Raw genomic sequence first — 72,089 nt, forward strand, 5'->3', positions numbered from 1 at the left:
CCAAGATATGTCATTTTGATTGGCCAACTCAATTGTTCTAAGTTTGTCTTACCTGAGAGAATACTGTTTTTTCTACCTAATATCAAAATTAGATGGCATAAAACCAAACCAAAATCAAGAAATTAACAGTTTTACTGGAACTTTTTTTTCTGCCAGGAAATTGATACTTCTTCACAACATTCCAGAGTGACCCTAAGCTTTAAATCATCATTTCTTCCTTTTTTGTTAAACTGCTCCTCCTAACTCTCTCGTATTTCAATCATTTTTTTTTTTGAGTGGGCTTGATTGGTCAAATTTTAACAAGTTATATTTATTCTAAAGCAAAGAGCCTTCTCTTTGAAACTATGTAGAAAAGCGGACATTCATTTTGGCCTATTGTGGTTTTTTTTTTTAGCTCACCTGAGCCAAAGGCTCAAGTGAGCTATTGCGATCGCCCTTCGTCCGGCGTCCGTCGTGCGTCGTGCGTCGTCCGTCGTCCGTCGTCCGTCGTCCGTCGTCCGTCGTCCGTCGTCCGTCGTCCGTCGTGCGTCGTGCGTAAACTTTTTACATTTTCATCTTCTTCTTGAAAACCCCAAGACCGATTTTCATCAAACTTGGCAGGTAGCATCCCTAGGGGGTTAGGAACTCAATTTGTTAAAATGGGCACCATGACCCACCCAGGGGGCCCCCAGGGGGGCCCAAACCCCCCAAATTTAAGGAATCTTTAAAAATCTTCTTCTCTAGAACCAGAAGTGATAGAGCTAAGTTAATACTATGAGTTAGTTCATTGATGACTGTAGTTTCAAGTTTGTTCATGGCAGAATCAGGGATGCCCCCCTTGGGACCCAGGGGAGGGGGGTGGGGAGGGGTTCTAATGGGGCCTAAATTGTACATTTTCATCTTCTTCTTGAGAACCCCATGACCCATTTTCACCAAACTTGGCAGGTAGCATCCCTAGGGGGTTAGGAACTCAATTTGTTAAAATGGGCACCATGCCCCACCCAGGGGGCCCCCAGGGGACCCCCAGGGGGCCCAAATCCCCAAAATTAAGGAATCTTTAAAAATCTTCTTCTCTAGAACCAGAAGTGATGGAGCTAAGTTAATACTATGAGTTAGTACATTGATGACTGCAGTTTCAAGTTTGTTCATGGCAGAATCAGGGGTGCCCCCCTTGGGACCCAGGGGAGGGAGGTGAGGAGGGGTCCTAATGGGGCCTAAATTGTACATTTTTATCTTCTTTTTTAGAACCCCATGACCCATTTTCACCAAACTTGGCAGGTAGCATCCCTAAGGGGTTAGGATCTCAATTTGTTAAAATGGGCACCATGTCCCACCCAGGGGGCCCCCAGGGGGGCCCGAACCCCCAAATGAAGGAATCGTTAAAAATTTTCTCTAGAATCAGAAGTTATACAGCTAAGATAATACTATGAGTGAGTACATTAATGACTGTAGTTTCGAGTTTGTTCATAGGAGATCCAGGGGTGCCCCTCTTGGGGGCAGGGGTGGGGGGGGGGGGGGTGGGGGTGGGGGGTTGGTTAGGAAGGTCCAAATGGGGGCCTGAATCGTACATTGTCATCTTCCTGAAAACCTCATGATAGATTTTCGTCAAACTTGGCAGGTAGCATCCTTAGGGGGTCAGGATCTCAATTTATCAAAATGGGCACCATGCCCCACCCAGAGGGCCCCAGGGGGCCCCCAATCCCCCAAATTAAGGAATCTTTAAAAATTTGGGCCCTTATTGTACATTTTCATCTTCTACTTCAGAATGCCTGGTCAAATTTTGGTAGAGCTGTGAATAATTTAGATTAGTGACTGCGTGAAAGGTGAACTTGCGATACTCAGGTGAGCGCTAGACCCGCGGGTCTCTTGTTTATTGGTGGGTTTTGAGCTGAGTAGTCTGCTTTAATATGCACATGTCTTTGGAGGAAACACAGAAATATATCTTCCCTTCTATTTCCCTGATGTTTATTTGACTGCACACAATCATGGCATTTTGCACTTGTGTAAAGTTATCATTATGTTATGTTACAATATATTTAGTGTCTTAACCCATTGAGGATGGTTTGATTTGCTACAAAATGCATTTCCCACAGACACCTGCTCGAGTATACTTGGGACTCGTCCTCAACGGGTTAAAGTGAAAATGTCGAATAAATGGAAGCATAAAAAAAAAAAGTACAATGAGAGGGATATGGTGGCTATTCATTTGAACATTCCGCTGTAACTTCAAGCATTTTTTAGGTTGCCTCTCTGAGCAGTAAGAGCTACTGTAAGTTATTGTCACATTTTTTTTTTCTAATACTAGTTTTCTCTGTGATTATGGATGCTCCTTTTATATTCTGGATTCATAGAGGAATGAAAAAACAGAATGAGTCACCAATAAATTTGGAATGCATTTTCCAGTAGCAAGAAAGAAGCATTTACATACAGTTATGTTCAGAATTCTTATAGATAAAGGGCAGGACAGTTGTCAAATATTTGTACAAACCTTTGAAATCTGTGCAATATCTATGCCTTGATGTCTTTGTACACTTGGCCCCATAGATGATTGTATTTGGATTTACTTTGTAATGTATCATGAAATTTCAAGCTCAGTAGTTTGCAGTGATAATTGCTGATGAATTATTCTGATCAGGGGAACAATGGTACAGGTAAATGCATTTTCGATGCACATGAGGAATGACAGACATGAAGTGATATTGTCGCAAAAAGAGGAAGCCAACATCAAATTTCCGCTTGGTGAAATAAGAGTTATTCTGTTATGACACCATTCATTTTACATATTATTGTTCTAAATTTTCTGTTCCCTAGAGAGGTAAACTAAGTGTGGTTGAAGCCCTTTGTTTTCTTGTTTGTATTAAAGTTCTCTTTGAGTCTTACTGGAGCAATACTAATTTTGTCCCCATCGTGCCAATTATACATTGCATTTGTGCAATTGTATTATGTGACTGCCTACCCACTGAAATGTACTCATGTGGAAATATGTATATTGGTGAAATATAAAAGCTGAAGATATGAATTGGGAAATATACAGTGAAATCCATGAATGATTCTTTTGCATTCCTACTTTGGAATTGGAATTTCCTGTGATTTTTTATGTGCATGCATGTTTACATTGGCATTCTTTTTGTGTGTGTAAGCATGGGACATGGAGTGTGTGAAGGGTTCTATATTCAAATGTACTATTTTATGTATGAGTGTGTGTTCCTGTGAGTATGGATGTGTATATTACTGTAATAAATAAACAGCAGATAGGAGACAGATTTAGATAAGAGAGAGTTATATCCATAATACTTTCATCTATCTATCTACTGTACGAGCTGAAATTTTTGCGTACAGATATTTTGGCAAATTGCTACTTGGAGGACATTTTCGCGTGTTGTTAATTTCGCGATTGCGAGGGTCTAACTGAACTTGGTTATCACGCGTCACGCGTTCAAAGGCGATACGCGAAATTCGTGAAAATAAAACCACCACAAAAATTTCAGCTCGTACAGTATCTATTTATCTCATCTACGATATATCATATCTATCTGTTTGTCTACCTATCTGTCTATATATCTCTCTAGCTGTATATCTACATGATTATATATATATATTGACAGCAAAGCTTGCACAGAGACGTAGCCGATGTTGGGTAGCACCCTTTTAATTAAGCTTTCGGGCGAATTGCCCTTCTTCAGAATCTACAATGACAATAACAACATATAAACAAAATCAACCTCGGTGTAAATTCATACTGAACTTAACTAACCTTCAATATTATACATTCAAAAATATACTAAACATAATAAATACAAAACATACAAACAAACATAGTATTAATAAATACAATCACAGAACAAAAAAAAACTTACTGTATTACTGCTGAGTGCGGTCTTGTGATGTTGTTTGTGTAAAGATTGTGGCCGGGTGTATCTTATATGTGTATGTGTGTGTATAATTCTACTATATATATATATATATATATATATATATATATGTATATATACATATATATATAATTTATGTAATCATATTCACATATTGTGTGTATATGTTTACATGTGTATGATGTAATACATATATATTATATATATATATATCATATAGGCTATTTGCTGAAAGGCAATTATTTCTAAAATGATTATCAAAATATGCTGCATATAGTGTAGTGTGCATCTGGTTATGATATTAACTCAGTTTTTATCATCCATCACCTTGTCATCCCAAATATATTATTGTCGTTGGCAGCCCCAAGAAAAGGTAGATTATAATGCAAACAAGGAGATTATGACAGTCATCAAAAGGTCAATCGAATAATCAACTTTGCTTTGGAATTTGTAGTGAAACAAAGTATAGAAATTTAGAATAGAGATCTAGTGAAGAATTTATCTGCGCCATTTCTTAAAATCTCAGGACTTTTTTTCTTACGAATTGTACATATTTATATTAACCCACAGGTATAAACGATGACAAAATGCATTGTTCCTCTTTTCATCTGTACAGTTTGATTTTGCCTGTAATCCATGCAATTCTTTTATACCGGTATTTAATGCTTATAGATTGACATGAATACATGCACATATCTCTGGCATCTGGCAATTAATTCTTATGTGTTATCAATTTTAAAGCAATGGAATGTAATAAAAAACAATGAAATCATGGGCATGATAGTGACAGATATGATGAAGAAACAGTTCTGTTAGAAAGATAAATCGTGGACACAATGACACTGATAGTAATAATCATGAAACAGGACTCAAGATAATAATGATTATGATACAATACTGTAATGACAATGACAATGAAGTTGTGTAAACGATACATTTCGATTCCCTTGGTTAGGAAGTGGTAAGAAGGTGACGAAGCAGAAGAAGAATGAGAAGAAAAGAGGGATGGTGATGATGATGATGACGATTATAATGTTTATGATGATCAAATTCAAAATTGGGATGGAATACTAAATATGAAAACATTTCATTAGCCCCGATCGAAAGAGAACCAAATGCCTGTCACGGTAGGGGAAACAGACTACAATTTAAGTAGTTAGGTTTTCTTGTAGAAGTGATACTGATGCAGTCCCTGCAGAAATATGCCCTTCACTTGAAAATCTCGAAAAGAGCATTATCGCAATGATTCAAATATTTTTCATATCCATTCACCCTCACAATTCAAGTAATTCCTACCCATCTAACAATGAACTCGTCCAAGTACCCGTGTTTTATTAGTCCAGACTCATGATTGATCGAATGGTCGAATGGTCGGGATTACGACCCACTAATGAGATTACGTAAACTCAAAGTGCAGCGGATGTCGTCACTGTGCCAAGATTAAACTGTCAACAAAGTCTTGTGGTATTGCACAACAGCTAGAAAGGACACAATGTGAGCTCATATAAAGCATAAAATTGGCGAAGATGAAGCACAGTGTCGAGGTGAGCCTGTCCAGTGCCGAAAGGAGGAAGGTGGTGTCGGGGAAAGCGACCAGCAAGAGCAAGAATAAGCAATCGGCGAAAGAAGTAAAAGAAGCAGGTAATTTAACTCATTACTCCCAGATGTGGGTCTACTCCCTGCCTCAGCTCCAGCCAGCCCGACCAGACGCCGTGCGAAGAGTCGCGACACTTGTGTACAGCGCGCGACAGGGCTGTGTGCGGTTATTTATATCGTGGTCTGACGTGGAGACTTTACCTCCATGGTTTGTAAACGGCTAGTGTACTAGTAAACTCAGATCCATGGTTTGCCACTGAAATCTTGAGAACTATATGTTTTCTCAATGAATGTGCAGTGCAACTACAACGAACAACTAGCTAGCTCAGAATTAAAGCTTCTTGCATAAATTGCTGACCACTGCCCGAGGGCGAGGAATAAATTTACTTGCATGCCTTCTAAACAAGTTAATGTTAGATATATTTATAGGCCTAGGCCTAGACCTATAGCCTAGTTATATGTGTAGTGATTGCTATAATAGCCACAGTACACTGTCAGGTGATAATCTCAGGAGCTGGGAAGTTGGATAGATCTAGTCACAGAATAGACAATATGTCAATAGTCAAGATAGCTGTAACGTTACTCGTTAGCCTTGGGCTACTCAGTGTTTATTGCCAAAGTGTGGTAGTTTGCTGACCTGAAAACATTTCAATTTTCGTAGATTTAAATACAACTACAACTTACAATTCCTCTTTGATATTGTGCAATTGTACATATATAGACAACATCAACTGCACGATGACTGGAACACACAGTGTTCTGGTCACTGGTACAGCTGGTTGCAGCGTCCTGGGGTTAATCTAACAACGTAGTAAACACCGCACGTCTTTGAATATTATAGGGTAGTAGATTATAAATGATTAAATTGCTTACTGCACTGTAGCTATCCTCTGAGAGTGAATTAAAGTATCATGACCAATACCTGTAGTAGTATGGCCTATTAAAAAGTGTATTTCTAAGGTAGAACCCCCAAGTCCCTAACTTGAATCATCTACCTATGCAATGGTAGCCTACATGTTATATGCTTCCTTCTTTGCAGGTAACCCAGGTAACAAACGCACCAGTTGTCCAAGTCTTTTTAATCAACAAGTAAAGCGACCAAGAGAACCTAAAGAATCATGGTGCGAAGAGAAGGAACCCGCTTTGGTCTTGCTACCAGCCACAACGTCAGGCGTCTGCCCTTCCCTTACAAACAACTCTGCAGCAGGCAGAGTATCGTGGTCAAGACCAAGATTGATGGTGAGGACCATCACGTCAAGAAATCTGCCAAGGCTGCTGTGAAGAGGCAAATGGAAAGTGGTGCTTTCAATGTCCAAGGTAACGTGTATGTATGGTCAATTTGGGGTGGCTCACATGATGTCAGATGCCAAGTGTGCATACTATTTGAAAATATTTTTCTCATTTACGATGTTTACTAGTACCTGTTTATGTAACTCCTTTCTATTGTCAAGGTATTTCATCTAGTTGAAAATAGGACAGACACGATACATTCATACTTTATTCTTAGCAACTATAGAAATCTATGTCTTTTTTTTTTTCTCGTCTGAAATAGCAAAGCTCATGGGTGGTATTCTGAAAATCTTCCTAACGGTAGTTTCTTCCTAAGTTTCTTCCTACAAATGTAAGTCAGAAACTTAGGAAGTGCCTAGGAAAGACAAAATTGGTATTCTGAAATTTCTTCCTAGGCACTTCTTAATGCAAATTAGGCCATCCTTATTCCCGCCCACGTCCTTTCCTAAGCCAATACGAAATGCCGTATCATAAGGAACTAACCGATGTCTGCCAATGACAATCGCATATTACTATGACGTAGGGTCAAATACACGAGGGCGCGGCATGTCCCCTTTCTCACGCTCATTTCGCGCATCAAAGTACATGTGCGCGCAATGACTGACAAGCGCGCCTATCACGATGCTTGCAGTTTGCTATTCTTAACAACGTACTTAGGACAGGGGTGGAGCTTTCCTAAATATATTCCTAAAATTCTTTCCTAAGTGCATTCTAGAATACCAACTTCTTCCTAAGTCAGAAATTTGCATATTCCCGCCCCCTTCCTAAGTTTCTTCCTAAGTCTACTTAGGAAGAAACTTAAGAAGATTTTCAGAATACCACTTAGGAAAAAATCCTGACTTAGGAAGAAATTTCTTCCTAGGAAGGATTTCAGAATACCACCCCATATTTGTGGTGTTCACATTTGCCAAAATGAAAACCAGCTTCCTCACTTTAGAATTTGTGTTCATTTTCTGTCAACATCTGGTTCAGACATTAGTTTGTTTGTTTAAGTGCAGGAAGAATTGTTTTTGACTGGCCAGATTTGAAACCATGTGTATGGGAATCTTATTTTTGGAGAAATGAAAATTGTAAAATGTTCCATTTTCATTTTCTTTTCTTTTTTGTAGATGATACTGAGCAGAAAGGGATTCACTTCTCCCTCAACAAAGCCAAGCGATGGGAGGTGATAGAAGGAATTAGGGATGAAGAAGAGTACTACGGCAACCGCAGCATCATCACGGAGCACCACATGCTGAAGCAGGGCCGAGATGGAAGGAAATGCACAGGAGTCTATGACTCATCAGTCAGTGAGGTTCCAAAGTCCCCAAAGAAAAAGTACACTGCTGCCACCGATGTCTTTGTGGGACAGCAGACTGGGGATGTGATAGGAAATGATGATGACTTTGGGAAGAAGAATAGATGGAGATCTAGGAGGAGGAGAAAACATCATGATGAGGAGGATGCTCTTCCAAGCACTGTCTGGTATGATGTTACATTGGCTCCTCCCAGGCAAACCTTCCAGACGTACTGCAATCCAGCAGGTAAGGATATTTGTGTGTTTGTATGTGACCTGTGTGGAGGAGAATGTGTCCAACATCGGCAATAACATCCGTATGTAAGTCCATGAGAAATGAATTGGAAAGAATGAATGTGGTTGGTATTGAATTTAACTCCGACACATTGAATAGAATTGTGTGGAGTCAAAAACTGCTATGCTGTTTGTCCTTTTGCAGAAAGATAAAGATTTCTCTTTTAGTATGTAGCTGACCAGCAGACACAAGTGTTTTTAGATTACTCTGGAGGATAAGGCTCAGGAGAACTATTTCATAATCAGTACTGTGATTCTTTCTTTTTGACTACAGATAGTGCAAAACGAAAGAGAAACAGCAGAAATAGGACACACAAGTTACATCAGTGCAGTATGCAAGAGTTCTACTCAGACAGTCAGTGGGAGTTTGATGAGGACTTTACCCAGGAGTGGGGGGAAGAAGAGGAGCAGTACTGGCAAGAAGAGACCAAAGATGCAGAACCCTACCAGGTGTGTACTGATGCCCTGGAGGTTCTTGTTGCCAAGGCTATGATGGAACCTCATCGCCATGGAGACCTCAGGAGGACTTCATGGAGACATCAGGAGGAAAGCCAGCAGGCCTTGGGTACCAAGGATCGAGTCTTTCTTGTTGACAAGGAAGATGTCATGGTGATTGTCGAACCCCAGGTCACTGATGACGTGCCGGAGTCAACGAAGAAGAAAACCAGGAATGAGAGGAGACAAGAGAGTCTGGAGGCTGAAGAGAAGGAGACAAAAAGGCAACTGAACGAGATAGAAGAGAAAAAGAAAATGGAGGAACTTGCTGCCCTTCGCATCAAAGCAAGTGTTGATGTGGCAGTGGAAACCACCAGCATTGCCTTGGATGCACTGAGCGGGAATTTTGGTGAGAACTACACTGAGGGTCTGTGCACTCCTCGCCGATTTGCCATCAACATCACTGACTCGATCATTGACCGTCTTCAGACCAGTGCCAAAGGTGAAGTCTTGGCCAGTAGCCTCCTGCAGACTGGTCATCATGTCTCTCTGATAGTGGACTGTATGCTTGATCCGTGGCTGAGTGTAAAAGACGATGACAGTCTGGTAGAAGACATCAGAGTAAAGCTGTGTGGGATGACTGAAGATCGAGAGATGCTGTCAGAGTGCGTGACTGGTCCTGGTGTCTGCAACATCATAGATGTGGTCCATGCTGTGAGCTCAGGAGTAGCGACATTGCCTTCAGAGAGGTGAGTTCTGTCAACCATTAAACTGTTGCCCAAGGCATATAGCAGTTACCATAGAATTTGTTTGTGGCACCTCTGAATCCGTTAGATGATTGGTAAAAAAAATAAAAAAAACAAATGTGAATAAAAATAATTGTCAAGGCCTCTATGGATTTAAATCTGTAGAAGTCACTGCCAGCCAAAATTCAGTCCAAATTGTTAACAAAGATGTAATATTAGACATCAGAACAGCACAAACATTTAACTCAGAATTTATGGAGATTTTGCTATTAACTGATTTCAATATTTCTTCTGTTACAATATATTTTCTCTCTGCAGATATTTGTTTGAAAATTCAAACCACTCTTTGCCTTGTAAGCCAGCTTTCGCCATGGAAACCACCCAGTCTACGCTAGGCTGGAGATATGATGTCACCAATCCACACAAGGCAGTCCAGAAGGTAAATACAGAACTTTTCAAAAAGAAAAAAAAATGTCCCCTTTAAAAAGGTAATTTTGATATCATACAAGACAAAGTATGTCAATAATACAAGAGGAGCAGCTGCTTTGTGGCAGCTCCATAATTCTACTTAATATTTGATTATGATTACTATTACTATTATTATTATTTATTTAATTTTCATTTTTTATTTCTATTTTTATTATTTCTTTTTAGGTAGAAGGCATTATCTCCTCCCAGAACACAAAATGTTCCAGTTTCAGGCTGTTTTCTAATACACTTATATTTGTTTTTGCACTTTTTGGTCATGCCACATTTGTGATGGTTGTCATATTGAATCTTTGATAATTACTATGTAAATTTTTCTTTTCTTTTTTGCTCTGTTTAAATTTATAGGCCCTACAGCAGAAAGATGCAGAAGACTCTGAGACTGTTGACAGTACCCCATCTGTATCATCCAGTGAGTGTGGATATTGTAACATCTGCTATGAGGAGCTGAGTGAGAATTGTCCTGGCACCGCTCTGACTGCCTGTAGCCATTGGTTTTGTGACCAATGCTGGAGCAGTCACATGATGTCAAGGGTGGAGCAGGGAGACCTCAGAATTGCCTGTCCAGTAAGTATTCCCAGTCTTCTCCTATACCAATATCTATCCTTACTCAGAGAACCCAGTACTACATTATGATACCTTCATTTGCCAAGCATTTCCACCATGGCACAAACAAATGTTTGATCTGTATAGATGTCGATTTTAATTATTTTTCCTTCTCATTCTTGACAGGGTTACCAGTGCACCAGTCTTGTGGATGAGGTTACCATGATGTCATTCCTCCCAGCCACATTCTTTGCTCGTCACCTAGCAAACAAGGTGAATACTGCCCTCATGCTGCAGCCAGAGCTGCAGTGGTGCCCCAGTCCATCATGCGGTCGTCTGCTCACAGTGGCCAGTCAGAAAACAGATGTTGGCAGTGTCGGCAAGAGAGGCGTGGTTCCAATCAGCTGTGAGTGCGGCTCATTCTGGTGCTCCGAGTGCAAGAAGGAAGCTCATTGGCCAGCCTCTTGTAAGCAGGCAGAGGTGTACCGCAAGAAGGCCGCCAAACTTCTGCGTGAGTTGACTAAGTTTGTCTGATTCTCATTCACTTAAGTATCAAATGTTATTGGCATTGCAAATTAATCTTTCACTACTGTGTGATGATGTCCCTTGGCTCACTGAGAACAAGGCAATTAAGCTATTGCATGAGATCAGTTGAAATTAACCTGAAATGTGTGCATACAGTGGATGCAGAAATAGTAGAAAAACACATTTGATAGTGAAGTTGAAGTTACATGGGATAACTTATGCAAAAGATGTGAATTTTCAAGGTTTTGATAAAATTTTGAGCTGTCATAGCTGGATGTGAAGTCTACAACAATATGTGATGCTTAGAGTAATATTTCCCTTGCCCTCTGAAGGAGCTTTAAAGCCAAATGCACTTTGACCCCTGTTACACATGAAAGGTTGCTCAAGGCCTGCTTTTTGTAGCCAACCTGAGGCCGCTTTGTGAGCTATTCTACACATGAACTTTGGGCCAACTCAAGCAAAAGCACAACAGCGTTTTACATGTATATGGTTTGGACATAATACTATGGTTCACATGGCCCCTCTGCATAAGGTCATGTGACTAGTCAATAGCGCAGCTGTGAAAAATGGCCTCGGGCTGGATGCCATTTTCACAAAGCTGGCCAGCCTCAGACCACCTGAAGAGGTGGCCTGAAATAAAGTCAACCCGATACTGGCCCAAGATTTGTGTGACTGTTGACACATACAAAAGGAAGCTGACGTTAGGCTTGTCCAAGGGCGGCCTTGCGTTAGCTTCTTCGTATGTGTAACAGGGGTATATCTTTGTTTTTGGTGGGAAAATGAAACTTGCATGACTTGTTTCCCAAACTCAAAAGAGTTCCAGAGGGGGTGAAAAATACTAATAGATGTTAAATCAGAATACAAATATACTTTTTATGCTCTCTTTTCAATCATATTTTCTTCATTTCAAGTTTCTGCAAAGCTTAAATCACCATTGCTTCTAACAAAAGGAGAATTAACCTTATGTTGTGCCTTTTTTTTTTGTCTCTCTCTATTGTCTCTTTAGGTTCGAGGCCTCTCAATGGCGACCTCACTGTGCGTGTGCCAACCAAGAGATGCCCTAATTGCTATTATCCCATTGAGAAGGAATATGGCTGTTACTTCATGCAATGCAAATGTGGACATCAATTCTGTTGGGACTGTGGAGAAAAAGCAGATCACTACCATCACCGCTGTGTGAGGAAGATTTGGAGCACTCAGGTACATTACAAAACTCTTTCTAAATACTCATTTTGACATTTGCATTTTGCGACTGATACGCTTAATATTGGCCAGGGCATTTTGACTTAAAGAAAATGTTCCAAAAAATCTCAGATAACACGCCCATGATTCCTTTAGCCAATTTGCCAGAAGCCATTTTTATGTATTTATGAATGTTTTTGTTGCTGAATTCTTGCAAGCTTGATGTTTTCACTCTGTGGCATGCAGACCAGAGATGAAATATTTTGCGATTTTTATCATCTTGCTGTAGGCAACTAGCTTTCTTGTGTTTGCATGATTGATTGTGCAAATGACTTGAATAAGCCAGTTCACAACTATGTCATGTGCACATTATTACTACAAATGACCTCTCTTTTGTCTCACTTGGTTATGCACTTAATAATCCTTTTCAAAGTGACACAATGCATAAGCTTTCCCGACAATTTATGGAATTTGTTTTATAAACACAAGATGAACTTGCCCAGACTGGTCCACTGATCAACCAACACTTGGGGAAGCATCCAATCTTATGTTTTGCTTTGAATGCATCAACAAACTTTTGTTGTTGTTGCTTTGTTAACATTACCAAATACAGTGGAAACTCGATATAACGAGATGGTCGGGACCGAGTCATTTTCCTCGTTATAGCCGATATCTCGTTATATCAGTAGGCATAAAAGAAGGCATAAAATAAAGACATTAATTTGCACATGTGGGACTACCCATCATATTTCAATCAACACTGATAACTTGATATTGTGTGTGAGGGAATTACTCACCTTTATGGGTAAGAAGATGTTTTTCGCCAAGGAAATCCAATATCAATATGTGTAATTCTAATTAATTGTAGATGTTTGAATTTGTAAATTTATATAGCTTGCGATTGTATCAAGATCGTCTGTGGATTGGTATGTGGTTATCGTATGGGTGTGTGTTGTGTGGAAAGCTTGAATATGGTCTGCACAATGCTGTGTGTGTATGTGACACATTCTGTATGTACATTATGACTGCGTGTGTGTGAAGACGGGGAATTCCCTAAGTAGAAGGCCAATCACAGCATCAGATTGCCTCACACCTGCTAAACGTCATGATGATGTCATGTATACATATGGCCGTCCCACCACATTTTCTGCATGTATCAGTGTGCGTGCACACACACACTTCACACGTACAGCATGCAGTGCTAGCTGGAGTGCACTGAAGAAAATGATTATGTGTGTACAAGACAGTTTTTGGCGCATCAAGCTTTACAATCTCGGAAGATGATAGCACAGGCGAAGTAAAGCTTTACCGAAGGCATTTTGTTTTACCTCGCTATAGCAGGTTTGATTTACTATGTTTTTCTTTCTTTGGAAGTCACAAAATTTATCTCGTTATAGCAGTTATTTCGTTATAGCCGATCTCGCTATAAGAGTAGCATTTTACATAGACTTGTGTGGAAGGAAATTTGGGACCGAGAAAATTTCCTCGTTATAACCGATATCTCGTTATAGCAGTGTTCGTTATACCGAGTTTCCCCTGTACCAGGCTTGTTGTCAGGTGGATGTGTGTTGGCAATGACATTATAAGTGACCACCTGGTGTTTTGTTGTACCTCATCAACTGCAGGTATACACGATCAGACCGGTTGACTTAGTGGTCAAGAGCACAGTGGAACTGGCTGCTGGACATTACAAGCAGAGAACACACTTTGCCTGTCATCGCAGAATCAGGAAAGCAAGGAAGCTTGCATCCAGAGTGGTATGTCAGAATCTCTTGATTTGTAATGGTTTCTTGATCTCAACGGTTGTAAATCTCATGTGGCACATCTCATCCTGCTCTTCATCTCGTAATTGCTTCACTTTTTTTCCCCTTACAAATTACCTTCCTGATTTAATTTTGAAACAAATGTCTCTAGGCAGTATAAAGAATGACATGAAGAATACAGGTTGAAACAACATTGATTGAGGTGAAATTCAACCAAATTTGCAGCAGAACAAACAAACAAACAAATAACTGACCACAGCTCCGTATTGTGGCACCAAAAAGAGACAAAAAAATAATGTGCGTCTATATGTCTGTTGGTTCTGCAGGTTCCCCCCCCCAAAAAAAAAACAAAAACCCAACAACAACAAAACAAAACACACACACACATGAGAGAGATTACTGTGTGAGTATGTCAGTCTCGAGTTCTAATCATCGTGCTATGTCATACCTCATGTCTTACTTCTCATCTTCCTGCACCACAGAAATGTGAGAGCAAGGAGGAGTCAGATTCTGATGACACAGTCAGTCTCTCATCCTCATCGTCATCGTCATCCTCATCTGTTTCCATAACAACCAGAGATAGACGACCCTCGCCTTTCCTCCAGAAGATCAGGGGGATTTTGAAAGAAAGTGCCGACTTTCTGTCAGAGGTGAGACAATTGATGTCCTTTACCTTTGCTGACTACTGCGTACTTTGAAAGAAGAAATTTGAAATGAAACATTTTGTGCATTGAAAAGCACTCTGTGAGTGCAGACCTCTGCCAAGCAGCTCATTTCCACACATAAACACTTGTGCTAAAATGGCCCTCTTTCCCAATGATAAAAAACCTTTCTAGTTAGTACAGTGTTTCTACCTTTAGATAGCTTCTTGCTGTGCCTTGAGCACGTATTCAGTGTGCGTATGTGCACCTCAAGGATGTGCAGCCTGAATTTCCACAATGTTTGCCCAAAGAATCCTTTAAAAGATTGTAAATTTATTCTCGGATCCAGATGGTGATCCGGATTAGTACCAAAATTCAAATCATCTGTTCCTTGTGTCATCAACTTTACTCGAAAATGTAATTAATATCTATTCATAACTTTTTGGAGTAGACAAAACCAATGCCAATGGAAGCATAACTTTGGCAGATGTAATCAGTTGAGTAATGTCAGATGATCTGACACATGTGATTCACATCTCATTTTTTTCCAAACAGGCTGAGTTTGTACTCGAAAACCTGGAGATCTTCCTGTCTAATGCCCCACCCAGCAGCAGGAAGACAAACCTCTCAGAGCACAGGACCAGACTCATCTATATCACAGATATCCTACACAGGGTAAGATTGAAAAGAAATGAATTTAATGAATGGAAAGGAATACAGAAAATGGATAGTCCCTTCATACCCTCACAATAAAACAACATAATGTATGCCAGTATGATTTGTAGCTGTAAAAGATGTCTCCAACTAACAAGGTATATTTTGGGTTTCTGAGTGAAATATGCTCAATGCAGGTACACCAGTCAGGATTCTACATCGAACATGTATTAATGAATTTGGCCATCCTTGTATGAATTTAATACCTGTGTGTTTGTGGAAAAATGAAAACAAAATTTTGTGTTATGTGATATTCATATATTGATCCATTGCATAGTTAGCTCTCCTGTTAAGCTTTCACTGAACCAAATATTAACTTGACTTGCACAAGGTCGGTCTAACTCACCACTGTAGTCCCCCTATGTAATTGCAGTTCTCTGTTGAATGTTGAGTTTGTGCGTATTTTCTGTGCAAGGACTTGTTTGTGATTCTGTGTATTTGTTTTTTTGCCCCTCTCCACTTGTACAGATATTCAATGAAGAAGACAAACTTGACATCAACAAGGTCCAGCATCTGTTGCATTGTGGGAAGAGCTGTCTGAGCTGGGTGGCTCTGAGCGCAGTGCACCTCACCAATGTAATGGCATCCAATGCCAGTGAAGAGTAAATGCACCTCACCATTGCAATGGCATACATTGCCAGTGAACAGTAAATGCACCTCAACAATGCTATGGCATCCATTGTCAGCGTAGAGTAAATGTGAAAGGTGTTATGAAAGCCTTCAAGGATTTTGGAGGTTTTTTTTTTTTTTTTCTGGGTTTCATGTGGTTTTACACACATAAATAATTACAAAGTCATATTTTGATTTTTGTCTCTGATCCAGTAAGTTTCCAAATTGTTTAAAAAAATACATCTCTTCTATTTGAGCTACTCCTTTTTTTTTTGTGGCTGTGTCAAAGTGTATGCTTTGGTGCCGATGACTGTGGATGAATAATTATGTTGAACAAGTATCCATTAGCTTTGTCTGAACGTCAAATGAACCTGTTGTGCCTTTGTTTACGGACATACTTAAATCAGAAAAGGAAATAAAAATGTCAGCAGTAAGTGTGTCTGAAATACTTTCATACACGACTCATGTATACACTAAAGTCAATTTGAAACAAAAGTCTTTATGCTTCGATTTCAAAGAAAAGTAAGACTGCTATTCATTCATATTCAATAGGGTGAATCTTAATTGATTTTTTGTCAAATAGGTAAGAAAGCTTAAGAAGCATTTGTCTGGTATGATATTACAATCATGGGATTAGTGAATCGTAGAACCAGTGGGGTGATCAAACAAAGCTATTTTGTCTTCACATGGATCATTTTCTCCAATTGATGTACTGTAAAGACACAATCCCTTTTTCTCAATGTCATTCCCAAATTTTTCTTTTATCATATACTGGCGATATAACACATACAAAGCGTTGGTGGGGTGACAAAACCTCGTATCTCAAAAATGTCAAATGTTCAGGAGAGCTAAAAAACATGGCTGCCATAACATGTAAGTCAATGGAAACAGCCAACTTTTATTTATCATTTGTGACCTTATTTTTGCAGATGGGCATATAAGGATTGGGAATTACGTAGTAATGGTTCCTAGCTTCAATATAATGAAGAAAACTCATTTTCACCAAATATTGAGATACGAGGTTTTGTCACCCTACCAACGAAAGGCCATAATGTTGTTTTGGGAATGGAAATGTATTATGTGATAGATCTTGCCCAAAATTTGTTCTTGAAGGTATACCTGAATTATATTATGTCGACCTTTACCAGTGACCCTTGCTTTGCTGAAAAACCCAAAATAAAAAGCCAAGAATGAATAATGAGTCTATGGTTAAACCACAAATGTATTCAGAGAGTTTTTGAGGGTTTATCAGTTTTGGATTTAGACTCGTAGGCAAGCTCAGTAGCAGGACTTGTGACCTCTGCCTTGACAGTTTTGCTGGCTTCGATTTCTGTGTGTGCCTGCCTGCTAGCAATTCTATGCAAGAAGCTGAGAACCAATTTGGCCAAGGAATGATTTTATGTGTATGTGTGTGTGTGTGTGTGTGTGAGAGAGAGAGAGAGGGAGAGGGAGATAGGGAATTCACGGCCTCTTTATTTTCACGAGATAAGAGGAGTTCAATAAGAACTTATTGAGGGTAGACTACATTACTTTGCCACTGTGGAACAGCGACTAGCTGCATCAATATTAGCAACTGAATGACCTGATCAGGAATGTTTTTCAACACAAACTTTCCATATAAATGGCAGAAATTTTTTGTATAGTTTCATGGATTTAATGGGGGAAATGCCATAAAAAAAAGAATAAAAATTGCCTTGATGTGGAGTTAGTTCTATACATAAAAAAAAAAACTCATATTTTTGATTGCTCAGAATTTGGAGAAGAGTGATTTATAGGGAAGTAAAACATGTCACAAAGATAACTGTGCTGCAGTTCTCTCTGTAGTGTAACCATTTTTGTGTGTGTTATATCAGGGCTCCACACTAACTTTTATTTTTGGTGGCGCGATCAGGCCACCAAATTCTTCATTTCTGAAATTTGGGTGGCCGGACGTGCGTCTCTGGCTGGCCTCGGGCCACCGGGCCACCGTTAGTGTCGAGCCCTGGTTATATACGTGGAAATTGTTGGGATCTAGCATCTACGAGCTTGGCATTTTACTGTTACATGTACCAACTGAAATATGAAAGCTGTGACTCACTTGGAAATGTATATGTATATACAGTTGTATTGTTCAAACATGACAGCTGAATTTACCACAATAGATGAATTTTGAAATAAACATACAGTAAAATTCATGTACAACGTTTTTGCATTGCTTCATTGGAATTTGAATTTTCTGTGATATCATTCATTTGCATGTGTTGTTTAAATTGGTTTCCTCTTTGTATGTGTGTGTAAGCATGAGGTGTAGTTTTTTGAAGGGTTTATATATACAAATGTATTAGTTTATGTATGAGTGTACAAGCTTATCTAAGAGATAATCAGCAGATGGAAGACAGATTGAGATACAGAAATATCTGCAGCACACTCTCATCTCTATCTATTGGTCTATCTATCTATCTATCTATCTATCTATCTATCAATCTATCAATCTATCTATCTGTTTGTCTGTATATATATATATATATATATATATATATACACAGTGTATATCTCTCTAGCTGTATATCTATGCAATTATACATCTTAATGTACATGTATACATTTTTTTTGAAAGCTTATACAGTATCTACCTTTGACCAGAAAACTGCTACAGTGAAAACTCAGCACGTGTATAACAAAATCATTAGGACCAAGACAGTTTGTTCTGTATATCAGATATTTTGTTATATCAGCTGTCAATAAACAATACAAAACAAAGGAAATGCATCCCTTGGGACCGGAGAAATTAGTTTGTTATATCAGATCTCTTTATGCAATATCAAGTTTCCACTGTACACCGTATATGAGAAATCAATTTTAATTGGAGCCTAAACTCCTCCTTTATGTGATTTCTTGGAGAGAAAAGAAATTCATTCATACATCAAAATTTCAAGTGAGCACTGAGGAATCTGAAGTAGCAATTCAGACACTTTCCAACAGCCTGTGTGTGTATGAATGTTCACTGTAACATATACTAGTGAAAGGCAGGTTTCTGGTATCATTCACAAAATAATGCTGCACATGGTATAATAGTGTGCATCTGGCGAGAAAGTTGGCTCTTATCATGATTCATTCCTTTTCATGCAAAATGTTTATGATAGGATATTGTAGCTGTTGTTGCTGGTGGTCTCCAGAGATAAATGAAAAAGGCAGCTTCAGTTACAGCAAAGTACTCAGGCCAGGTAGTTTTCTTTTGTTGTATCAAGATTTCATTTTAGCTGAATTCAGTAAAAAGTAATAAAGAAGATATATAATAGTAATCATGTAATAGTAAACAATTAACAGTTAAAAGAACAATCTCGACTCTCGGAGAAAAAGCCTTTGTTTCTGCAGCCCCATCTCTCTGGAACGCTCTTCCACTGAGGATCCGATCAGCAGAGACCATTGAAACATTTAAAAAGCTTTTGAAATCACATATGTTCGCATCTTGTTTCGATTGAATTTTCAACGAATTGTTCATTGGTGTGTATATCTCTACCTATCTCTTTCTTCTTTTTCAACCTTCTTATGTACAATTATGACTACGATGTATGTTATTCTTTTCATAATTACGTCCCTCTGCGCCTCAGAATAGGATACTAGATCGAAGGCGCATTACAAATGCTGTACTTATTATTATTATTATTATTATTATTATTATATACACCGTAGTAATCTTTAAAACCTGAATGTATACCTTATCCTAAAGAGATTTTCCGGGTCTGGTTTAACGGGAGTGAACTACATGTACATTGTACATGTATCTGCATGTGCAAACAAGATTATGACAGTCATTTGAAAGGTTATAATCAAAATAATCACCTGCTATGAAATTCATTGTGACACAGAGTATGGTTAAAAATGGATAAGAGAAGAATTTATCTACACTAGCTTAAGTCAAATTCCAAATCTGGTGAATATCTTTCCCTTCTTTCAAGAGCATTGTACATATGGCAACCTATACAATTGGGGGCCTTTCGACAATGACGAAATATTTTCTCTTTTATACCTGCATGATGTGCAGTATATTTACATACATGCATGTATTTTGACTTCATATTGTTATACACTGTACCCGCGGTACATAGACATACAGTTCAAAGGACTGCATTCCTACCACAATGACATATACATATTTTCAGCATAATCTCACCAATTCCTGTTTTGTTATCACTTTTAAAGTAATGGGAATTAAAAAGAAAGTGAATCGTGAGCAGAGTGACAGATATGTGACAAGTGACTAGGATGTTGTACAGAACGACCATCAATAATCACAATCAGTAATTTTGTGAAACAATTTACAAATATCATAAATATAGTGATTACAATATTGTGTAATGACACTGAAGATGTGAAAACAAATAATTATGCTGATTATACATGCCAATTCTCGTAAAAGTGCAAAAGAAGGTACAGTGTATGCAATATCCAGGTGTAATGTGTGTGAACAAAGAAGAATAGGAATAATTATTAGAAAAGACTATATATCTAGGGGCCTGTACAGGCGAGTGATAAATGATGATGAAGATAATAATGTCTATGATGATCAAACTGGAATGGGATACTTTGGAAAACATTTCAAATACTAAATGCATACTTTGAAAAACATATCAAATACTAAATGCATTTCGACTAGGGAAGCACATAGAGACAGGGCTAGCTGGGCCTAAATAGCCCCGCTCGAAAGAGAACAAAAACACATTTGGGTATGGGAGGCAGACTAACACTGTATTGAAAAGCAGCCATTGATTCAATGCAATGCATTTCACCACCCCTGAGCACTATAATAATATGATCTCTCGAAGAGGGCAATGAACGATTCAATTATTTCTCATATCCAGTCATCCTCACAAATTCATTCCATTCGACAACTGCTAGTACTGTACTAAGTGCTCGGAGTTCAAGTGCAGACGTGTGTTTGGTCGAATGTTCAGCTATTTTTGTTCGAGTTAACCTGTTCCGGGCTTTCCGTCCCACTGCAAGAGCAGAGGCACTGCAAGAGCAGAGGCCATGCCAGGAGGCGGATCGTCGGCCGAACTCCTGCGGGATACGTCACGTTTCTACTGTGCGTGGGAGCTTCGCGTTCGGGCTGGTCTTTGTCGGCTCGGCGGTTGCAATTGCGGCCAGACCTGGATGTGGATGTCGTCATGTGCTAAAATTAAACTGTCAACAAAGTCTTGTGGTATTGCACAACAGCTAGCAAGTACACAGCCACAACAACAGGCAACAGCCCATGCCATGGCGTATAAAATTGCCGTAAAATCAGAAAGTATGAAGCACAGTAACGAGGGAAGCCTGCCTAGTAGTGCGATAAGGAGGAAGGTGGTGCCGTAGAGAGCGACTAACAACTTGAAAAAGCAATCGGCGACAGAAATTAAAGGAGGTAGGCCTAAATTAGAGTCTGTTTTGAATGTATAACTATAACGTTAGTTGTTAGAACTATAACAAGTTAGTTTATTCCTTTAAACGTTAGGTAGATAGAATTAAATAGTCCAAACTGTAGGCCTAACCGCTAGTATTTTTTAGGCTAAACAATGTTCTTACACCAACGACAACGTCCAAACGAAGATTCGGAATCAACAGGGAGGCGCGGCTTTATTTGTGTACTAAATCCCTGGCCTGAAGTTGCAGAAGACATACAGACAAATGTAACCCGAGGTGCTGTAACCAGTAACGACATGAATGTGTTTGGGTTGTGGGTGCAATTAAAATTCAGATAGCCTTGGCATATAGCCCAGCCCCATCATTATATTGTGGGAGTTTCCATGGAACATTTATATGTATACATATAACAGGGCCCTTGCTTGTAAATAAACATATAATGTTGTCACTGATGCCGGTATCAGCATCACCCCAATGAGATTTATAGATCTACTACTAGTGATGATTGATGAGTATGGTAAATGGCTGAGAATGCTGCAGCTATTTTCTGGGAATGAAGGAAGACTTAAATATGCCTGCTTGATGTAGTTACCTATACCTTCAAATCTACTTGAATCATCTATTTTAATTGTTATAATGTTGTATGCGTCTGTCTATATTTGCAGGGCACAAACACACCAGGTGTCCAAGTCTTTTTAATCAACAAGTAAAGCAACCTCAGGGGCTAGAGAACCTAAAGAATCATGGTGCGAAGAGAAGGAACCCGCTTTGGTCTTGCTACCAGCCACAATGTCAGGCGTCTGCCCTTCCCCTACAAACAACTCTACAGCAGGCAGAGTATCGTGGTCAAGACCAAGATTGATGGTGAGGACCATCAGGTCAAGAAATCTGCCAAGGCTGCTGTGAAGAGGCAAATGGAAAGTGGTGCTTTCAATATGAAAGGTAATGTGTTTGTAAAATGCTGAGTGTATACTGTACCCTGTTTCATGGTAATGTTCCAGTATGACTAAATTGTTACCATACTTTAGTGTTGTTTTACTCTTGTCTACTTTAAGACATTTTATCACAGTATGATGAATGTACTCACCCAGCTAGATAAAGCTACTTTTTTTTTTTCTGAAATGGCAAAGCTCGTGTGTGTGATGTTAACATTTGCTAACATGAAAGCGAGCTTCTACACCACCATATTTTGTGTTCATTTACGGTCGACACTAGGTTCAAATATTAGTCTCTTTGTTGAAATGCAGCATGAATCGCTTTTTGACTGGTAGTTTGGAACCAAGTGTATAGTGAATCTTTTTTATTTTCAAGGAATGAAAATTGTAAACTGTACTGTACCATTTTCATTTTTTGTTTTTAGACGATACTGAGCAGAAAAGGATTCATTTCTCCCTCAACAAAGCCAAGCGATGGGAGGTGATAGAAGGAATTAGGGATGAAGAAGAATACTACGGCAACCGCAGCATCATCACGGAGCACCACATGCTGAAGCAGGGCCGTGATGGGAGGAATTGCACAGGAGTCTATGACTCGTCGGTCAGTGATGCCCCAAAGTCTCCAAAGAAGAAGTACACTGCTGCCACCGATGTCTTTGTGGGACAGCAGACTGGGGATGTGATAGGAAATGATGATGACTTTGGGAAGAAGAATAGATGGAGATCTAGGAGGAGGAGAAAACATGATGAGGAGGATGCTCTTCCAAGCACTGTGTGGTATGATGTTACATTGGCTCCTCCCAGGCAAACCTTCCAGACATACTGCAATCCTGCAGGTAAGGGTAGTTGTGTGTTTGTGTACACATTGTACATGTGTTTGTGCGTAAATGCTAAAGTTGCAAATGATTTGGGGGACTTGCAAATGATTTGGGGGACTTGCATTTGATTTTTCGAATGTTTTAGATTACTCTTGAGGCTCAGGCTCATCAAAGCCGTTTTATAATCAGCACTTTATTCGTTTTCCTCAAATACAGATAGCGGAAAACCAAAGAGAAACAGCAGAAATAGAACACGGAAGTTCCATCAGTGCAGTATGCAAGAGTTCTACTCAGACAGACAGTGGGAGTTTGATGAGGACTTCACCCAGGACTGGGAGGAAGAAGAGGAGCAGTACTGGCAAGAAGAGACCAAAGTTGCAGAACCCTACCAGGCGTGCACCGATGCCCTGGAAGTCCTTGTTACCAAGGCAATGATGGAAACTCATCGCCTTGGAGACCAGAAGCATCGCGATGTACATCAGGAGGAAAGCCAGCAGACCTTGGGTACCAAGGATCGAGTCTTTCTTGTTGACAAGGAAGATGTCATGGTAATTGTTGAACCTCAGCTCACTGATGACGTGTCGAAGTCAACAAGGAAGAAAACCAGGAAGGAGAGGAGGCAAGAGAGACTGGAGGCTGAGAAGGAGACAAAAAGGCAACTGAACGAGATAGAAGAGAAAAAGAAAATGGAGGAACTTGCTGCCCTTCGCATCAAAGCAAGTGTTGATGTGGCAGTGGAAACCACCAGCATTGCCTTGGATGCACTGAGCGGGAATTTTGGTGAGAACTACACCGAGGGTCTGTGCACTCCTCGCCGATTTGCCATCAACATCACTGACTCGATCATTGACCGTCTTCAGACCAGTGCCAAAGGTGAAGTCTTGGCCAGTAGTCTCCTGCAGGCTGGTCATCATGTCTCTCTGATCGTGGACTGCATGCTTGATCCATGGCTGAGTGTAAAAGAGGATGACAGTCTGGTAGAGGACATCAGAGTGAAGCTGTGTGGGGTGACTGAAGACCGAGAGATGCTGTCAGAGTGCCTGACTGGTCTTGGTGTCTGCAGCATCTCAGATGTGGTCCATGCTGTGAGCTCAGGAGTAGCGGCATTGCCTGCAGAGAGGTGAGTTCTGTCAACCATTCTTAAAAGAGCATCTACAAGTAGTTTGTAACATTGCCTTTTTGTTTGATAAGGCTTTAGACACGCTTCGCTGCAGCTGCATATGGTAGAAATTTGCTTGAGTTTGCCAACAGGGTACTCTTTAAAATGTTTAAACTGGTGCCCCAGTTATGTATCAATGACCCATGAAGCTTGTGTGTGGCATATTTAGATCTCAAATCAAAGAAAAAGGTAGAGAAAACAATTGTCAAGGACAGTGGAAATCAGTGGAAATCACTGCCAGCCAAAATTCATTTCAAATTTCATGCAAATATGTTATCATATGAAATTTCCACTGCTGTAATTGTCATATGGTTACCAGAAGACAAACATCTCAATAGTCAAACTAATAGATTAATTTGTAAACATGAATAAAACATAACCCATTCCTGATTATCTCATAAAATGTTGCATGTATTTTGAGGCTTAATGTCCTTAATTCTGGTTAATACCTCACTTTGCTTTGCCAGTATGTGGTGCATTCAGTATGGTTTTCTGCCTCCTGGAAATTCATCTTTGAACACCAAACATCAGTATCAGCATCTATTTTCTCTTTGCAGATATTTGTTTGAAAAATCAAGCTATTCTTTGGCTGGTAAGCCAGTTTTTGCCATGGAAACCACTCAGTCTACACTAGGCTGGAGGTATGATGTCACCAATCCACACAAGGCAGTCCAGAAGGTAAATACAAAACAGAATACAGAAATACAGAAAAAAATGGTACCTTATTAATCATGCTCAAAGGTAATTTTGATACCATGGATACCAACATACTTAATAGTACTAAAGAAGCAACTGCTTTGTGGCAGGTACAGTACCCTATTTGAGTGATTATGTTGTGTGTATATATATATAAATATTCATTTTTTTATAATTATCATTTTTTTTAATGAAAAGCAGTTTCTGTTTCCAGCACACATAATGTTCAACTCTCAGGCTGTTTTCTGATAAACTGTTTCGTGTTTGCCCTCTGATTTCATGCCATGTTTGTCATAGTTGCCATAGTGAATCTTTGATAGATACTCTTTGTTTTTTTCTTTTTGTTTTGTTTGTTTTGTTTAAATCCATAGGCTCTACAGCAGAAAGATGCAGAAGACTGTGAGACTGATGACAGTACCCCATCTGTATCATCCAGTGAGTGTGGATACTGTAACATCTGCTATGAGGAGCTGAGTGAGAATTGTCCTGGCACCGCTCTGACTGCCTGTAGCCATTGGTTTTGTGACCAGTGCTGGAGCAGTCACATGATGTCAAGGGTGGAGCAGGGAGACCTCAGAATTGCCTGTCCAGTAAGTATTCCCAGTCTTCTCCTATACCAATATCTATCCTTACTCAGAGAACCCAGTACTACATTATGATACCTTCATTTGCCAAGCATTTCCACCATGGCTCAAACAAATGTTTGAACTGTATAGATGTAGATTTTAATTATTTTTCCTTCTCACTCTTGACAGGGTTACCAGTGCACCAGTCTTGTGGATGAGGTTACCATGATGTCATTCCTCCCAGCCACATTCTTTGCTCGTCACCTAGCAAACAAGGTGAATACTGCCCTCATGCTGCAGCCAGAGCTGCAGTGGTGCCCCAGTCCATCATGCGGTCGTCTGCTCACAGTGGCCAGTCAGAAAACAGATGTTGGCAGTGTCGGCAAGAGAGGCGTGGTTCCAATCAGCTGTGAGTGCGGCTCATTCTGGTGCTCCGAGTGCAAGAAGGAAGCTCATTGGCCAGCCTCTTGTAAGCAGGCAGAGGTGTACCGCAAGAAGGCCGCCAAACTTCTGCGTGAGTTGACTAAGTTTGTCTGATTCTCATTCACTTAAGTATCAAATGTTATTGGCATTGCAAATTAATCTTTCACTACTGTGTGATGATGTCCCTTGGCTCACTGAGAACAAGGCAATTAAGCTATTGCATGAGATCAGTTGAAATTAACCTGAAATGTGTGCATACAGTGGATGCAGAAATAGTAGCAAAACACATTTGATAGTGAAGTTGAAGTTACATGGGATAACTTATGCAAAAGATGTGAATTTTCAAGGTTTTGATAAAATTTTGAGCTGTCATAGCTGGATGTGAAGTCTACAACAATATGTGATGCTTAGAGTAATATTTCCCTTGCCCTCTGAAGGAGCTTTAAAGCCAAATGCACTTTGACCCCTGTTACACATGAAAGGTTGCTCAAGGCCTGCTTTTTGTAGCCAACCTGAGGCCGCTTTGTGAGCTATTCTACACATGAACTTTGGGCCAACTCAAGCAAAAGCACAACAGCGTTTTACATGTATATGGTTTGGACATAATACTATGGTTCACATGGCCCCTCTGCATAAGGTCATGTGACTAGTCAATAGCGCAGCTGTGAAAAATGGCCTCGGGCTGGATGCCATTTTCACAAAGCTGGCCAGCCTCAGACCACCTGAAGAGGTGGCCTGAAATAAAGTCAACCCGATACTGGCCCAAGATTTGTGTGACTGTTGACACATACAAAAGGAAGCTGACGTTAGGCTTGTCCAAGGGCGGCCTTGCGTTAGCTTCTTCGTATGTGTAACAGGGGTATATCTTTGTTTTTGGTGGGAAAATGAAACTTGCATGACTTGTTTCCCAAACTCAAAAGAGTTCCAGAGGGGGTGAAAAATACTAATAGATGTTAAATCAGAATACAAATATACTTTTTATGCTCTCTTTTCAATCATATTTTCTTCATTTCAAGTTTCTGCAAAGCTTAAATCACCATTGCTTCTAACAAAAGGAGAATTAACCTTATGTTGTGCCTTTTTTTTTTGTCTCTCTCTATTGTCTCTTTAGGTTCGAGGCCTCTCAATGGCGACCTCACTGTGCGTGTGCCAACCAAGAGATGCCCTAATTGCTATTATCCCATTGAGAAGGAATATGGCTGTTACTTCATGCAATGCAAATGTGGACATCAATTCTGTTGGGACTGTGGAGAAAAAGCAGATCACTACCGTCACCGCTGTGTGAGGAAGATTTGGAGCACTCAGGTACATTACAAAACTCTTTCTAAATACTCATTTTGACATTTGCATTTTGCGACTGATACGCTTAATATTGGCCAGGGCATTTTGACTTAAAGAAAATGTTCCAAAAAATCTCAGATAACACGCCCATGATTCCTTTAGCCAATTTGCCAGAAGCCATTTTTATGTATTTTTGTTGCTGAATTCTTGCAAGCTTGATGTTTTCACTCTGTGGCATGCAGACCAGAGATGAAATATTTTGCGATTTTTATCATCTTGCTGTAGGCAACTAGCTTTCTTGTGTTTGCATGATTGATTGTGCAAATGACTTGAATAAGCCAGTTCACAACTATGTCATGTGCACATTATTACTACAAATGACCTCTCTTTTGTCTCACTTGGTTATGCACTTAATAATCCTTTTCAAAGTGACACAATGCATAAGCTTTCCCGACAATTTATGGAATTTGTTTTATAAACACAAGATGAACTTGCCCAGACTGGTCCACTGATCAACCAACACTTGGGGAAGCATCCAATCTTATGTTTTGCTTTGAATGCATCAACAAACTTTTGTTGTTGTTGTTGCTTTGTTAACATTACCAAATACCAGGCTTGTTGTCAGGTGGATGTGTGTTGGCAATGACATTATAAGTGACCACCTGGTGTTTTGTTGTACCTCATCAACTGCAGGTATACACGATCAGACCGGTTGACTTAGTGGTCAAGAGCACAGTGGAACTGGCTGCTGGACATTACAAGCAGAGAACACACTTTGCCTGTCATCGCAGAATCAGGAAAGCAAGGAAGCTTGCATCCAGAGTGGTATGTCAGAATCTCTTGATTTGTAATGGTTTCTTGATCTCAACGGTTGTAAATCTCATGTGGCACATCTCATCCTGCTCTTCATCTCGTAATTGCTTCACTTTTTTTCCCCTTACAAATTACCTTCCTGATTTAATTTTGAAACAAATGTCTCTAGGCAGTATAAAGAATGACATGAAGAATACAGGTTGAAACAACATTGATTGAGGTGAAATTCAACCAAATTTGCAGCAGAACAAACAAACAAACAAATAACTGACCACAGCTCCGTATTGTGGCACCAAAAAGAGACAAAAAAATAATGTGCGTCTATATGTCTGTTGGTTCTGCAGGTTCCCCCCCCCCAAAAAAAAAACAAAAACCCAACAACAACAAAACAAAACACACACACACATGAGAGAGATTACTGTGTGAGTATGTCAGTCTCGAGTTCTAATCATCGTGCTATGTCATACCTCATGTCTTACTTCTCATCTTCCTGCACCACAGAAATGTGAGAGCAAGGAGGAGTCAGATTCTGATGACACAGTCAGTCTCTCATCCTCATCGTCATCGTCATCCTCATCTGTTTCCATAACAACCAGAGATAGACGACCCTCGCCTTTCCTCCAGAAGATCAGGGGGATTTTGAAAGAAAGTGCCGACTTTCTGTCAGAGGTGAGACAATTGATGTCCTTTACCTTTGCTGACTACTGCGTACTTTGAAAGAAGAAATTTGAAATGAAACATTTTGTGCATTGAAAAGCACTCTGTGAGTGCAGACCTCTGCCAAGCAGCTCATTTCCACACATAAACACTTGTGCTAAAATGGCCCTCTTTCCCAATGATAAAAAACCTTTCTAGTTAGTACAGTGTTTCTACCTTTAGATAGCTTCTTGCTGTGCCTTGAGCACGTATTCAGTGTGCGTATGTGCACCTCAAGGATGTGCAGCCTGAATTTCCACAATGTTTGCCCAAAGAATCCTTTAAAAGATTGTAAATTTATTCTCGGATCCAGATGGTGATCCGGATTAGTACCAAAATTCAAATCATCTGTTCCTTGTGTCATCAACTTTACTCGAAAATGTAATTAATATCTATTCATAACTTTTTGGAGTAGACAAAACCAATGCCAATGGAAGCATAACTTTGGCAGATGTAATCAGTTGAGTAATGTCAGATGATCTGACACATGTGATTCACATCTCATTTTTTTCCAAACAGGCTGAGTTTGTACTCGAAAACCTGGAGATCTTCCTGTCTAATGCCCCACCCAGCAGCAGGAAGACAAACCTCTCAGAGCACAGGACCAGACTCATCTATATCACAGATATCCTACACAGGGTAAGATTGAAAAGAAATGAATTTAATGAATGGAAAGGAATACAGAAAATGGATAGTCCCTTCATACCCTCACAATAAAACAACATAATGTATGCCAGTATGATTTGTAGCTGTAAAAGATGTCTCCAACTAACAAGGTATATTTTGGGTTTCTGAGTGAAATATGCTCAATGCAGGTACACCAGTCAGGATTCTACATCGAACATGTATTAATGAATTTGGCCATCCTTGTATGAATTTAATACCTGTGTGTTTGTGGAAAAATGAAAACAAAATTTTGTGTTATGTGATATTCATATATTGATCCATTGCATAGTTAGCTCTCCTGTTAAGCTTTCACTGAACCAAATATTAACTTGACTTGCACAAGGTCGGTCTAACTCACCACTGTAGTCCCCCTATGTAATTGCAGTTCTCTGTTGAATGTTGAGTTTGTGCGTATTTTCTGTGCAAGGACTTGTTTGTGATTCTGTGTATTTGTTTTTTTGCCCCTCTCCACTTGTACAGATATTCAATGAAGAAGACAAACTTGACATCAACAAGGTCCAGCATCTGTTGCATTGTGGGAAGAGCTGTCTGAGCTGGGTGGCTCTGAGTGCAGTGCACCTCACCAATGTAATGGCATCCAATGCCAGTGAAGAGTAAATGCACCTCACCATTGCAATGGCATACATTGCCAGCGAACAGTAAATGCACCTCAACAATGCTATGGCATCCATTGTCAGCGTAGAGTAAATGTGAAAGGTGTTATGAAAGCCTTCAAGGATTTTGGAGGTTTTTTTTTTTTCTGGGTTTCATGTGGTTTTACACACATAAATAATTACAAAGTCATATTTTGATTTTTGTCTCTGATCCAGTAAGTTTCCAAATTGTTTAAAAAAATACATCTCTTCTATTTGAGCTACTCCTTTTTTTTTTGTGGCTGTGTCAAAGTGTATGCTTTGGTGCCGATGACTGTGGATGAATAATTATGTTGAATAAGTATCCATTAGCTTTGTCTGAACGTCAAATGAACCTGTTGTGCCTTTGTTTACGGACATACTTAAATCAGATAAGGAAATAAAAATGTCAGCAGTAAGTGTGTCTGAAATACTTTCATACACGACTCATGTATACACTAAAGTCAATTTGAAACAAAAGTCTTTATGCTTCGATTTCAAAGAAAAGTAAGACTGCTATTCATTCATATTCAATAGGGTGAATCTTAATTGATTTTTTGTCAAATAGGTAAGAAAGCTTAAGAAGCATTTGTCTGGTATGATATTACAATCATGGGATTAGTGAATCGTAGAACCAGTGGGGTGATCAAACAAAGCTATTTTGTCTTCACATGGATCATTTTCTCCAATTGATGTACTGTAAAGACACAATCCCTTTTTCTCAATGTCATTCCCAAATTTTTCTTTTATCATATACTGGCGATATAACACATACAAAGCGTTGGTGGGGTGACAAAACCTCGTATCTCAAAAATGTCAAATGTTCAGGAGAGCTAAAAAACATGGCTGCCATAACACGCAGGCCCGTAGCCAGGATTTTTCAAGGGGGGGTGCGGTCACTAAAAAAATGGACCTTCGGTACCAATACCAATGATGACACACACACACACACACACACACACACACACACACACACACAATTATATATATATATATATATATATATATATATATATATATTCTTTGGACGACCGAACTACAAAAGTTGTATAAGAATTTGCGCGCGAAGCGCGCCGCAAATTGTGAATTTTGACTGTTTTAATGACGTTTTAAAGTATCGAGGAAATTTGTATTTTTGTCTGTTGCATGCAATTGCGTTACGGTATTTCATCTAGGAAATAGTAAAAACTCATTTTGCCAGGAAGTTGCAAAGTTTAATTGTGTTCGAGACTCTGCGCGCGTAGCGCGCCGCAAAATTGAGAATAGTGATTTTCCTGGTGTTGTTTTAACTTTTATTTTTTCTATTGTATACCCGCGTTAGCAGGCCTGAAGCCAGGATTTTTAAAGGAAGGGGGGATTGCGTTAATTAACAAAACGGTCCTTTGATACTGTCCCGGGAGGGGTAGCGACAATTAAAAGGTGGACACCATGCTCATACATGGACTTTCAAAATGGCCCCTAAACGAGTAATGATCATATGATTTTTTTGGGCCTTAAAAACAAGTATTCCTTAAATGTTTCCTGCACCCTAAAGAAGTACTTCATCATGATTGAACAATATACCATTTTCCCAAATTTCGGCCTTTTTGATACCCTTTGATTATATACGCTCGTACATCACACTTTCCATCTAATCCGTGAGAAAAAACGACCCCTATTACGCGTTTTCTTTAGCGAGTATGGTCACGGTGTCCACCTTTCAGTTGGAGTTTTCCATCCCATTGGATGCTGTTTGGAAGATGAAACATTCACTTTACTATACAGTATATCAGCCGTTGGTATGCGAGTTTGTCAAAAACGAAAATAAATAAGAAAATTTTTAAAACAAAATGAATTGTAAATGTGAACCATTTATATTTTGCCTCCTTGTGGTAGGATATTTCCAGCATTTCCGAACTTTCAAATAATCATTTTAGATTTAATAATATTAAAGGTAGTAGATCCGATTCGCAAACATCTCCAATATCAGTCAAATGTCATATTAACCATCATGCTAAGAAGGTTTTCTTTGTGAAATTTGGAGGTCAGTGAAATTCAAAAATTAAACATCCGTTAGCCATTGGAAGAAGTTGAGTGCAAATTCAGACCTCAGGCTTAGTGCTCAGATGTTATCCTATTTGATTTGATCTGTCTTACTGTGCACACTAAGATACATACTGGAATGGTTATTTCTTATTTATTAAAGTAATTATAGTAGCATATTTGGTTACTAGCTGTCTCTAAGCATTTTCGAATTTGGGCTGCAAAGAGATCCACTACCTTTAAGTTAGAAGAGAGATAAGTAAATAATGATAAAATAAACAAACAAAAAAGAATGAGTTTCTTTTGTAATACTATCTGACAAACTTTTTACTTTACCATTTTACTTCATAGCTCAGCACTTTCCATTCTCTCTCATACCCTCTTACCCATTACATTTAAATGAAATACAACTAAAATGAGTTTGCGTGCCTGCATAATACTCTTTGGAAATTATAAGTGAGAATGTTCTTAGGTTTTGGCTCACTTTAAAATGAGAACCAATAGAACTGTCACAACATGAGAAAATGTATAAGTAATAATCAACAGTACATTTCCGAATTTGGCCTGCAAAGAAATCCGCTACCTGTAAGTTAGAAAAGAGATTAGTAAATAATGATAAAATAAACAACAAAAAAGAATGAGTTTCTACCGCCGTATCCAGAACAGAGCCTGAAACGGTGCAGGCTCAAGAAATCGTTTGTACTAATACGTCTTGAAGTACTGTGTGATACTGTTGACTCAGACTTCTACAAAGCTGTAAGTAAGAATTTTAACCCAATCCGGCTCATTACCTGTGTTTTTTATGAAAAAGATGAATAAAGAATGTAAATTAAATAACGACGCGTCACAATGCAGTCTAACGCTCTCACAATGTTATCATACATAGGGTTTTTCCCTGACTGTTTTTACTCCGGAGCTCTTGCAATATTCAGGCTTTTGTAATACTATCTGACAAACTTTTTACTTTACCATTTTACTTCATAGCTCAGCATTCTCTCTCATACCCTCTTACCCATTACATTTAAATGAAATACAACTAAATTGAGTTTGCGTGCCTGCATAATACTCTTTGGAAATTATAAGTGAGAATGTTCTTAGGTTTTGGCTCACTTCAAAATGAGAACCAATCGAACTGTCACAACATGAGAAAATGTATAACTAATAGAGAACTGGAGTAAGACAGGCCTTTCATTTTGTTTCGTCTCTCCTGATCGTTCGTAAGAAATGCTAATTCATGACCACCTTTTCACAATTTGATTGGAGCATGCATTCATAATGGAAAATAGTTGACATAATAATCTATCCCCAGGCATTATCATGCCAACATGTACTTATATGTACATGTACTATATCTTTGTGAGACGTAGATATAAAATGTATCAGGTTTTCGATTATAGTAATTTCGAGGAATTTCTTTAATTTTTATCATAATTTATATGTAAACTTGAGGCTATTAGATTTTCATCCACTTACCTCTGTACCTGTGAAAAAATGCAAGTGTCAACCTTAATGTCATCCACGAATCGCACGTACTCGGGCGGCCAGTGGAAAAAAAAAACACCGGTCACACGCGCCAAGGGCCATGGCATGCAGTGCCAATATAATAATAGCTCGCACAAATTGATACATAACATTTGTGTTTGTGTGCATGGGGACGATCCGATGGTTCATACAACAAAAGGGTTTCGTACAATTATTTTTAACATTGTTAAACGTACTCTTCCACATTTACGTAGCATATAATGTGTCTTTATATTTATTTGGATTGTTATCTTGAGAATTGCTAAAAACCGTTATTATGAAAAAGTGGACCTTTCAGAATTTGGGGGGGTGCGTACGCACCCGACGCACCCCCCCTGGCTACGGGCCTGACATGTAAGTCAATGGAAACAGCCAACTTTTATTTATCATTTGTGACCTTATTTTTGCAGATGGGCATATAAGGATTGGGAATTACGTAGTAATGGTTCCTAGCTTCAATATAATGAAGAAAACTCATTTTCACCAAATATTGAGATACGAGGTTTTGTCACCCTACCAACGAAAGGCCATAATGTTGTTTTGGGAATGGAAATGTATTATGTGATAGATCTTGCCCAAAATTTGTTCTTGAAGGTATACCTGAATTATATTATGTCGACCTTTACCAGTGACCCTTGCTTTGCTGAAAAACCCAAAATAAAAAGCCAAGAATGAATAATGAGTCTATGGTTAAACCACAAATGTATTCAGAGAGTTTTTGAGGGTTTATCAGTTTTGAATTTAGACTCGTAGGCAAGCTCAGTAGCAGGACTTGTGACCTCTGCCTTGACAGTTTTGCTGGCTTCGATTTCTGTGTGTGCCTGCCTGCTAGCAATTCTATGCAAGAAGCTGAGAACCAATTTGGCCAAGGAATGATTTTATGTGTATGTGTGTGTGTGTGTGTGTGTGTGAGAGAGAGAGAGAGGGAGAGGGAGATAGGGAATTCACGGCCTCTTTATTTTCACGAGATAAGAGCAGTTCAATAAGAACTTATTGAGGGTAGACTACATTACTTTGCCACTGTGGAACAGCGACTAGCTGCATCAATATTAGCAACTGAATGACCTGATCAGGAATGTTTTTCAACACAAACTTTCCATATAAATGGCAGAAATTTTTTTTATAGTTTCATGGATTTAATGGGGGGAAATGCCATAAAAAAAAGAATAAAAATTGCCTTGATGTGGAGTTAGTTCTATACATAAAAAAAAACTCATATTTTTGATTGCTCAGAATTTGGAGAAGAGTGATTTATAGGGAAGTAAAACATGTCACAAAGATAACTGTGCTGCAGTTCTCTCTGTAGTGTAACCATTTTTGTGTGTGTTATATCAGGGCTCCACACTAACTTTTATTTTTGGTGGCGCGATCAGGCCACCAAATTCTTCATTTCTGAAATTTGGGTGGCCCGACGTGCGTCTCTGGCTGGCCTCGGGCCACCGGGCCACCGTTAGTGTCGAGCCCTGGTTATATACGTGGAAATTGTTGGGATCTAGCATCTACGAGCTTGGCATTTTACTGTTACATGTACCAACTGAAATATGAAAGCTGTGACTCACTTGGAAATGTATATGTATATACAGTTGTATTGTTCAAACATGACAGCTGAATTTACCACAATAGATGAATTTTGAAATAAACATACAGTAAAATTCATGTACAACGTTTTTGCATTGCTTCATTGGAATTTGGATTTTCTGTGATATCATTCATTTGCATGTGTTGTTTAAATTGGTTTCCTCTTTGTATGTGTGTGTAAGCATGAGGTGTAGTTTTTTGAAGGGTTTATATATACAAATGTATTAGTTTATGTATGAGTGTACAAGCTTATCTAAGAGATAATCAGCAGATGGAAGACAGATTGAGATACAGAAATATCTGCAGCACACTCTCATCTCTATCTATTGGTCTATCTATCTATCTATCTATCTATCAATCTATCTATCTGTTTGTCTGTATATATATATATATATATATATATATATATATATATAACGAAGAATAAACCGGTAATGCAATATTTCGCCAATATAGAGTTTATTGAACTCTATATTGGCGAAATATTGCATTACCGGTTTATTCTTCGTTAAATTGGAGCCAATACGTGAATTCTCAACATGTTTGGACTTATATATATATATATATATATATATATACACAGTGTATATCTCTCTAGCTGTATATCTATGCAATTATACATCTTAATGTACATGTATACATTTTTTTGAAAGCTTATACAGTATCTACCTTTGACCAGAAAACTGCTACAGTGAAAACTCAGTACGTGTATAACAAAATCATTAGGACCAAGACAGTTTGTTCTTTATATCAGATATTTTGTTATATCAGCTTGCAATAAATAATAAAAAACAAAGGAAATGCATCCCTTGGGACCGGAGAAATTAGTTTGTTATATCAGATCTCTTAATGCAATATCAAGTTTCCACTGTACACCGTATATGAGAAATCAATTTTAATTGGAGCCTAAACTCCTCCTTTATGTGATTTCTTGGAGAGAAAAGAAATTCATTCATACATCAAAATTTCAAGTGAGCACTGAGGAATCTGAAGTAGCAATTCAGACACTTTCCAACAGCCTGTGTGTGTATGAATGTTCACTGTAACATATACTAGTGAAAGGCAGGTTTCTGGTATCATTCACGAAATAATGCTGTACATGGTATAATAGTGTGCATCTGGCGAGGATTAAGTTGGCTCTTATCATGATTCATACCTTTTCATGCGAAATGATTGTGATAGGATATTGTAGCTGTTGTTGCTGGTGGTCTCCAGAGATAAATGAAAAAGGCAGCGTCAGTTACAGCAAAGTACTCAGGCCAGGTAGTTTTCTTTTGTTGTATCAAGATTTCATTTTAGCTGAATTCAGTAAAAAGTATATAAAGATAGATATATAATAGTAATCATGTAATAGTAAACAATTAACAGTTAAAAGAACAATCTCGACTCTCGGAGAAAAAGCCTTTGTTTCTGCAGCCCCATCTCTCTGGAACGCTCTTCCACTGAGGATCCGATCAGCAGAGACCATTGAAACATATAAAAAGCTTTTGAAATCACATATGTTCGCATCTTGTTTCGATTGAATTTTCAACGAATTGTTCATTGGTGTGTATATCTCTACCTATCTCTTTCTTCTTTTTCAACCTTCTTATGTACAATTATGACTACGATGTACGTTATTCTTTTCATAATTACGTCCCTCTGCGCCTCAGAATAGGATACTAGATCGAAGGGGCATTACAAATGCTGTACTTATTATTATTATTATTATTATTATTATATACACCGTAGTAATCTTTAAAACCTGAATGTATACCTTATCCTAAAGAGATTTTCATCATAACATATGGGTCTGGTTTAACGGGAGTGAACTACATGTACATTGTATTATCTGCATGTGCAAACAAGATTATGACAGTCATTGAAAGGTTATAATCAAAATAATCACCTGCTATGAAATTCATTGTGACACAGAGTATGGTTAAAAATGGATAAGAGAAGAATTTATCTACACTAGCTTAAGTCAAATTCCAAATCTGGTGAATATCTTTCCCTTCTTTCAAGAGCATTGTACATATGGCAACCTATACAATTAGGGGCCTTTCGACAATGACGAAATATTTTCTCTTTTATACCTGCATGATGTGGAGTATATTTACATACATGCATGTATTTTGACTTCATATTGTTATACACTGTACCCGCGGTACATAGACATACAGTTCAAAGGACTGCATTCCTACCACATATACATATTTTCAGCATAATATCACCAATTCCTGTTTTGTTATCACTTTTAAAGTAATGGGAATTAAAAAGAAAGTGAATCGTGAGCAGAGTGACAGATATGTGACAAGTGACTAGGATGTTGTACAGAACGACCATCAATAATCACAATCAGTCATTTTGTGAAACAATTTACAAATATCATAAATATAGTGATTACAATATTGTGTAATGACATTGAAGATGTGAAAACAAATAATTATGTTGATTATACATGCCAATTCTCGTAAAAGTGCAAAAGAAGGTACAGTGTATCCAGTGTAAAAGAAGGTATCCAGGTGTAATGTGTGTGAACAAAGAAGAATAGGAATAATTATTAGAAATGACTATATATCTAGGGGCCTATACAGGCGAGTGATAAATGATGATGAAGATAATAATGTCTATGATGATCAAACTGGAATGGGATACTTTGGAAAACATTTCAAATACTAAATGCATACTTTGAAAAACATATCAAATACTAAATGCATTTCGACTAGGGAAGCACATAGAGACAGGGCTAGCTGGGCCTAAATAGCCCCGCTCGAAAGAGAACAAAAACACATTTGGGTATGGGAGGCAGACTAACACTGTATTGAAAAGCAGCCATTGATATTCAATGCAATGCATTTCACCACCCCTGAGCACTATAATAATATGATCTCTCGAAGAGGGCAATGAACGATTCAATTATTTCTCATATCCAGTCATCCTCACAAATTCATTCCATTCGACAACTGCTAGTACTGTACTAAGTGCTCGGAGTTCAAGTGCAGACGTGTGTTTGGTCGAATGTTCAGCTATTTTTGTTCGAGTTAACCTTTGATCCGGGCTTTCCGTCCCACTGCAAGAGCAGAGGCCATGCCAGGAGGCGGATCGTCGGCCGAACTCCTGCGGGATACGTCACGTTTCTACTGTGCGTGGGAGCTTCGCGTTCGGGCGCCGGGCTGGTCTTTGTCGGCTCGGCGGTTGCAATTGCGGCCAGACCTGGATGTGGATGTCGTCATGTGCTAAAATTAAACTGTCAACAAAGTCTTGTGGTATTGCACAACAGCTAGCAAGTACACAGCCACAACAACAGGCAACAGCCCATGCCATGGCGTATAAAATTGCCGTAAAATCAGAAAGTATGAAGCACAGTAACGAGGGAAGCCTGCCTACTAAGTAGTAGTGCGATAAGGAGGAAGGTGGTGCCGGAGAGAGCGACCAACAACTTGAAAAAGCAATCGGCGACAGAAATTAAAGGAGGTAGGCCTAAATTAGAGTCTGTTTTGAATGTATAAGTACTATAACGTTAGTTGTTAGAACTATAACAAGTTAGTTTATTCCTAGGTAGATAGAATTAAATAGTCCAAACTGTAGGCCTAGCTAGAGTTCTATAGGCTAAACAATGTTCTTACATCAACGACAACGTCCAAACGAAGATTCAGAATCAACAGGGCGGCGCGGCTCTCCATTTGTGTACTAAATCCCTGGCCTGAAGTTGCAGAAGACATACAGACAAATGTAACCCGAGGTGCTGTAACCAGTAACGACATGAATGTGTTTGGGTTGTGGGTGCAATTAAAATGCAGATAGCCTTGGCATATAGCCCAGCCCCATCATTACATTGTGGGAGTTTCCAGGGAACATTTATATACATATACAGGGCCCTTGCTTGTAAATAAACATATACCGGTAACTAGTGTTGTCACTGATGCCGGTATCAGCATCACCCCAATGAGATTAATAGATCTACTACTAGTGATGATTGATGAGTACGGTAAATGGCTGAGAATGCTGCAGCTATTTTCTGGGAATGAAGGAAGACTTAAATGCCTGCTTGATGTATACCTTCAAATCTACTTGAATCATCTATTTTAATTGTTATAATGTTGTATGCGTCTGTCTATATTTGCAGGGCACAAACACACCAGGTGTCCAAGTCTTTTTAATCAACAAGTAAAGCAACCTAGAGAACCTAAAGAATCATGGTACGAAGAGAAGGAACCCGCTTTGGTCTTGCTACCAGCCACAATGTCAGGCGTCTGCCCTTCCCCTACAAACAACTCTACAGCAGGCAGAGTATCGTGGTCAAGACCAAGATTGATGGTGAGGACCATCAGGTCAAGAAATCTGCCAAGGCTGCTGTGAAGAGGCAAATGGAAAGTGGTTCTTTCAATATGAAAGGTAATGTGTTTGTAAAATGCTGAGTGTATACCATGTTTCATGGTATTGTTCCAGTATGACTAAATTGTTACCATACTTTAGTGTTGTTTTACTCTTGTCTACTGTAAGACATTTTATCACAGTATGATGAATGTACTCACCCAGCTAGATAAAGCTACTTTTTTTTTTCTGAAATGGCAAAGTTCGTGTGTGTGATGTTAACATTTGCTAACATGAAAGCCAGCTTCTACACCACCATATTTTGTGTTCATTTACGGTCGACACTGGGCTCAAATATTAGTCTCTTTGTTGAAATGCAGCATGAATCGCTTTTTGACTGGTAGTTTGGAACCAAGTGTATAGTGAATCTTTTTTATTTTCAAGGAATGAAAATTGTAAACTGCACTGTACCATTTTCATTTTTTGTTTTTAGACGATACTGAGCAGAAAAGGATTCATTTCTCCCTCAACAAAGCCAAGCGATGGGAGGTGATAGAAGGAATTAGGGATGAAGAAGAATACTACGGCAACCGCAGCATCATCACGGAGCACCACATGCTGAAGCAGGGCCATGATCAGAGGAATATCACAGGAGTCTATGACTCGTCGGTCAGTGATGCCCCAAAGTCTCCAAAGAAGAAATACACTGCTGCCACCGATGCCTTTGTAGGACAGCAGACTGGGGATGTGATAGGAAATGATGATGACTTTGGGAAGAAGAATAGATGGAGATCTAGAAGGAGGAGAAAACATCATGATGAGGAGGATGGTGTTCCAAGTACTGTCTGGTATGATGTTACGTTGGCTCCTCCCAGGCAAACCTTCCAGACGTACTGCAATCCTGCAGGTAAGGGTAGTTGTGTGTTTGTGTACATACATTGTACATGTGTTTGTGCGTAAATGCTAAAGTTGCAATGATTTGGGGGACTTGCATTTGATTTTTCGAATGTTTTAGATTACTCTTGAGGCTCAGGCTCATCAAAGCCGTTTTATAATCAGCACTTTATTTGTTTTCCTCAAATACAGATAGCGGAAAACCAAAGAGAAACAGCAGAAATAGAACACGGAAGTTCCATCAGTGCAGTATGCAAGAGTTCTACTCTGACAGACAGTGGGAGTTTGATGAGGACTTCACCCAGGAGTGGGAGGAAGAAGAGGAGCAGTACTGGCAAGAAGAGACCAAAGCTGCAGAACCCTACCAGGTGTGCACCGATGCCCTGGAAGTCCTTGTTACCAAGGCAATGATGGAAACTCATCGCCTTGGAGACCAGAAGCATCGCGATGTACATCAGGAGGAAAGCAAGCAGACCTTGGGTACCAAGGATCGAGTCTTTCTTGTTGACAAGGAAGATGTCATGGTGATTGTTGAACCCCAGCTCACTGATGACGTGTCAAAGTCAACAAGGAAGAAAACCAGGAAGGAGAGGAGACAGGAGAGGCTGGAGTCTGAAGAGAGGGAGGCAAAAAGGCAAGAAAAGGAGCTGAAAAAGAAAAAGGAAATGGAGGAACTTGCTGCTCTTCGCATCAAAGTGAGTGTTGATATGGCAGTGGAGACCACTAGCATCGCCTTGAATGCACTGAGCAGGAATTTTGGTGAGAACTACACTGAGGGTCTGTGCACTCCTCGCCGATTTGCCATTAACATCACTGACTCGATCATTGACCATCTTCAGACCAGTGCCAAAAGAGACGCCTTGGCCAGTAGCCTCCTGCAGACTAGTCATCATGTCTCTCTGATAGTGGACTGTATGCTTGATCCATGGCTGAGTGTAAAAGAGGATGACGGGCTGGTAGAGGACATCAGAGTGAAGCTGTGTGGGGTGACTGAAGACCGAGAGATGCTGTCAGAGTGCCTGACTGGTCTTGGTGTCTGCAGCATCTCAGATGTGGTCCGTGCTGTGAGCTCAGGAGTAGCGGCATTACCTGCAGAGAGGTGAGTACTCTCAACCATTCTTAAAAGAGCATCTACAAGTAGTTTGTAACATTGCCTTTTTGTTTGATAAGGCTTTAGACACGCTTCGCTGCAGCTGCATATGGTAGAAATTTGCTTGAGTTTGCCAACAGGGTACTCTTTAAAATGTTTAAACTGGTGCCCCAGTTATGTATCAATGACCCATGAAGCTTGTGTGTGGCATATTTAGATCTCAAATCAAAGAAAAAGGTAGAGAAAACAATTGTCAAGGACAGTGGAAATCAGTGGAAATCACTGCCAGTCAAAATTCATTTCAAATTTCATGCAAATATGTTATCATATGAAATTTCCACTGCTGTAATTGTCATATGGTTACCAGAAGACAAACATCTCAATAGTCAAACTAATAGATTGATTTGTAAACATGAATAAAACATAACCCATTCCTGATTATCTCATAAAATGTTGCATGTATTTTGAGGCTTAATGTCCTTAATTCTGGTTAATACCTCACTTTGCTTTGCCAGTATGTGGTGCATTCAGTATGGTTTTCTGCCTCCTGGAAATTCATCTTTGAACACCAAACATCAGTATCAGCATCTATTTTCTCTTTGCAGATATTTGTTTGAAAAGTCAAGCTATTCTTTGGCTGGTAAGCCAGTTTTTGCCATGGAAACCACTCAGTCTACACTAGGCTGGAGATATGATGTCACCAATCCACACAAGGCAGTCCAGAAGGTAAATACAAAACAGAATACAGAAATACAGAAAAAAAATGGTACCTTATTAATCATGCTCAAAGGTAATTTTGATACCATGGATACCAACATACTTAATAGTACTAAAGAAGCAACTGCTTTGTGGCAGGTACAGTACCCTATTTGAGTGATTATGTTGTGTGTATATATATATATAAATATTCATTTTTTTATAATTATCATTTTTTTTAATGAAAAGCAGTTTCTGTTTCCAGAACACATAATGTTCAACTCTCAGGCTGTTTTCTGATAAACTGTTTCGTGTTTGCCCTCTGATTTCATGCCATGTTTGTCATAGTTGCCATAGTGAATCTTTGATAGATACTCTTTGTTTTTTCTTTTTGTTTTGTTTGTTTTGTTTAAATCCATAGGCTCTACAGCAGAAAGATGCAGAAGACTGTGAGACTGATGACAGTACCCCATCTGTATCATCCAGTGAGTGTGGATACTGTAACATCTGCTATGAGGAGCTGAGTGAGAATTGTCCTGGCACCGCTCTGACTGCCTGTAGCCATTGGTTTTGTGACCAGTGCTGGAGCAGTCACATGATGTCAAGGGTGGAGCAGGGAGACCTCAGAATTGCCTGTCCAGTAAGTATTCCCAGTCTTCTCCTATACCAATATCTATCCTTACTCAGAGAACCCAGTACTACATTATGATACCTTCATTTGCCAAGCATTTCCACTATGGCTCAAACAAATGTTTGAACTGTAGAGATGTCGATTTTAATTATTTTTCCTTCTCACTCTTGACAGGGTTACCAGTGCACCAGTCTTGTGGATGAGGTTACCATGATGTCATTCCTCCCAGCCACATTCTTTGCTCGTCACCTAGCCAACAAGGTGAATACTGCCCTCATGCTGCAGCCAGAGCTGCAGTGGTGCCCCAGTCCATCATGCGGTCGTCTGCTCACAGTGGCCAGTCAGAAAACGGATGTTGGCAAGGGGCGCATGATTCCAATCACCTGCGAGTGCGGTTCATTCTGGTGCTCTGAGTGCAAGAAGGAAGCTCATTGGCCAGCGTCTTGCGAGCAGGCAGAGGCGTACCGTAAGAAGGCCACCGAACTCTTGCGTGAGTTGCCCATTAAGTTTGTCCAATTCTCATTTCCTTGTACCAAATGTCATTGGTATAGGAAATTAATCTTCACTGCTGTGTGATGGTGTCCCTTGTCTCATGGAGAATTAGGCACTTAAGGTATTGTATGACTTCAAGGTGTATTTTCCCCAAACATATACCAAGGTACCAGCTATGTAGATGCAAAAAATACAGGGTGTATCAAAAAAAGGTAAACCAATTTTAGAGGGCTACTATTTCATAATTGTCAGCTATGGAGAGCACAATTTTGGTTGTGAGGAAAGACAAACTCTTCCTCTTTCCATTGGTACCTAATTATGTTGACAAATGTCATGCATGACTGAGCACATGAACTTAAAAGGCAACAATGACAAATTGCACTTTTTCCAAGTTTGTGTGTTATTGTGAAATAACAATGCATGTCTCACTGCATGGATGAGATCTGTCAATAAAAGTGGCCAAATAGGCCAGCCTGTTCGAATGCAGGTTCGTGTTAACCCTAACTAGGCCGGGCTATTTAGGTAGTTGATAGAGCCGGGGGGGCCTCCCAGGCCCCCCCTCCAGATCTCGGCCGTCGACCGCGCGATCGCGACGAAAATTGGCACACACATTGCCTATGATGTAATCTAAAATACTATGAAGTTAATTTTTCAAAAAATCATAATTTATGCTAAATTATAATAATTTATGCATGATGATGCATAAAATCAGACTAATTGGCATAAATCACAAAATAAAGCTCAAAACAGGCACATTTTTTGTGTGAATATTCTTTTTAGTGTCCTTAGCAAATGTAATTTAAAAAAAATTGTGATATCAGAAAAAATTCTTAAGTATTTTATTGTTTTTTTTGAATTTCTTATGTATTTCTTTGTTTTTTCGACTTTATGTTTTTCATTGTTTTTACGATGAAATTTGTCCGCGACATCGCTCCGAACAAGAAAATATGTTATTCATTGATTTTAATCAATAAAACACCCAAATAATCATGCTTTTATGAAATTTGCCAGTAAGCACAGTTTGCATTGAAATTGTACACGAATTAACGTTTTTGAGCAATTTTTGGTCTGACATGCATGTACATATTTACGCGTAACTTCGGAACCGCACGCCCGGGCGTCGCAAATTTGGTGTCAAAAGATGCGGGAGACTCGAAAGAAAAAAGTCATGAAACGTCGCGGCAATAGCTTTTTGCGATGGCGATACATCACGCGGAACGTCGAGGGGGGGCCTCAGACCCCCCCCCCCCCCCCGGCCTAGTTAGGGTTAAGAGTTTCTCCTCACATTTTATTATTATTGTTATTGTTATTATTATTTTATTATTAATTGTTGTTATTATTATTATTTCATTATTCATTGTTATTATTATTATTATTGTCATCATTATCATTATTATCATACTCTTTATTTGTTTCATACCAAGCACATTATTATATACAATATTTCATAAAAAACATGCGAATATACATTGTACAAACATAATATATTGAACAAGAAAAAACAAGCTCACACTTACACTTAAAAATGCCTTCAAGGAGATCTAACAGACATCCACATAATTTCTGTGATTTATAAATTTAGAATAAGCAAAGTTCAATATTTTGGTATGGTTCATAACCTTTAAAGGTAGGGAATCCCATTTGCACGCCTTAAATGAAGAGTTGTATAAATACAGTGGTATGTTGAAGAGAATATCATTTTAGAAACTCCCATAAAGTATTGAAAGTGGAAGGCAACATTTAGTACATTTTTTTGACGGTTAGATTTTGAATTGAATTGTTTTCGGGGCTCACCGTAAATTCCAGTACATTACTAGGCTACCTTTGCAGACCCATGTACTGCATGTGTGTCCATCATGTATATTTTGTGAAGAAAGTTCATCAACACTTACAAACATTTCTATATACATTCTTACCACACACTCTATATGTTATTACATCAGCTCTTGTACTTTTAGATTTGTTTTTTATATATCACAAATACAGAAGAATGCAACAAAAAGGCTTAAGTGTGGCTGACACACAAAACTACTGAGCAGTTGAGTTTTGTGCATTATTCAAATTTTAGATAACTGTTGACTTCCAAATTTCTAAGCAGTGGCCTAAGCAAGTCGCCTGAGGTTCATATTTAATGTTTTGCTGCATTTTGGGAGGTCTGTAAAAGGTATCCCCTACCTTTAACATGGCCACCTGTTCGATAACTTGGTCACTCCCACAGAGGCCAATCCACACAGTCTATTTTCTCTGTTCATATTCAACACATAGCTCGCAGCGACAATCCATGTCTTGAAAATGATGAGAGAAAAATGGATTATGATTTAACGTTTATAGGAAGGACCAAGTTATCAACAAGGTGACCATGTTGAAGGTTATGAACCATAAAAGGTTAGAAGAAACCCTAAACACGAACCTGCAGGCTGGCCTAATCATTTGACCAGTTTCACTGACAGATCTCTTCCATGTAGTGAGACATGCATTGTTCCTTCACAATAACATGCAAACTTGGAAAAAGTGCAATTTGTCATTGTTGTCTTTAAAGTTCATGTGCTCAGTCATGCATAACGTCTGTCAACACATTTAGGTATCACTGAAAAGAGGAATACAATGTAGTTCCTCTTTCCTCACAACCATCGTTGCACTCTCCATAGCTGACAAGTTTAAAATAATAGCCCTCCAAAATTGGATTACCTTTTTTTCAATACCCACTTTAGTATAATTACACATCAGTGAAGTTTGAATTTTCAATGTTTTGATAAAAATCCATGTACAGTTATTGTCGGATATGAAGATTACAACAATTTGTGAAGTGAAGAGTAATATTCCAGTAGCCTTTGAAAGGAGGTATACAAATGCTCTTTCAGTGTGCTGGTAAAATGAAAATAATGTTGTTTTTTTGAGATGTAGGCAAAAGCTACCATTGATGTTTCATCATGGCAGACACAAATAGATATCCTTTGTATGTACCCTTTCCATGCATTCTTTCTTACTTTCAGATATCTGCAAAGATTAATTAAACCATCTTTGCTAGGAACGAAAAGTTAACCTCTTTTTTTTTTTTCTCTCTCTCTCTATTTTCAATTTAGATTTGAAGCAATCCAGTGATGACCTCACTGTGGTAGTGCCAACCAAGAGATGCCCAAATTGCTACTATCCAATTTATAAGGAGTATGGCTGTTACTTCATGTTCTGCAAATGTGGACATGGCTTCTGTTGGGACTGTGGGAAGAGAGTGATCCACTATGGCCACCACTGTGAGGGGAAGATTTGGATGACTCGGGTACATTCCAAACTCTTTCCACATACTCATTTTGACGTTGCAAATGTGTGGCTGATAGAACTGACATTGGCACAATCATATTGGCACATCCAGGGCATTTTGACGTAGAGCAAATATTCCAAAAAAGTCTAGAGTTACTAACCCACCAATGGTTTTAGCCCATTGCCAGAAATCATACTTATGAATATGTATTGCTTTGTAAAAGAATTCTTACGAGCCCAATATTTCATACTGAAATGCAGATAAGAGATGAAATATTGGGCAAATCCTTTATATTACTATAGGCAACTTGCTGCCTTTTTTTTTTACACACAAAGTTCTGCAAATGTCCTAAATTATAAAAGTCATGAAGCTTGGCAAATTTTTGTCTTATGCCCTTTATAACCCTATGTAAAACAAAACAAAAAACAAAACAAAACAAAACTCTGTGTCAATTTTCTTGACTTTTTTTAAACACTATTCTGTGAAGTCATTTCATTATTTTGGGCCCACTTTGGGGAATGCACAATGACTGGATAAGGCTAATGCTTCTTGAATGTAAGATTTGAGAATGGGTCCTGCCAGGTTGAACATTTCTTGGACAAGACAAGAGTGACCCTCTGTGTTATCTGTACACTTACAGGTAAAAGTAGATGTCAATTGATAGCAATTCAGAGGGAAATGATAATTGCAGAGTGCTCCTACGGGACAGTGCTGATATTTCAGGGGCTTCTCTTAGTAAATAAAATCATCTCTTATTATGACAACTGTTCTGATGTTGATTATGGTGATGATGGTGATGATGATTATACTAATGATAATGATAATGATTTTACTAATACTACTACTACAACTACTACTAATGATAATATTAATGATTGTTATTGTCATCATTATTATCATAATCACCTTCGTCATTGCTTATCTATCACTATAAATAGTATCAGCATTACGTTGTTATTAATCTATTGATGTATACATATTTATACATTTTATTGATTTCAATAATTGTTGCTATCATGAATATCCTACTATTGTTACCAGTAACATTCTGTATGGTAGTTGACTCAAGTATCAGATACAAAGTATATCGAATGAGTAACCAGCAGATTTATTGTGTCTCATCAACTGCAGGTTTACAAGATCATACCTGTTGACTTAGTGGTCAAGAGCACGGTGGAACTTGCTGCTGAACATTACAGGCAGAGAACACACTTTGCCTGTCATCGCAGAATCAGGAAAGCAAGGAGGCTTGCATCCAGAGTGGTATGTCAGAATCTCTTGATTTGTAATGTTTTCCAAATCGCAAAGGTTGTAAATCTCATGTGGCGCATCTCATCCTACTCTTCCTCTCCTGATTGCCTCTGGGTTTTTTTTTTCCCTCAAAATTTATTTTCTGATTTCATTTTAACCCTAAAGGTGGGGGGGGGGGGGGGTGGGGAGCAGAATCCGCCCCTTAACGTTTTGTGCTGTAATTCTGTAACACGAGAAGGCCTTGTCGCGAGGCTTCTTGACTTTCTTTGTTCAAGTCCCGTGCAACTGTTGAGTCCAAATTTGCAACGTCAGGGCATACTTTTTTGAAGCCAATCCGTTTTTGTAGTGGCATGTCACCTCCAAACAGGCACAATTTTGTGATCTTGTGTACATTTCCTATGAAAAACAGTGCCCTGTCATAAAAGTTATAAAAAACTTGATTCATTGATTGATTTTATGCTAATTATTGTAGAAAAGTGGTCAGTGACATTATCCTATGAAAAACATGGAAAAAAAAAACAAGTTGAAAACAGAAATGAGTAAGAAATTCAGAAAACAATAAATACATAAGAATTGGGTGTGGGTGTCACGCATGCCAAATTTTGTCTGATGGCATCTCAGATGGCTGAGATCTCGGGGGGGGGGGGTATAAAGATTAACCTGAAGATCAGTACAAGAAGAATATAGGAAGTAACAGGATGCAAAGAGATGGAAATTAACCAAATTTGCAGTCACAAGAATAATTTATGGCAGCTCTGTGTGATGATGCAAAAAAAGAGAGAAAGAAATTTGCAGTGCATCAAAGTGTATGCAGGCTCCCCCCCCCCCCCACCCCTGAAAAAAAGGAGAAAAAAAAACGCTGAGAGAGAGAGAGAGAGATTACTATGAGCACGTAAGTCTCAAGTTCTATCATGTTATCTGCACACACCTGTACCTCATGTCTTACTTCTTGTCCTCCTGCACCATAGAAATGCGAGACCAAGGAGTCAAATTCTGATGACACAGTCAGTCTCTCATCCTCATCTGTTTCCATAACAACCGAGATAAACGACCTTCGCCTTTCCTTAAGAAAATCAGGGAATAATGAGAGAAAGTGCTGACTTTCTGTCAGAGGTGAGACAATTGATTTACTGTACCATCCTGATTACTGCTTACTTTGAAATAAGAATTTTGATATTTTGTAGCTAGAAAAAGCATGCAGACCTCTGCCAAGCAGCTCATCACCACCCGTAAATGCATATGCTAAAATGGACCTCTCTCCCAATGAAAAAACCCTAAAGAATCCTTTCTAGACAGTTTCTTTACCGTTAATAGCTTTATACTGTGCTCTTAACCTGTATGTAGTGTATGGACACCTGTATATGCACCTAAAGGATGTGCAGCTGCAATTCTTCTCAACTTTTGCCAAAGAATCCTCAAAAAAGGTGTAACATGTTCTTGGAACCAAGCTGTGATCTGGATTAGTAACCAAAATTAATCATCTGTTACTTGTGTCATCAATTCTTCCTGAAAATTTGATTCAAATCTGTTCAAAAAACTTTTGAAGTTAATATGCAGAATAGACAGACAGGAAAACAAACCAATGCCAACAAAAGCATAACCTCCTTGCAGAGGTAATCAGTTGAGTATGTCGCAACACCTAATGAATGCGATACTTGTCTCATTTTTTTTCCCAAACAGGCTGAGTTTGTGCTTGAAAACCTGGAGATCTTCCTGTCTAATGCCCCACCCAGCAGCAGGAAGACAAACCTCTCAGAGCACAGGACCAGACTCGTCTATATCACAGTATCCTTCACAGGGTAAGATTGAACAGAGATGAATTTAACAAATGGAAGGAAAAGAATAATGAAAGTACCTTCCTTCTGCCCTAAATCAACATCTGATTGTGAATGGTGCGTTGTAGCTGTAAAAGGTACTGGCTCCAATCTGCTATGTATCAAATTGGTTTTCAGAGGTGAAATGTGCTCAACGCAAGTACAGTAATGTCAAGATTCTATCAGATCAATTTGGTCTACCCTGTATAAGTTGAATAATATGCAGGCGGAGAAGGGAAAACAAAATTTTGGTTTGTGCGATATTCACACATTTATTTATTGCATTTAATAATGATAGTTACATTGTACCATTCCTATTATGCTTTCAATTAGCCAAATGTTGGATTTTCACACAGTGGGTCAAACTCACTGGTGTAGGCCTGTGTATTGCAGTTCTCTATCTGCATCTTTTCACGTATTGTAAACTAAAGAACATTGCAATGAAATTTGCCCTCGGGTGATTGTACATTGTAGTTGAAGCATGGATGTTGATTCTACAACTGACACAAAACTTTGAGCATGTTTTCTGCGTAAGGACTTGTTGATGATCCCATGTTTTTGTTTTGTTTTCCCCTCATCCGTCTGTACTTGTTCAGATATTCAATGAAGAAGACAAACTTGACATCAACAAGGTCCAGCATCTGTTGCATTGTGGGAAGAGCTGTCTGAGCTGGGTGGCTGTGAGTACAATGCACCTCACCAATGCCATGGCATCTGTTGCCAGCGAAGAGTAAATGCACCTCACAAATGCCATGTCATCTGTTGTTCGTGAAGAGTAAACATCAGGGGTGTTACGAAAGCCTTCAAAGAATCCACGGGGGTCTTACATGTTTCATGTTACACATATTTTTCACAAGTAACAAAATCTTATGTTGATTTTTTTTCCTGTGACCCAGTAGGTTCCCAAAGTTTGAAAAGGATTTACTGTTCTATCGCCAAAGTATATGCTATGGTGCTATAAAGTGTATATCTATGTTGAATGAGTACGAGTATCTATTAGCTCTGTCTGAACTTCTAAAGTACCTGTTGTACCTTTGCTTGCCAAAATACAGATTTCCCTAATCAGAAAAAAAACCAAATGGTCAGCTGTTAGAGTATCTGAAATACTTCCATACACATCTCATATAAACTAAAGTCAATTTGAAACTAAGGAGTATGTGTATAAAGTTTTTTCTGCAGTTATTATGTTTTGATGCTGAAGAAAAATAAGACTGTTAAATATATAATATTATCTGGCCTTGAGGGAGGATATCAGAAATTATTGCCGAAACTGAAAGAATACTGCCTGATTCAAAGCTGAGAACAATATGGTTTCAGTGCAGGCGATATTTTCTGGTATCTCCCGAAAGAAAGGCCGTCAATATCATAAATATCTCCTTGGTAAATTAGGCAAATAAGTTGTAGGCCAAGGCCTACTGTATGTGAACACAAAATGATATAGATCTAGAGTTTAGCCACATTTGATTTACCTGTAAATCATCACCAACATGTGACTATGAATTTTGCCTCGTCTTTCACCCGAGTGCCAAAACTTTTCCTGTTCTCGAGTAACTTAAGACCACCAGTGATACTGTAACTTAAGACCATACAGTATTTGTTTTCTACAACACCTCGAATGACAACAAATGTAGTCCACACAGATTCTTCAATTTAGCACAGAAATGGCAACCATTTTCCTTGAAAGACAAATGAGAAGCGACACTGTCACAGTCATCATGTGTACGTATGTATGTATACGAAAATAATCGGTTTGAAGTTGTTTACAAAAATGGGTGACGAAAGTATGTGCTGCAAGCACACTTGTAATTGTCGAGTGCGCACACTACATGCCGCACCATATGTTTGAGCGACATGTACAATGTATTTTCTCTTGGTGATTGACCGGAGTGTTTACATGTAAAGTTAATGTTGAAACCCGGAAGAAGAAAAATACCACTGATATTGCCCAGTATAACTATCTTACATAAGCTATAATCATTCATGTACAGTATAATAGGGTGAGTCATCCTTAATTGATGTTTCAGTTAAATAGGTAATATAGCTTTAGGAGTGATGGCGTAGTACATGTGCGATAATACAATTATTGGGTTAATGAATCTTAGGACAGGTATGCTTATCTGATGAAGTTATTTTGTTGTCAAACTAATCTTATTTTTCTATGTAGTAGGCTGTTTCAAGGTACAAAAACAAGCCCCTTTTTTTTTGTACTGGTCATAACTCATAGGCCATAGTTGTGTTTTGAGAATGGTGGTACAACACGCAATAGGTCTTGCCAACAATTGTTCTGGAAGGTATAATTATGCCGTGTGTCAAAAGTCAAGTAAAAATTCTCAACATAGCCATTCATCCAATTAAACCAACAGGATTGAAGGAAAGTGAGCATTCAATCCAGTTGTGACAAACCTCTCATTTTGATATTTTGCAAACTGTCATCACACATCATCAGGACGTACCATAGACTTCTTTGGAGAACCATGCATTATGGCAGAGGCCTGCCAGTTGTCATACATGGCGACATTTCTAGTTTATATTACATTGTACCTCCATTCACATCTTCCTTTTGTTAGCATTTTGTGTATGTGCCATTGATTGTGTTGGAGATGGAGAAAAAAAAAATGAACTTGTTGAACTGAACTTGAACAATTCCTCTCGCAATTGATTGATTGAGGCCAATTTAGGCCATTTGTTCTGCAAATAAAACAAAACATATCTATTGGCATTTACAATAAGACACAGGCAGCCTTGAAAGCATCTCACGCTTCTATTAGGATGCCTGTGCAGAAAATGATATTTGTCAATAATCTCCATTAATCTCCCGATAAGTATGTCATTACCAAATAAATTTCATAAATTTCATAAATTTCTTCTCTCTTTTTTTCTATTGATATGATTTAATTCATGTAATGCAATGTGCCACTCTGTGACAAGCCATATGTGCTAAGTCAATGATATACACATAAACGTAATCGTAATAAACAAACTTATAGTGCAATATCACTTTCCAACATTTGAAAAGAGATGCCAGGAAATAAGAGTATGTGCATTGATGTCAGTTTTTCTTCACTTGTGCATGAAGTGAAGTATATCATTATACTGAATTCTTTATCTTTCTCTATGTAAAGTGTGCTATCAAATATGTTATTATAAAGTTTAAAAAGTCAGTTAAAATACATGTAGTATACTATTAGTGGGAGGGGTATGGGAAACAGAGAGTAATAGGTGTTATCACTGAAATTGTGAAAAATGAATGTCTTGATACATGTATGTTCGTGATGATTTCTTTTTGCATAGAGAGAAAAAATAGGTCTTCAAAATACTGCATCTACATTTGAGGTGAAGTTTGATATGAAGAGAGAGTATAATGAGATATTTTTGAAGGCTTTTCCTATGAGCCTGCTCTTACATGTGAATGTGCAGATATGGAATGGAAACAATAAAGCAATATTTTTCACAAGCATTCTGTGTGACCGACTTGATGATGCAATTATCTCAAGTTCAACTAGAGCAATTTGTTTGCACTGATGTATACCACACGCATGTGCACACACTCACACGCGCACTCTCACACACACACACACATGGTAAAAAACACATGTAAAAATGAAGTAGTGATATTTTGTACTGTATGTAAAAAAATGGATGGGTACAAATAAGACACCGAGATGCAATATTTGGACAGATATTTGTTTATTGTTTGGTTTTCCTTTTATAACATTTTGGCTCTGACATTCCAGAGGCATTATGTTTTTGGGGTTGTCTGTCCTTCCATCCGTCTGTCCATAATCAATTTTGTGGACATTGCAGGGTCACTGAAAAAAAACATTTGAGGTTTCCTAATGAACTTGGCATGTAGAGTGTATATGTATATGTGTATATGCACATGCTCAAGGTCAAAGGTCAAAGGTCACAGGTCACAGGTCAAGGCCAAATGCTAGATATTTCACTATTTCCCCTGTATCTATGCAATGCCTGAAGGTATTTCCTTGAAACTTAGTGTATGCATGTACTACCTTTAGGCTACGGTCACAACTCAGAGCGGCGACCGACCGATTTGTAGCCTGCTCGGTCGCTGCTGAAATTTTGGCACCGCTCAGCAGTTTTTGGAGATGCTGAGCAGGCTGTAAAACCCTAGCGATGGCCGAGCAGTGCCCTGTCGATTTCCCGTCGGTCACCGATCGATTTTCAGTAAAATTATGGCGAAATATGGGGATCTGCAACGCGCAGAGTCCGAGCAGTCACCGAGCGATGCCCCATCGGCAACTGGACGATCTCCCACCGGCCACCGGCCGATTTTTACGAAATCGCTCAGCGACCGACGGGTGATCGATAAGTCATCTACCGGTGACCCGTAGGCGTACCGACGGCCACCCGCCGGTCTCTGCCGGAAATTTCACACGAGCTACCTGTGTTTATTAATGTATCTATGTGATTTGTGATGTGTTAATTAATTAATTAATTAAGATAAACTCGAGGCAAAAGATCTAAGAGTTAAATTATCAACTAGCAAACCTCAGCTATGTGATACCACAGATGACTAGAAATTAGGAAATAAAACAAAAGGGAGGAACACCCAAGATGGAACAAAGATTAGAATAGATTGTGTTTTCCCAAAATATCTTGTTCTATATTTTACAGTATTTTTCTATTCCTATTTAATTTCATATTTTCCCCATCTCTTGTCATTCATTTATTCTTCAATCAATAGGCCTTTAATGAATGATAAGGTAACCAAACCGTATTTTACTACGTCAACATATCAACACTAACTTTTAGCTTTCATCTCTTTTGCCCCAAAGTGGTTGCCTCTGACTTCAATATCCCTCATGTTGGTTGCCGAGATGTTGAGATGCTGAGATGTTGGTGGGGTTTCCTTGCCTCTTATCCTTCCCCCTGCTTCTTCCACATTGCGCTAGATTATCTTCTCCATCTAGTCCCTGGTTTCCTTCAGTGCTTCTTTCATTTTTATCTTAACATTTTAGTCCCTAAATCGCTCGACGGCGACCGCTCGATCTATTCTCTTGGTTTTCTTCTGTGCTGTTGTCATTTTTGTCTCTCTTATTTGTGTTCCCTAAATCGCTCGGCAGCGACCGCTCGATTATGTCAGTGCCTGGGCGGTTCCTGACCGGACACCGAGCGTATTTTTGGCAGTGAGTGAAAACTGGTCGGTCGCCGCTGAAATTTTAACTCCGCGTTAAAACTTCAGCGGCAACCGACCGATGCCCCAAAAATCAGTGGTGCCTGGTCGGTCACTGGTCGGTCACCGGTCGTTGTCCGACCGGTTTTGGCTAAAAACTCGCCGACCGGTCGCCGAGCAGGCTGATTTTGGGGGTTGTGACCGTAGCCTTAGGGCGGCGAGTTGGCTCAGTCGGTTGCGCGTCTGCCTCACGATCACGCGGCCCGGGTTCGAGCCCGAGTCTGGACTGAGCAATGTTGTGTGTGTGTAAGCATACCGTCCCCTCTTGAGGCTCTAGCAAGAGACAAAGCACTCTGTCCCTCGGATAGGACATAAAGTGGAGGTCCCGTGTGTGAGAGAGTAACAAATCATGCACGTAAAAGATCGCGCTTCATTCATTCATCGCAAAGAGCGGGGTGCTTAACCCGGTGAGGTGGTCCCACCTCACATCCAACTGGACCACATGGAAGACCAGCTTAACGTAGCTGAATATGGGCTATCCAGCCATCTTCTTTGATGGAAAATGAACAAACATACCTGATAAAGATCCATTACTGAGAGTTTCAGGTCATGAGGTCAAAGGTCAAGTTAAAATGTCAAAATTTCACTTTATCTCCATATCTCGGAAATAGTTCAAGGCAGTATCTTCCTTGAAGATAGTATCATGCATGTACCGACTGGCAGTGATTATCTAGGGAAATTTGGAGTCATGATTCAAATGCCAAGGGTCTCAGGTCAAGGTCAAGTCCTCCCAATTTTACCTTTCCCTCCTATTTATGAAATATAGATCTCTATGGAGTCTTGTTTTGATAGAGGTCAAAAAGGTTAAAAGTTAAAGGTCAAAAGGTCAAAGGTCAAGTGAAAGTGCTAAATTTCACTTCTTCCTCCATATGTCGGAAGTGGCCCAAGGTACATATTGTATCATCATTAACTTGGTACATACAGATACTGTATTAACCCTAAAAAGGCCGGGGGGGTTGAATCACCCCCCCCCCCTCGACATTTTTCGCGACTACTCCGCCGCGCGAAATTTTTTGACCGCGCCGTTCGCTGACTTTTTACTTTCAAGTCTCGTGCATCTTTTGACATCATTTTCGCAAAAATCGCGCATACCGTTACGACGCTGCACGACCTTTTATACATGCCTGTCAGACCAAAAATGGCTCGATAACGTGATTTTGTGTATAAAGTCTATGCAAATGGAGTTTTCTCTTCTTATTTATAAAGATATGACTATTTTCACTTTCATAGGCTGAAATTAATCAATTTTAGCATAATTATGCTTGAAATAGGTTCTGTCATAAATTTTGCGAAAAAAACCCGATAAAACAAAAGGTCGAAAAAACAACGAAATACATAAGAAATTCACTAAACAATAAATGTATAAGAAATTGATTTTGATACCAATTTTTTTTAAAGCACATTGTTAGGAATGCTACAAAGAATGTTATCACCAAAAATTAGGATTCTAGGAGCTTTAATTTCTGATTTAGAGCAAAAAGTATGATTTTATGCATATATTAGCATGATTAATTATTATGATAAAAATGTCCATTTTTTTTTTTTTGTATAGTTTGGTAGATTACGCCACAGGAAATGTATGTGCCGATTTTCATGGCGATTGCGCGAGCGACGGCCGAGATCTCGAGGGGGTCGAATCAACCCCTCCCCGGCCACAGAACACCCAAGAAAGCCCGGCCTGGTTAGGGTTAATGCATGTTCTGCTTGACAGTGATTCTCTTGGGAATTTTAGGGTCATAGGGTCAAAGGCCAATTAAGATGCTAACAATTTGCTATTCAATACAGAATTTTCACTTTTCTCCATACCTTGAAAATTACTCAATGCATAAACTTAAAAAAGGGTCAAAAGCCAAGTATATGTACAAGTCCCCAAAATCCTTAAATACCTGCTTGTCTTAAACAATATGGCCATTCATCCAATCAAGCTTAGTTCAAGGAATTTGAACATTTTAATATTTTGCCTATTATGTGAAACCGTTATCACACATTGTCAAGGCGTACTATAGACCTATTAGGAGAATCATGCATCATGGCGGAGGCATACCAGTCGCCATAACGACATTTCTAGTTTATACCTGCCACCAAACTGGCTCATATTCATATATTATAGGCCTATACTGTACGTGTACATGCATATCATGTAGGCTTTGAGTACAATGTATTTCATAGCCCCCTATTTTTTTTTTCAATTTTAAAGAGTGCGAAAATGCAACAGTTATATATACATACACAAACCTGGCATGGAAATAACATTTTGAATAGTAGGAAATTCATGAAAAGTTCAATCGAAGCAAAAAAAAAAAAAAAAAAAAAAAAAAAGCTGTTTGTGTATATACAGCATGATCGTTATGTGAGTGTATATGTACATAGGCCTACGCACACATTCTGTAAGGTACACGTATTATGTAAGTGTATTTGCAGAGACGTGCAACATTTTTGTCTTTCCACGTACAGGACAATCCACTTTCACGAAGTATTCATCAAGAAATAAAGGCATTTCAATCATAGTTATTAAACGGTGAAATTCACACTTCTTTTGCAACCTTCCTGATAGCCGTGAAAAAATTAAAATTAGTTTATTAACTCGTAAGATGTCACATTTCCATCCTCAAGCTCCTTTAAATTGTCTCCCTATGGACAATTAAAAAACAAACGAGAAGAAAACCCGGGTCTTTAGAATTTGTGCACACCTTCAGTAGATTGTATCAAACGTAAATTCAAGGTTTGCGAATGAACACAGGAAACCATGGTTGCTGCATTCATTATGATTATCTCTTGCTGAAAAGGGTCAACACGACTTCGAACTTGAACTTCTTTAGCATAAATGCATTACATGTGTTGCTAGTCGGGTGTATTACTATCTTTCTTTTTCATTTTTAAAGTACATGTACATGTATTTCAATCGTCATCATCCCTTGTACGGTTCAAATGCATTCACTTAATCTCTGAATGATTTATTTCTCAAATTACAAAGTGATAACGCACGTGTTTTTTTTTCACATTTTTTTTTTCTGAACTGCCTAGACAAAACGGACTAGTGATCCATTTTACCACCTCCAATTATTGTGGTTACAGCTCGTTATTCCGAAGGTTCGTAATTCCGAAGGCCCGAAGATTCGTTATTCCGAAGGTTCATTGTTCCGAATTTCATTTCGGATTTACGAATCTTCGGAATTACGAACCTTCGGAATAGCGAACCTTCGGAATAACGAACAGCACCCATTATGGTGACCCGTTTTACCCGATACCTTGAATAAAAGGCCCAAGGTAGAAAACAAATTATTCAGATAAAACATATTTTGTTTGATTTCATCAATATGGATTGGTATCAATAATGCGGCCACAACTACGCCAAAGAACGCGGTGCCATGCCTCCAATGTGAAGGGGCTGTCTAACCCCACCTCCCTCTACCGAATCAGAGGAGGGTGTGGAAGGCTTTCCCATATCTAAATTTTGAATTCAGCGATGCATGATTTGGTATATTTCACATCTTTTTCTGCGTGTGCTTCTTCATCTTCTACCTGAAACCAAAGGCGGGGGAGGGTGGTGGAGGGGATACGTTAAGCCGATTCCCTCACTCTCGAGTGAGCCTTTGCCTTTTGAAATCGTTACAAAGTTGATGATCTGGTGCGCACTTTTGGGGAATATTTGGAAGATTTTCAATCGAAGGATAGAAAAAAAAGAATACTCGAGAATAGTGGGAATGGTTGTTATTGTGGGATCACCTCTCACCGCAAGTGTGGAAAGTCTTCACTGTGTGGAAACTCTATTCAAAACGCATTACATAGCACTCATTCGCAATTTCAACAAAATAATCGGCATCGACTAAAGGTTGAATGCACAGACCTTTGACAGGAGTTGAGTAGACCCCTGCCAATTTGAGGACTGATATGACAAACGTATATGACAAAAGATGATGATGGCAGACATAAAATATGTGTCTCTTGTATTGAATGGGATATTGAATTGTTATATTTGATTTAATGTGTCTGTAAGGAATTACATGTATTTACAAAGCCTTGTGAAACCTATAACATAGATGTAAATGTTATATCTGATATATACATGTATATGTAAAATAGGATTACCCACCCGTGAATTTAGTGATTTTATACTTCCTCATAAGCGAGTACCTAAGTTCCTCAATGCTTCGGAAACAAAACAAAGTCAGATTAGATATCTAATAGTGGTGCTGATTTCAAGGTAAGATTTAATATTTTCACGTTGATTTTGGTATTTAGATTTGTAGGCATAGTGTTACTTATGACGAAATTTGTTACTCTTATACGTTTGATTTCAGAAAGCAAGTGCACGAAAAACAGTGCTGTGGGTTCTATGCATACACTTGTAGCTACAGTTAGAAATGAATTATCCGGCCATTGATTATCTGGATTCTCTGTTATCCGGACGTCGACTGGTTGACATTTTCATTTTTAAAATGTCTTTTCAGTGTTAAATCTCACACAAAACAAACACATGTTCTACCATTAATTGTGCGAATACACAACGGTACATATTCCAGTCATCGCAACGGACTGTAACTTTTAAGTCGGTTCGTGAGACAAACTCAAAGACTGGTGCCTCGCTTGTCACTGGCACTGAGTGCACTCAGTGGTTACAGTACAGTGCAGCGGCAGTATTCGACGAGTCGCAATATTGATCTCATTGTCGGTCAATATCAATCGAACAAACATTACATGAAGGGATGGTTTGTTTGTATTTCGTTTTATTTCCGTATCAATTTTTAAAATATGAAACATGAAAATGTCATGAAGATAATAATATTCGTGAATTGGTAGTAACTTGTGCATACCTAAATGCTATAGAAGGTGCTGTATTTGAACATATCTCTCTTATCTGGCCAAATCGATTATCCGGACGCCCGCCGGTCCCGACGTGGCCGGATAATCGAGGTTCTACTGTAGTTAATATGACATTTCGCTATTCATCGTTTGCGTATATTCATAATTACCTACGCATTTTCAATGGTCGCTCTCGGGCTTTGCAAAATTTATAGACCACAACTCATGTATATATGCAGACCAGTCTTTCGCATCACGTGATGTCAGCCCGTTAAAATTATGTAAGAACGTTTTGAATCGTGACATTTATTACTTACTTGGGAGGGGGGGGGGGAGTAGTATGGAAGCATTAGCATGCTTTGAAATTGAAATTCAGTGATCTCGTGCACACTTTTAAAGAAATACGTGTGGACAATTTTAAAGGGGACGGCTAGTCATCAGTGGGAATCAGTGGGAATGCTGATGGATGAGTATTCCAATCCTTGTGGGATTCATTTAAGAGTACATTATATATCTATTGTTGAGGGAAAATTATTTGCTTCAGAATGGTCTCAAGTAATGTGCAGTTTAAACGTTTCCAGGTTAGCATGCCTGTACAGTGACGGGGCGATCGTTAACATTAAACCGCGCGTTACTTGAATATGACACCATTCTGAAGCAAATAATTTTCCCACAACAATAGATATATAATGTACTCTTAAATGAATCCCACAAAGATTGGAACAATCATCTCCAGTATTCCCACTGATTCCCACTGATCAGTTACTAGCCATCCCCTTTAAAGTAAAATAAGTATAAGAGAAATAAATATTTAGGAAAAATGTGGACTGGCAATTAAAATCATGGTATGTTCAGCGTGTGCACCGTTTACGGTCACACCTTACCACCACCAAAACGTTCAATACAATAAAAATACGAGAGGAACATGATATACAGCAGCATAGGCCTATACAGTTTATGATATTGAGAGAGAGAGAGTACATGCATGTCAGCATTGTGAGTCAGTTTTGTAAAATCCAAGAGACAACAGCTTCACCCCTTCCGGGGAAAATAATCAGGAGTGACTTCGTAATACAGGTAACTATAAATTCCGAAGGTTCGTTATTCCGAAGGTTTGTTGATCCGAAAATAAAGTAGGGTTCGCTGTTCCGAAGGCCCGTTAATCCGAAAATAACATAGGGTTCGTTATTCCGAAGGTTCGTTAATCCGAAAATGAAATATGGTTCGTTATTCCGAAGGTTTGTTAATCCGAAAATGAAGTGAGGCTTGCTATTTCGAAGGTTCGTTATTCCGAAGGTTCGCTGATTCGAAAATGAAATAGGGTCCGTTATTCCGAAGGTTCGTTAATCCGAATATATAATAAGGTTCGTTATTCCGAAGGTTCGTTCATCCGAAAATGAAATAGGGTCCATTATTCCGAAGGTTTATTAATCCGAAAATGAAATAAGGCTGGTTAATCCGAAAATGAAATGAGGTTCATAATTCCGAAAATGAAATAAACTCACTGTTATGACAAAATACGTTGTCGTGATCAAAAAACTGCTTGAATATTACGCAACGAAAATTCGATATTGTCTCTGGGGAGGATGATACACGTGTATATCTTTAGGTAAAGCACGTCGTGTTGCGTGAAGAAGTGGCGTGGATCAAGAATCTTGATTTTAATTCAGTGCGAACAATTATTTACCTGAGCGATTGGAATTTAGAGCGTAGGGGACTGTGTAATTTTTTTAGCCTATTTTCAGACACCCTAACATTTTTAATGATGATAACAGTAACGACGCCATATTGCAAGTTTGAAATTAAGTGCTTCATTATGCCCCACCATCCCCATTCTGTAGACGCTATCTTCGACATGCAGCGGCTCCGTGACGCTATGATCTCACATCGTTCACCTTCATAATGGTTATTTTTTCAGCACTCGGTATCATAATTTATTATGTAACGACCTATAATCGCCAACATCTATATGTATGTTTTTTTTTATTATTATTGATTGTACCAATATCCAATGACGGGGCGTATTTTTTTGTAAGGTGCTTGCAGTTAGTCCCCTTTTTATTTTGTGTCTGTGTGTATGTGTGTGGGGGTGTCTATCAATCCTCTGGGGTATTAGTGTCTTATAAAGAGATTTGTATCATACAGGCGAGGTATTCTAAAGGGATAGTATAGTTTTGGTTGAGATGGGAGATTCAAATTTCAACTTTTTGCAAGATGATTAGAAATCACCTGTGAAATTTAAAAAGGATACAATTCTAAAATAAATTCAAAGTGTATTTTATTCAAATCGGTTTAAATGGCCGAGATATCAAAAAAAAAAGTAAAACATAGGGCCAAACAAAAGGTGGATCCAACGTTTTATGAGGATCCCTTTGTTTTGAATAACTCAGCCATTTCAGAACCAATTTACATCGAATAAACTTTGAATTCCTCGTAGAATATTACGTGCTCTTTCATATTTTATAAGAAGTTTCTCATTATCTCACCAAAAAGTTGGAAACCCGACGCCCAATCTCAGCCAATATACCATCATTTTAATTTTGAATGCATTCCCTTTATTTTAAGATGGTGACTGCGGTCCCCCCCCCCCCCCGAAAAAAATCATATGTTTAAAGAAAGTGAAATGCATACAAACTGACAGCTCGTTTGTTTTTTTTTTGCACTTCTAACAATGAGAATACCGTAACTTGAAAATCCAAACAGTACACCTAAATATGTGTCCAAAATCGGTTTTTACACAAAAAAAGTTGCAGTTTCTTTTGGTAATACGTAATACAACTAGTGTCAGGCCGAGGGCTATCATAATAGAGTGTAAAACCCAATTCATTTAACTTCACGAGAGCTAGAAATGATACGAAGCACTGGCTTACATACCATAACGACATGAATTTCATGTGTTACCAGGTCACACAAAAAAAGTGGAGAACTGCATTTAACTTCTCACTGAATTCATGCAAAAATAGTTTCTTACCTAGTGACTGATCGGTAGAACAATTAAGTTCGATTACATTCCACTCTTCACAGTGAAGCTTATTAGAAGAGATGTTACATTTGAAATCTGCTTGTTGAGTATATTTGATCGTTTATTTGTTTAAAAGCCTTTAATTTTAAGTCCACGCAGGTGTGATTTTTTTCCTGCTTGAGACATGTTAGAGTCGCAGAATATGGTAATAATTTCAAATAATGAATGTTTATCCTGACAATGATGAAGAAGTGAAGGAGTGGGAGGGGGCGAGCTCATCCTTCGGAGGAGAAAATACCTCTACTTTCATCGTTAGTATATGTACAAATACGACGGCATTCTATTCGTCGCCGATAAAAGTTTGTATGGAATTGCGTGTGTGCCTGTTTACATGACTGTGTGTGTTCGTATGTGTTTATGTGTCCAAAGAGAGTATGAGTATGCTGGCATCCCCTTTTCAAAGTGAACATGCCTCTCCTGAATTGTTATGATGATGATGATGATGAATTTTAGACTACCGATAAACGTGAGGCTATAAGACGACGATAATGGGGGTGACAGCAGATAAGATGGGCAGTAATTTCAAAGTTGCTATGTACTTGAACTCAATACACACAGTCACACATATGAACACACGTATCAACGAACGCATAAGACAGTAATTACAGCACCATATTTTGTAACAACCAGTATTTTACTCTATTTTCGGAATTTTAAGAGCCTTATTTTATTTCCGGATTTACGAACCTTCATTTTCGGACTAACGAACCTTATTTCATTTTCAGATTAACGAAACTTCGGAATAACGAACCTTATTTTATTTTCGGATCAACGAACATTCGGAATAACGAGCCCTATGTTATTTTCGGTTTAACGAACCTTCGGAATTACGAACCCTATTACATTTTCGTATAACGAACCTTATATTGTTTTCGGATTAACGAACCTTCGGAATAACGAACCTTATATCATTTTCGGATTAACGAACCTTCGGAATAAAGAATCTTATTTCATTTTCGGATTAACGAACCTTCGGAATAACGAACCTTCGGAATAACGGGCTGTAACCCAAATAAACAAGCAAACCCACTCACACAATCCCTGGTTAAGCAAAACAAACGAATTTACTGTAGTTTTTCCTGTAGTATCAAAATCTTTGTGTAACGATTTGATTTTTTAAAGCATATGCTGTCTTTGATTACATTAAAATCAACAAGTAAAGAAAGAAATCAAGGACATTTGAAAGTTATGATAACAGAAAAGGAAATCCGATACTTTTCAAAGTTGTATCATGTCTAGTCTTTTTTCTGTTTCTCTGCGAAATTAAGTCTTGAAATTTCCAATGTACGGCGCTAAAAGATCGTCAGTCTAGCCAGTGTTCACCAAGTTTCCATTAAAAAAGCACCCCCAAAAAAGAGGAATCAGTCCCTAAAGAAGGATTTGCTGACAACAGTTCATATAATATGAGACTTACATATGAAGATCGAAATCAATCTCAAAATTGAGAAGCTTTTATAATGTTATGGTATTAAAGCCTATGCACATTGACATACAATGTTTCCACGAACAGGACAAATAAGTAGCATTGGATATGACAGAATAATCATAAAGTGAAGCGAACTAATCGCTTGCATTCTTTTCTGACCATAGGTGCATCTTTCTCTGCTTGAGTCTGTGTGCGTCATTATTGTCATCATGGCCTCTGGTTTTACTCCAACAAACACCATAAAGTGTGATGAATGCCTCTCTGACGTGAAGTCTGCCGAACCATCCTATCGCCTCGAGATCCAAAAGAACCTGTGCGCTGAATGTGCCATCGATCACCAGGACAGCATCAAGGAAGTGGTAGACACAGTGAAATGGACGTGCCAGGAGCATACTAACAGGGAAGCGGAACTTTTCTGCGTCACTCATGATTATCCCATTTGTCGCGTGTGTGCTGTAACCTCGAATCACACAGACTGCAAAAGGTATGACATTCACGACGTGAGAAAAGATAGGGAAAGAGAACTAGCGGAACTCATTTGTCAAGCTAATGCTAGAAGTAATGGTCTGAAACAAAATTATGAAGAAATACAACATCACATCTTTCAAGTAACGAAACGTTTAACGATGATTGGAGAACAGGTGTCTGCTGCAGCTGAAGAAGAGGAAACGAAAGTTACTCAAGAGCTAGAGCAGAGGGAGGATAAGATCAACGCAGATTGCGATGAGGAGATCAGGAAGTTAAATGAAAAGCGAAACGAAATGCTGAAAGAAACCAGAGATGAAGCAGAGAAGAAACTCCACGTAATTCGGGACGAGCAGAAGTCACTTGAGAACCAGTTAGACTTGGTGAAACGGGAACTGGAATCGCGCAAAACCAAGCTCATGTATGGTCTCGAACACTTAAATGAAATGATCAGGGAAAGATGCGTGAACGCTAAAAACCTCATCATCAAGCAAGAGAATCTAATGAGGGACTTTCATGACATCACCCGACAGCTGTGTGATTGTGTAGGTGTTGAGATCGGCAGAGAGAGACTGGACAAAGTGAAGGAGTTGATTGAAGAAATCAAGTACGACAGAGCAAGTGGACTTCTTGGCGCAGTAGTAGGATTTGAAGAGAGATTGGTGAAAGTAAAAGAAATAGAAATTGTCAGTACTCCCCTTGGGTGCATTGGTGAAAACGGCTTGGTCTGCTCCAACAAAGTCGGCATATTCGTTCTGGATCTTGCTGAGGGGACACCTGCGAATTTTCATGTTATATTCTTACCAAAGTTCACGGCCATTTCCTACAATTCTCTGCCTGATGGGGGACATGTCTTTGGTACAACTGATGGCAAACTCATGGTGTACGACCGGCTCTGGTATTATCGGAGAAAGATTGATACAAAAACCATGCAATCACTTGAAGTCACCGTCAACAATTCTGGATCGATCTTGACAGCAGAACCATTTAGGTCATCCATTTCTGAGTTCAACCCCAACAACGGGAAATGTATGCACACCATTAAGCTGGCAGATGGCATGCATATTTCAACCTTGAAGACGATGTCAACAGGAGACGTGATTGTGGTTACTGAAACAAGCCACGAAGGTCCAAGTGTCTGTTTATTGGATCGAGATGGTAATATCAAGTGTAAAACTGACATCCACGATACGTTTGTAAAGAGCATGACAGTCGATGTGTCAACCAACCGCGTATACATTCTTTCTTCGGATTTGGGCAGTAATGAGTGGGTCACTAGTGAGATTTTTTGCCCTGGCTATCCAGCATCACGTCGCATTATTAGAACGCAGTGGAAATCGGAGGGTACTTTGAAAGTATTTAACGTCCTACCAACAGGCATGCTTGTCGTAGGTGTTGACTCCCATTTAATCATCTACACGAGTTCATTACCGTGTATCAATGATATCAATGAACTCCTTGAAGAGTGTTATAACCAATGCAACCACCTGCCTGTACGTCAGTAAGTTGGTAAATTGGCACCTCGTCTACAACCACCCTGTCCACTGTCCACCTAGTCTAATGCCATCTCGTCTAAACTCACTATGTCTACTACCAACTCGTCTACCAACCATTTTGTCTATATGCCAATTAGCCTAATTGTCATTTCGTGTACTAGCCATTTTATCTAATGTCCAATTTGTCTAAGTCACATTTCGTCTAACACCCATTATGTATATTGACCATTTCGTCTATTAATCATAAGGTCTATGAATAAAATAGTCTACAGCTCATTTTGTCTAATAGCCAATTGGTCTACAACTCATTGTCTAATAGTCAGTTAGTCTAATAACCAGTCAGTCTACTCCCAACTGGTCTACTGCCAACTGGTCTACTCCCAATTGGTCTAATCCCAACTGGTCTACACCCAATTGGTCTACTCCCAACTCGTCTACTCCCAATTGCTCTACTCCCAACTCGTCTACACCCAAATGGTCTACTCCCAACTCGTCTACTCCCAACTAGTCTACACCCAACTCGTCTACACCCAACTCGTCTACTGCCAACTCGTCTACTGCCAACTCGTCTACTGCCAACTAGTCTACTCCCAACTGGTCTACTACTAGTTATAGTTTTTTTTTTGTTGTTATTTAAGTCTACTTCATCCAGTTTCTTTTTTCCCAGTGAAATAGGTTGAACACTCTTGGTGCCCCATTTGGTTTAAATTTTTATGTTCTAATTATGACAATTTTTTAGGAAAAAAAGATAATGTCACAGTGTGAAAAACTTGCTGTGTTATTTTTGTGGTGGATGTGTAATTTATATCAGAAGCAATCATGCAGCATTTATATGTCCAAACTTCAACACTCCATCCATTCAACTTTGATACACAATCATAAGTATGGTAAAAATGAAAAGGAACACATTAGAAGTACATTATCAGTATTCTTTATTCTGTCTGCCACGTACTGATGTATGTAAACGGTTAAATGCACAACAAAGGTTGGAACATATACACAAAAATATGATTTGCGATGATGGAAAGAAATTAAATCTTGATCTAAAATATGGTAACGTAAGTTTCACTATATACAATTGGTGACACATTTCATTTCATCCCTTCTTGAAAACAAAACATTTATATAAAAAACTTTGACTATTATATAATGAAGGGATCATGTATGTTTACATTAATTAAGTTTTGGGGCAGTGGCTCTTCTCTAAATTTTGGCAAGATACGGAAATTTAGAAAATATTTGACCGGCGACACGTGGTATTTCATTACTACATCGGATGCCTTTCCTGATTTCTCATTTTTTGGCAGAAGAAGGTCATTGATATTTTATCTTCAAGAGTGAACCTTGTATAATAAATAAAACATCCTAGCGTGATCATTCAATGTCCATAAAGCAAAAACACGGGCGACACATATTTCACGCAATTGCGCCGAGATAGTGGGTTTGACCCAAGTGTGACTGAGGTATAAGGGATCACTTTGGGGTCGTTCTGTCCGAGACTGTCCGTCCGTCCGTCTGTCCGTCTGTCTGTTACGCGTTAAAATCTTGAATTTTTAGGTGCCATTAAGTGCTCCAATTTCAATCAAACTTGGATGGAAGATTGGTAATACAGACTTAAAAATTTTGAGGTATGCAATGGTCAACACAAGGTCCAAGGTCACCGGTAGGGGTCAATATCCTTTTTGAGGTCAACGTTAAGTTTTTTGAGCAAGTTTCTATTATGGCCCATAACTTTGCATCCATTTACCCAATAATTGGGACTTTTCATGTTTACGTTTAAAGTTGTTATTTATTCAAAAATAGATCAAATGTTACATCACACAACAGTTCAGTTTCTCTCCATTTTGTGTCAATCCTCTTCCTTACAAAGCAGATTTCCAAAACTCTATTCAAACCATACACACTTCATATTTCATGTATAACTCAGCACAAACACACACACACACACACACACAAAAGACCTATTATTTCAAATTATAGTCAACATTCACGAGAACAACAACTAAAAAAATACGAAATTTCCATGACATTCATTTATTCATGTCAAATTCTAAAAGTACATTTAATATCGGTTATTATATGCACAACTATACCACCATACGTCTACGAGTATGTCTGCTAGTAATTACAATCAAGCAATTACAACTCAGCATTCAAATACCGCACCTTGCCATCGTGTGATAACAGTCTTTCGCTAAAGGATATTGGTAAATTGCTAATTTTGTGAATCAGTAGAATGATCTGAACATTGCGTCTTTTGGGCCACACTTTCTCGAAGGTTACCGAAACAAAGAGGTCACCCCGGCCACTGGACAACAACCTACTGCATCTCTCTCACAGTTACTATAACCACATCCCAGCACTACATACATGTAAACGTAAACACACACACACACACACACACACACACACACACACACACACACAAACGGAACACAGTACTAGTATACGCGAGCATCCGGTGTCAATCCATCCAACTATACGCCCACATCGCGCGGATCGTTAGTACCTTCACTAGTTTACCAAACGCAATGAAAATCAAATTACACTCGTACTCGATAATTCCTCATTCGGGTTCCCGCCAAGATCGCTGCATGCATGCGAACGGAGGTACGGGTGGACTGGGGTGGTCGGTCGAAATGTAATTCTGTTTCGTATGACTGACAATTCGTTTGTGATGGAGGATTGTAACTGAGCTAGTTTATCATTATTTAGTTATTTTACGGCCAGAATGTAGACTGGATAGTCATGTCTCACCATTGATTAGTATGTCTTTATATTCAGCATGTGAGGAATAATTAACAACTAGAATAGTCTAATATTGATTTTTGTGCTAATCAAGGGCAGGGTTTGATATGAATAGTTCATGACAGTGAGACGGACTGGACACTAGACAAAGTGGTATATTCATTATTAGCATGACCAGATGGAAATGATCAGTTTGGGTAAATTGTTGAGAGTAAAACTATATCAGTTGGGAGTACACCAATTGGGTATAGACGAGTATAGACCAATTGGGAGTAGACAAGTTGGGAGTAGACCAATTGGGAGTAGACCAATTGGGAGTAGACCAATTGGGAGTAGACCAATTGGGAGTAGACCAGTTGGGAGTAGACCAATTGGGAGTAGACCAGTTGGTAGTAGACCAGTTGTGAGTAGACCAATTGGGAGTAGACGAGTTGGGAGTAGACCAGATGGATATAGACCATATTGGGTATGGACAAACTAAGGGTTGGACGATATGATAACTAGACAAAGTGAATATAGACTAAATGACTTGTAGACGAGGTGGGAGTAGACTAACTAGTAGTAGACAAAATAGATATTAGACGACATGGCAAATAGACATTGTGAGTGTAGACGATTTGGCTATTAGATCAATTGTTTTGTGGACGAAATGCTCCTTAGACGAGTTGGGTATTAGACAGTACGGGTAGTGGGCAAAGTGACTATTAGACAATATGGGTACTGGACAAAACGAGTTGTAGACCAAATGGGTATTAGACGAATCAGTAATAGACGATATGCCAGTAGACTAATTGGAAAATAGACATAGTGGCTGTAGACGAGGTCACTATCAACCAGTAAGTTGTCTTTTGGGACTTCAGCGTCGTGTGTACATTACCCAGTGATGAACATAACGTAGAATTGTAGAAGAAATGGAATGGTGTATTCTCCTCCCCTGTTTGATGTGCTAGGGACAGGCATGCTTTACGTGTTTTATGAGAATCTGAATATACACTCAACCAAAAAAGTAAGTTCCCCCTAGCATTTCTGGATGCATTTCACCGATTTTCATAATTCAAACCGGAATGGATAGGGAATTTTATTACTCATAACATGAATGGCACATCATTGCCACCAGATCTCATTAATGGTGTGAAAAAAAAAAATCATCTTATGTCAAAATGCATAGGAAAAAAGTTGCATTTATGGTTATATGAAGCATATTGCGTATATTTCCGATGCAAGTTAGCAAATTACCTTTTTTAAATTGTTATGTAATTCTCAGGAATTTCTTCAGGTACAATGTGCTTCCCTATTAAACAGATGTTATGCATACTTTATAAAACAATAGGCCTTTTCAATACGAAAATGTTGGTCGAAGCCATGTACTTTTAAATTCAATTTGAGTTGATCACATTAATGTGCAATGGCCATTTTGCATCATGCCGCGTCTGCAAATTTTTGAAAGAGGGAGAGCTATACAGCTTTCCTTGAAGCTGATGGGGTTCCGGTTAAGGAGGTGACCAGGAGACTATAGGGGTTTCGCCCAATACAATAAGGAAACTAGAGCAAGGTTTCAGGAAACTGGAGAGGTCAAAGATCTACCAAGGAGTGGCCGACCAAGTATTTGTGTAAAAGGCAATGCAAATCACTAAAGTGCAACTTTTTTTCCATGCATTTTGACATAAAATGCATTTTTCACACCAATAATGATATGCCATTAATGAGTATTAGAATTCCCTATCCGTTCCCTTTTGAATTATGAAAATCGGTAAAATACTTTTGGAGAGAATAATATCCAAAAATGCTAGGGGGGAACATACTTTTTTGGTTGAGTGTATATTCCATCGATCTCCTTGTATGAGGTTCAATCACTGTCACTCTGGTGCGGGGACAGAAAAGGACACGTCAGCCCGTGTTTAAGACAGCTATATAAGAAGAAACAGATTAAAATGATAGCTTCATTAGAATAAGGCAAAAAGTAGGTTACAGAAATTTGAGTTTTACATGTTTTGACGATACAACGAAATCGACCTAACTTAGATAAGGTATTTGATACCATAATCCCTCATCTGCTTTCAGAAACCCGAATGATTTTTTCGAAACCATTATATTGATTTCAATCAGCTTGTACTATATCGATGGTTTAGCATTATGACTATTGACAGTATGTGTTACAGTTGGTAAACACATTTTATTGTCAACCAAAATATCATGTTATATACACATGTGTATGTATATATATCGCATCCATGGCATTTTCATGGAAGTTTTTCGAAATAGATGTTACAGTTTTATTTTCACTTTTGGAAGTCAAATTTCAATGCATAATTTTGACTTTCTTGCTTGGCATTACTCTTGTTCTTCAAGTCACCCTTATTCAAATTCATGAAGTTTTTCCGTCGAGATGTTTTCATTGGAACTGATTGACAAATTGCCTTACATCGACGTAGACGACGCTTACGTCGATGTAGGGTAATTTGACAATCAGTTTTAATGAAAACATCTCCACGGAAGAATTTCATGAATTTGAATAATTAACCAGTACCCGCTGCATGCTATAAGGATTAGAACAAACAGTTGCTGTCGAGCGGAAGCTCGGTGGTCTAGTGGAGATGACGCCTGTCCGGTGATCATGAGGTCGTACGTTCAAATCCTGCTCGAGTACGTTCGCCCATCATGGCGTCTACTAAAACACGTCTACTAAAAAACATCGATTCAGCGCCTATTTACGTCGATGTAGAGCAATTTGTCGATCAGTTGCAGAGTCACCCTTCGTTGGACTTCTCTATCACTTGGTTATTTTGATACATACTAAATTCATTGTACTCATTGTACTCACAACTAAGTGTATTAGTTACACGGCAAGATTTTATATATGTCTATATCTTTTGTTGCTTTGAGTTAAAATTACGATACATAGTATGTCTATATAAAATTTTACTCACTTGGCGTTTTGCGTTGTAGTAATATAACATATATATATAACGTCACATGACATAATATTTGGAACATAAAAGTATATTTACGTATATGAAGAAAGGGCCATTCTGTGTACATAGTGTAATTTACTGGATGTACTGTGTTCTGAGTACGTCATATTGCATTAACATGACATACCATATGTTATGACATGATGGACCTGATACATGGAATGTTTACCCGACTCCCTAAAAACACGAACATCTCTGTTTTCTTTCAAAGCTATAGTTTAAAGAAATATATTCTAACTCAGTATATTTAGTAAAATAAAGTATAATAATTGATATGATTTTGTTTTTGTTTTTGTTTGAATTTGTTAGTAGCTCATTATTGTACTGATATTATATATAAAATGGCCCCAACACAAACATTCAACTCACCTATTGCACTCGCACAGCACTCACTCACA

At 38.8% G+C, this 72,089-nt stretch overlaps 4 protein-coding genes and 1 long non-coding RNA gene across 5 annotated transcripts; all 5 read left to right on the forward strand.

Annotated features, from left to right (window-relative positions):
• The first annotated feature begins 5,303 nt into the window (after positions 1-5,303).
• Positions 5,304-12,743, forward strand: LOC139722888 (uncharacterized). Its single transcript, XM_071634169.1, has 9 exons — positions 5,304-5,492; positions 6,487-6,764; positions 7,847-8,260; positions 8,582-9,491; positions 9,807-9,927; positions 10,323-10,541; positions 10,707-11,031; positions 12,052-12,245; positions 12,717-12,743. The coding sequence occupies exons 2-9, from the start codon at positions 6,566-6,568 to the stop codon at positions 12,741-12,743; spliced, it is 2,409 nt and encodes an 802-aa protein (XP_071490270.1). The 5' UTR covers positions 5,304-5,492; positions 6,487-6,565.
• A 1,106-nt stretch (positions 12,744-13,849) lies between these two features.
• Positions 13,850-15,879, forward strand: LOC139722878 (uncharacterized). The gene is made up of 4 exons (XR_011710311.1): positions 13,850-13,984; positions 14,473-14,640; positions 15,187-15,306; positions 15,814-15,879. It is a non-coding gene; the product is annotated as an uncharacterized lncRNA (long non-coding RNA).
• A 9,540-nt stretch (positions 15,880-25,419) lies between these two features.
• On the forward strand, positions 25,420-30,094 carry LOC139722879 (uncharacterized). The gene is made up of 7 exons (XM_071634160.1): positions 25,420-25,534; positions 25,700-26,024; positions 27,045-27,238; positions 27,908-28,039; positions 28,529-28,696; positions 29,243-29,362; positions 29,870-30,094. The coding sequence occupies exons 1-7, from the start codon at positions 25,490-25,492 to the stop codon at positions 30,005-30,007; spliced, it is 1,122 nt and encodes a 373-aa protein (XP_071490261.1). The 5' UTR covers positions 25,420-25,489; the 3' UTR covers positions 30,008-30,094.
• A 7,975-nt stretch (positions 30,095-38,069) lies between these two features.
• LOC139722889 (uncharacterized) lies at positions 38,070-50,299 on the forward strand. Its single transcript, XM_071634170.1, has 12 exons — positions 38,070-38,598; positions 39,251-39,519; positions 39,932-40,345; positions 40,525-41,431; positions 42,028-42,148; positions 42,540-42,758; positions 42,924-43,239; positions 46,325-46,518; positions 47,632-47,763; positions 48,720-48,755; positions 49,432-49,536; positions 50,162-50,299. Exons 2-12 carry the CDS (start codon positions 39,321-39,323, stop codon positions 50,297-50,299), a joined length of 2,781 nt encoding a protein of 926 aa, XP_071490271.1. The 5' UTR covers positions 38,070-38,598; positions 39,251-39,320.
• An 8,569-nt stretch (positions 50,300-58,868) lies between these two features.
• LOC139722890 (uncharacterized) lies at positions 58,869-65,980 on the forward strand. The gene is made up of 2 exons (XM_071634171.1): positions 58,869-58,963; positions 64,175-65,980. Exon 2 carries the CDS (start codon positions 64,220-64,222, stop codon positions 65,978-65,980), a length of 1,761 nt encoding a protein of 586 aa, XP_071490272.1. The 5' UTR covers positions 58,869-58,963; positions 64,175-64,219.
• The last annotated feature ends 6,109 nt before the right edge of the window (positions 65,981-72,089 follow it).

Source organism: Diadema antillarum, unplaced genomic scaffold (assembly GCF_040938485.1).
Source record: "Diadema antillarum isolate AM-2024a unplaced genomic scaffold, OU_Dant_1.0 scf00000176, whole genome shotgun sequence".
NCBI classification, from domain to species: domain Eukaryota; kingdom Metazoa; phylum Echinodermata; class Echinoidea; order Diadematoida; family Diadematidae; genus Diadema; species Diadema antillarum.

Bases quoted from the DNA above. Each gene is read 5' to 3' on its own strand.
- LOC139722879 (XM_071634160.1), top strand. From the start codon at position 25,490: ATGATGTCAAGGGTGGAGCAGGGAGACCTCAGAATTGCCTGTCCA. The intron at 28,040-28,528 runs GTATGTCAGAAT...CCTGCACCACAG, and splicing joins GGAAGCTTGCATCCAGAGTG to AAATGTGAGAGCAAGGAGGA. The intron at 29,363-29,869 runs GTAAGATTGAAA...CCACTTGTACAG, and splicing joins TCACAGATATCCTACACAGG to ATATTCAATGAAGAAGACAA.
- LOC139722888 (XM_071634169.1), top strand. From the start codon at position 6,566: ATGGTGCGAAGAGAAGGAACCCGCTTTGGTCTTGCTACCAGCCACAAC. The intron at 8,261-8,581 runs GTAAGGATATTT...TTTTGACTACAG, and splicing joins GACGTACTGCAATCCAGCAG to ATAGTGCAAAACGAAAGAGA. The intron at 11,032-12,051 runs GTGAGTTGACTA...TTGTCTCTTTAG, and splicing joins GAAGGCCGCCAAACTTCTGC to GTTCGAGGCCTCTCAATGGC.
- LOC139722889 (XM_071634170.1), top strand. From the start codon at position 39,321: ATGGTACGAAGAGAAGGAACCCGCTTTGGTCTTGCTACCAGCCACAAT. The intron at 42,759-42,923 runs GTAAGTATTCCC...CACTCTTGACAG, and splicing joins ACCTCAGAATTGCCTGTCCA to GGTTACCAGTGCACCAGTCT. The intron at 48,756-49,431 runs GTCAGTCTCTCA...TTTCCCAAACAG, and splicing joins AGTCAAATTCTGATGACACA to GCTGAGTTTGTGCTTGAAAA.
- LOC139722890 (XM_071634171.1), top strand. From the start codon at position 64,220: ATGGCCTCTGGTTTTACTCCAACAAACACCATAAAGTGTGATGAATGC.